The sequence below is a fragment of the Sciurus vulgaris genome (assembly GCF_902686455.1).
Source record: "Sciurus vulgaris genome assembly, chromosome: 2".
In the NCBI taxonomy this organism is placed as follows: domain Eukaryota; kingdom Metazoa; phylum Chordata; class Mammalia; order Rodentia; family Sciuridae; genus Sciurus; species Sciurus vulgaris.
The window spans coordinates 80,254,079-80,315,026 of record NC_136462.1 but is presented as its reverse complement, the minus strand read 5'-3'; the positions used below and the strand labels follow the sequence as shown (position 1 = coordinate 80,315,026).

At 40.4% G+C, this 60,948-nt stretch overlaps 4 protein-coding genes and 1 pseudogene across 7 annotated transcripts; 3 read left to right on the top strand and 2 right to left on the bottom strand.

The window, feature by feature from the left end:
• Positions 1 to 1,685: 1,685 nt before the first annotated feature.
• On the bottom strand, positions 1,686 to 2,209 carry LOC306655299 (ribonuclease pancreatic-like; the record flags this gene model as incomplete). Its single annotated transcript, XM_079129679.1, has 2 exons — positions 1,686 to 2,071; positions 2,185 to 2,209. The coding sequence occupies 2 exons, from the start codon at positions 2,207 to 2,209 to the stop codon at positions 1,686 to 1,688; spliced, it is 411 nt and encodes a 136-aa protein (XP_078985805.1).
• Positions 2,210 to 14,167: 11,958 nt separating this feature from the next.
• Positions 14,168 to 30,817, top strand: LOC306654752 (non-secretory ribonuclease-like). Of its 3 annotated transcripts, none has more exons than XM_079128613.1 (2): positions 14,168 to 14,186; positions 30,157 to 30,817. In XM_079128613.1, the coding sequence occupies exon 2, from the start codon at positions 30,162 to 30,164 to the stop codon at positions 30,636 to 30,638; it is 477 nt and encodes a 158-aa protein (XP_078984739.1). In that variant the 5' UTR covers positions 14,168 to 14,186; positions 30,157 to 30,161; the 3' UTR covers positions 30,639 to 30,817. The 3 variants fall into 3 exon arrangements, with proteins under 3 accessions (XP_078984739.1, XP_078984737.1, XP_078984738.1); XM_079128611.1 differs by lacking the exon at positions 14,168 to 14,186 and adding an exon at positions 29,027 to 29,161 and having other exon boundaries at positions 30,157 to 30,816; XM_079128612.1 differs by lacking the exon at positions 14,168 to 14,186 and adding an exon at positions 29,880 to 29,963.
• On the top strand, positions 14,361 to 15,029 carry LOC306654043 (non-secretory ribonuclease-like; the record flags this gene model as incomplete). The annotated part of the gene is made up of 1 exon (XM_079127256.1): positions 14,361 to 15,029. The coding sequence occupies one exon, from the start codon at positions 14,361 to 14,363 to the stop codon at positions 14,889 to 14,891; it is 531 nt and encodes a 176-aa protein (XP_078983382.1). The 3' UTR covers positions 14,892 to 15,029.
• Positions 30,818 to 39,287: 8,470 nt separating the features above from the next.
• LOC306653022 (ribonuclease 2B-like) lies at positions 39,288 to 39,829 on the top strand (the record flags this gene model as incomplete). Its single annotated transcript, XM_079125772.1, has 1 exon — positions 39,288 to 39,829. The coding sequence occupies one exon, from the start codon at positions 39,288 to 39,290 to the stop codon at positions 39,822 to 39,824; it is 537 nt and encodes a 178-aa protein (XP_078981898.1). The 3' UTR covers positions 39,825 to 39,829.
• A 19,591-nt stretch (positions 39,830 to 59,420) lies between these two features.
• Positions 59,421 to 60,369, bottom strand: LOC306651743 (large ribosomal subunit protein eL15-like; annotated as a pseudogene). The gene has a single exon. The product of its transcript is annotated as a large ribosomal subunit protein eL15-like (transcript).
• Positions 60,370 to 60,948: the final 579 nt, after the last annotated feature.

Sequence of the window (60,948 nt, the reverse complement as noted above, 5' to 3'; positions counted from 1 at the left end):
GAGAGCCTTATAGGTGAGTTCTATCAAATAAGAAAATAACATAATTTCAATTACAGAAAAGAAAGAAAGAAGGAATACTCCCCCACTTATTTCTGATAGCTAACATATAACTAGGATACCAAAATCAGATAAGGCAGGACAAAAAAATTGTAGCCCAATCTCATTCATTAACAAATATATAATAATAATACTTACAAAATATTAAAAACAAATTCACTTATGTAAAAAAGATAAAAGAGCACAAACAAAATGAGTTTATCTAAGGAAAACAAGATTGGTTAAATTTCCAAATGCAATTAATCTTACCTCTTTAACTGATTTAGAGATACCTTTTGGTCATATCATTAGATGTAAAAAAAAAAATTGTTCAATAAAATTCCCAATCCCATTTAAAAAATAAATAATTCCCAATCCCTGCAAGAGAAGAAACCAGAAGTAGAAGGAAAGAATTCTCCTAATCTAGAAATGGGCATCTAGCAACAACTAGACCTACTACAATCAATAGGTTAAGTGCTGAAGGTCCAAAACAAAGACTGAAGTTAACAGATCCTGGCACGGGGATGTGAAATCAAAGTTCCCGGTTTTGTCACCATTATTCCAGGAGGGAAAACCCTCACATCTGCTTACTCTGTGGGGCCTGGCTAGTCGGATCATGGATGTTCGCCCTAGAGTGAATCAAAGCCCTGTCACAATTTTTGGTGGAGTCACAGAATAAAGAACACAGTCACCGACGACTGCTCCCTCTTGTGGACACAAGAACGTCCTTCAGAATGGATTCTATCCACAATGGATTCCGAGGAAGATATAAGCTCTTTTTCAGTGCAGCCAAACCGTAAAGCTCGTCACACAAGTAAGATGCACTGTACATAACCTACTTCCTCTCCTTTATACCTCTGTGCTCGAGTGTAAATCCGAAGGTGGCAAGTTCAGTACTAAAGAGCCTGAAGGCATGAATGTTGTGATAGACTCAGAAATCTGTTCTTTGAAAGTTAGACTGTATTTATGCTGGACAAACTTTTTTGTTCATTCACCTACTATCCTCCGGCTCAGTAACTTCTAGCCTGTCACACACCATCCTAAGGGGACCGAGGATGTTCTGGACTCAGGCAGCGGGACTCCGGTGGCGCGGCGCCCTCTGCCGGCCAGTCGAGGTCCTCAGGAGCTCTCCGGAGGTGGGGACGGCGCCTGCCCATCTCACCGTCTTCTCCACCCAGCAGCTACTACTGGGGTTCGTTTCCATAAAGGAAACTGGTCTCCCTTCCGGGAGTTGTCCCTAATCCTCTTCGCAGGAGCCCACTGGAGAGAAGGAAGCAGTAGGTCCTGCTAGCCTCCCGGGAGGCCCGGGGAGTGGGGTGGGCAGAGCAGCTCATGGACATAGCCCACTGAGTCCGGGATTGCATATCAGCTCGGTGAAAGCAAGGCTTTCTCAGAGTAGGTCTCCGTTTTTCGGACTGCGTCCCCGCAACCCTCCACTCACACGTTATCCTGCATCAAAAACCCGACAATGTCAGGGATGGGGGGCATGGGGTGGGGAGGAGCGTCTGTGAGAGAAATGCAGAATCGCATGCGCGCGGGAGCAATAAGGGGTCCACAAGCAAGGGAAGAAGCCTTTACAGGAAAGACTGACAGGGCCTCAAAGATTTAAAGGTGTAAGGTGCAAGTCCCATGTCAGATTTAGGAAGAGCCTAGCCGTCCAGGTGAACAGGTTCCCCCTTCTCACAGCTCACACGGATGGGCCTGGTGGAATCCTTCTTGCGGTAGTGGCAATGAGGGGGTCGGGCTCCTGCGCTGGCAAAGCAGTCAGTGACACTGACATCATGAGTGCTGTCGTGGCAATTGTGCATGGAAGGGCTATTGATACAGGGCACTGGTGGAGTTCTGCAGAAATCCTCGATGGTGGACAGATTCTCGTGAATGAAAGTGTTGATCTGCTTGCATTTACCCTTGTGAATCAGCCAGTGGCGCCTCATCATCACATCACAATATCGGCGGTTTCCTCCAGGGACCAACGACTTGGGATTGTCTATATGTCGTTTTGAGAAGGGCAGGGCTGGAGTGAAGACAGTTAGGTCTAGGAGAAGGAGAAGAGGAAGGAGGGTCCACATCAGTTTCATGTTCCCTGTGAAAGCAGGTCACAGAAAGAGCAAGGTCAGAGAGCAAGCCATGTCCCTTTCCCCAAGATACCTGTTTCTAAGAACTTTTGGTCCATCTTGATCCAGACACTTAAAGTTGGCAATTCTCTTCTGCTTCTATCTTCACTTTCTATGCACTCACCACAAATATCCCTACATCCTACTTCACCTCATGCCCCTACTTTTCCCTGGGTAAGAGGTGAGGAGTGGAATGGAAAAGTGATTTGTCATAAAGGAGCCCCTGCCATAGAAGGTTATTTCCAAACACTAAAACAACACTTGCTTCTTACCTAAGCAGACCAGTTAACCTAAAAGCTTTCATCTCTTCAGTGTTTGCATCTAGCAGACCATCTGCTGCTCAACACAGCCCTGTGCAGTGAGGCAGGCATCACGGCCAACCTCTTTCTACAATGGCCTAACACAGAAGGAAACTGACAAGCCATATGCCTGCATCTTAGGAACTGTTTCCACTTCCTTAAATACATATGCCTGTTTTAAACACTGGTTTTTAAAATGTAAGCATTTGAATTCCAAGGGACTTAAGTTTATATTTCCCCCACATATTTCTCTGCCTTGGGATAAAGATTCCCAAATCTACCACATATAGGATCCATTATCAGGAAACATCCCAATTTCTGGAGCTCAGGGTTTCTGGGTGATAGGTGTGTGAGCCTTCTGTCTCTGGGTTTAATATTCCGACTCCTTTTTTGAATACCTGGGAGTCCCAGGGAAGGGTTTTCTGCAGAGCAGGTGGCATCCACAGAAAATGATATGTCCTTCTCAGAGGTGGGTATTCCTAGAAAAGAATGGAAACTCCATTGCCTCTCTCCTTCCTCTAATCCTGTAGAAGTGACATTGTGGATATTTTCTTCCTAGACTTCTGGGTAAGGGTCATTGATCTGAAACACATTGCCAAGTAAGTCTGATTTCATGCTTACTATTTCCCACCCAAAATGTTTACCAGCATCACACAGAGCACCTATGACATCATTCAAGCATGCAGAAACCTCTGGTTTGGTGCCTGTTTTTCAAAAGTTTGCTTTCAGAGCTTGATATATCACTACATCCCTCTTCTCCTCATCTCTAAAGTGAGGAGATGGACTAACAATCTCTCATCTCTGACATTCTCTGCCTTGCAGCCCCTAATTATGCTTTACTTGTATGTTTGAGCCCATGTGTGATTTCATGGGTGGCAGTTAATGCATACATGTTTAGGTAGAAAGAAATATTTCGTTTGCTAATGAGACTTTCGTTTGAGAATTGTTAATCTAATCAAGACTAAATTTTTGTTAAAAGCAGTCATTAGTGAATTTAGATAAAAAATTTATTACTTTTATATAGATTACATTTTTTTTCTTCACCATAAAAATTTTAAATGTTTTCTTTGTGAAAGAGCCTGCATGGGACTCAGGTCTGTATTTCAGTAAGGTAAGGGAAGAAATTAGTCAATATATTTTCCCAGAATTCTAAAATCAGCTAAGTTAGGGAGCCTGCTAATGAGGGTGTTAGGAGTTACATATGTAATCACTCAAAAAAGGTATAATGTGGTGAATTTCATAGCTCTTGCCTTGATAGGTCACCTGGGAAGATTTTTGCCTAATTAGAGGGCAAAAGCTGACAAATCCATGGAAAGAAACCAGGTTGAGATCTAACACCTAGATCTCAATATCCTTTAATTTCTATGTGTTTCATAATTGGCCAAGAAGCCAAGAAAGAAGAACTGCTTCTTTTTAAATTTTACTTTGCTGTAATTCCTGTAACAATTGTTGTAATTTATGCAACAATTCTGATAAGTATGTTTTATCATGACCACTTCTGCAGATTTCTCAGTTTGATGTGTCCACAGCCTTGTGGAGGGGTAAAAAGGGATAATGCCTTTCCTCATGATACTCTTACAACAGAAGAAGGGTAACAAAAGAAGCTAGCAAATCTATGTAATCAGAGTTTCGCATGACACAGGAACCTTCAGAAATGAAGGAGACGCTGTAGCAAAATCTCCATTTTCTGGCTTGCTTTGGGAAAAAGAGTTCTAGTTTCTATTACCAATCTGGAGGAAGAGAAATTCTGGTTTCTATGATTGCTTTAGAAGAGAAAGAGGGGCAGGAGAATCGCAGAAACCTTGCTTCTGAGACTTTTCCATGTCCTTCAGTTCAAAGTACTCAGCACCTCAAGATGCTTTGGAGCGTGGTGTTTTGAGCCCCAGCATTTGCATAAAAGCCATTGGGCATAAAACATACCATCCTATGGTATACTCAAATCACCCAGGCGCTATGTACTGGGTCTTATTCCTCATAAGTAGTCGGGCTCTAATTCAAACCAATGTTCTGTATCTTACCTTAACTTTTTGAAGAAGACATATGGCAAGCAGCAGAACAAGTAAAGATTTAGAAATTTATTCTCCAGGAAAAAAAAAAAATCTTCATTTTGAGGAGAAAGTTACCTTTATAGTGTGAGGGACTAATCAAAGACAACCAAAAACGTAAGTGATTATGATTAGTGGCAGTTGCTTGAGAATATATAGCATAACCAACAAATATTCACATGAGGAGATTTAGTTTAAGATGAACATCTTGCTTACTTGAAAATGTTTTCTAATAATTGAACATGAAAGAACATTTTTACAGAAAGATGGAGAATCATCATGAAGGTAGAGATAAAGAGTCCATAGAACAATTTGATAGTACTTGTCCAACAGTTCAAAGGAGAGAAAGACCTTGTATCTATCTGACAGGCTTTGCTTTCTGGTCACTGTGGCATGAGCTCATTCATAGAGCTTTCCCAGGGCGTTGAGAAAACAGCCCTTTAGACTACCTGCTTCTCTTTAATCTAATTTTGTGATCCTTACATAACAGTTTAATAACTGCTATTGACAGTTATCCTCACCATTATCACAGTGTATTAATAGCACAGAAGACAAAATATAATTAAAATAGAAGACTCCAGAATTAAGTGTGTAATGGCAGTTTAGTAAATCTCATAATGCAGACAGTTCAAACCGGGCAAGGGGAATGGTGAATTACTCATTAGTTGAGGAATGTGGTGATTCATTTTGGAAAAAAAAAATAAGATTAAATCCTTCTCTGATAACATAAAAAGTATGAAATTGGAAAAAAACAAAACTATTTGTGGGCATCATTGTGTTAAATGACAAACTACACGAAGTCTAATTTTGTGGAACTTAATTTACTTTTATTTGTGAGTCTAGAATCAGGAAACCCTCAGAACAAGAGCAAGTTCAAAGAAATCCACTCTGCCATGCGATCTGAAAACATTTATGTACAGAAAATAGAAGTGAGGTACAAAAAACAGAAGTGAGATACAGAAAAACTGAATTGGTTACTCTCATGTTTGTCTTATTTGAGCAGTTTAAACAGTTGGTCACCTGTGTTTGAGACTTGACTACTAGGATTGGCTGGGACTTGAACATTTACTCCCAATTTTTAGTGTTCTTTCAGCTAGTTCACACAGTAAGTTAGGTTGCAAATTGCCAATTAATGACTTGCCTATGGAGATCCCTTTAGACCAAATTTGGTTTGATTTAATAATTGAAAACCCTAAAAGGACATGCAAATAAACTATTTAGATTAACATTTGCTGATATAAAACCAAATAAAATCAAATTTCTTTTTATATCTCAGTGTAGAGGAGAGAAAAATGGCCATCACCCCATCTGTGATGGTGCGGTCCCCCACAGGTGCTGGGTCCTGAGTTCCTACCCTGTGAAAACTTGGCATTGGAATGAGGGATCAGATTCAGGGCATGGAACTTTTGGAGAACAGGCCTGCAGGGAATGGAACCTTCTAGAAATGAGTAGTTGTTGCCGTGCCTTCTGGGGAGAAACCGACATATGTACCATGTGCAGCATGAGGGGCTGCCTGAGACCCTGACCCTGAGATGGGAGCTACTTCCTCAGCCCACCTTCCCATGTGGGAACCTTTGCTGTCCTGATTTTTGGAGCTGTGATCAATGAAGGAAGAATATATCAAGTGAAAAAGAGGGAGCTATGCTCAGGCTGCCTGCACAAACAGTTCCCAGGACTCTGTTGCATCTCTCAAGACTTCTAATATGTGAGACAGGTGCCTTGTGTGGGACTAAGCAGAACAAGATTTGCTCAAGACCCATTCCCCAGGTACACCCACCCCCCAGGTACACCAAAGCAACTTCAAGAGCTCCTGTCTTCTACAACTGGCATGTGTCTGTGTTCCCAATAGAACTATGTGAGGAAATGGCAAGACTAGCCCTGAGCGCTGACATCTCCTCTCCACACTGCTGCTTCTCTTTCCTGATCAACTTTCTTGTTCCGAAAGAGGAGCTAGGACATCTCCCTGCTTGTCTTAACAGTATGTTGCACTGCATTGCAGCTTCTTACTTTCCACCAAAATCTGTATATAAATTTGTCTTTAAGATTCTTGCCATGAATTCTTGTTTTAAAGGAGAAGAAGAATCTTAAATCTTGAGAAACTTCCAGAGGTGGGGAGGAATTCCCAACCACTTTTTTTTAAGAAACTTGCTGATCCTAAAGGATATGCAAAAATACAAGAATAGACAAGACGCTCTCAGAAAAAAGTGAGAGAGTTTATTCTACCAGAGTTACATAAAATAGAAAACAGTATCTGTTCACATGAAGGTCCAATGTCTGCTCATTGGCAGGCAGCCTTGCTCCATGTGGTTATTTGGGGACACAGACTGCTTCCACCTGGTGCTTCTGCTGTTCTCTAGTTCATTTCATTTGGCTGGCAAACAAAAAAGAGAATACAGAAGCACATTTCTTAATGCCTTAGTCATTTTCACTGAGTTGGCCCTTAAGTGATGTATATCTCTTTCACACTCGTGTGTGTGTGGTGCGAGATGCTAGATATTGAACACAGGGCCTTGCACATGCTCCGTAAGTGCTCTACTACTGAGCTACATCCCAGCACCTTTTCTCCTTCTTCTCCTCCTCCTCCTTCTTCCTTTTTTTTTTTTTTTCTGGTATGTGTGTGTGTTGGGAATACTTCAAATCTCTGCTCTTAGTAGATGTCTTGTACATATTTCTGTATATTAGCTCCCCAGATCCGTCTTTTTAAATAGCATACAACAATAATAGAATTCTCAGAGCAAGATTTATTTTTTTATTGATCAAGAAGATGTTTTTTCAATACCCAGTTCTATCATTAATTTTCTTAATGAGCTTGATAAATTACTCTACTTTTACCAATATGTGTAGGAAAAGATAAATAGGAAACTTGTTGACATTTATGCATTGTCTGTGTAAAACTGATTTTCCTAGACCATTGTGAATTTAAGCAGAAAAACATGAGTATCTGAAATAAAATTATTCTTATACGCAGATTGTATCATTATTTTAAGACTACACAAAAAAATTTTTTAATTCATTTTACTATAGAGATGATGCAAAGGTCTATTGTTCAGAGCTGTGATTCAATTGAGTAAGAGAGAAGATCAGCACAAAAGACTTTGAGGTTATTCAAGGAAAACCATTGGATTATAGGACTGGTTAACACCTCTCAGTCAACAAATAATAGCATGGTAGTTCCTGTCCATGACTATCTGTAATGAAGTTCCTTTCCTTCACCTGCTTCTGGCCAAAAGTCATTACAATCAAAGAGAAGCTTTGTTTGACAGGGGTTATATAGCCTAAAATATCTCAGCATTATTATTTTCTTTTGAGCTTTAGAAGGCACCCAAAACCACATAGGTGTGCCAATTTCACTCAAAGCATTCTTATTAAGCCTCACAACACTGTCCTGTAGGTGACTCTCTCCTCGACTCTCCCAGATCTTCACCTGTAGTCAAGATCCAAGTTGATCCACCATCAGACTTTGTTACGTTTGTGTACGTATAAATAATTTTAATTATTCTAACCTGGTAGAAAGAAGAAAACAAAAACATGGTTGGTGGATATTGGAGATGTAAGTCAAACTCCAATCTGTCATTTTTAAGAGTCCAAGCACTTTGGACAGACAACAAAGATCATTCCTCTTTTTTTCTTTTTCTTTCTTTCTTTTTTTTTTTTTAATTTTGGCAGATACTGAGGATAGAATCCAGGGCCTGATGCATGCTCGGCAAGCTCTCTAACACAGCCACACCTCAGTCCAAATTTGTCCTTATTAAGGGAAGGCAAGTAGGAGACTGAAATTGGTGGAGTAAGAGATGGGGCTCCATGCAGGAAAACATCCTGGTTTTGAAGAAAGAACGTACCTTGACAGCGTAAGAGGCCAAGGATCTCTCTGAAGAATTGGCACTACTTATTTTTAAATGTCCATGGTAATGACTGATGTTGAGGGGAAAAAAAATGGACCAGCACAAATTGACAAATTCAGGTAAGTATAGACTTAAGCAAGCCCAACTCTATCTCAGGGTCCCAGAAGTCAGACCTTATTCTCCTGTTCTCTATTTTTATCAATTCATGCTTTTGCACATCTTGGTCCTAAGCATAATATACATGAAATTATGAACTGATGTGTTCATTGTTCTCTCATATTTAAGTAAATACCTAATGAGTATTTTAAAATATCTTTAAATATTGTTGTAAATATTTTATAATTATTGTATTCAGCTTTATCTAGAGCTGTAACCTAAACAATTGTACCTTAAAAAATACTTTCAGAGAAAAACAGAAGAACCAAGGATGGTAGAGAATAAATGAAGTTCAAGGTCAATGATTTGGCCAAATTCATTTAATTTTATACAAAACAGAGACTACACCCTGCAAGTACTGTAGTCTCAACATTTTGAAAGCATTCTCTAGCTGTTTCCTAAGAGGATTCCTCAAATTTACTATCAACTTGACAGAAGGCATAATTCTTGTGATCATCTATTTCTCTCTTCTGATATCATAAACAAACGTAAGATGCTGAAAGTTGATTTCTTCTATCTCAGTTTGGGTAAAGGTTCCTGAGAAATAGATACTCTTATCAGAATGGATTGCTGTCCACCTAAACAAGTCTTGGTCAAAGAGAAAAGCAGCACTGAGTTCTAGATCTAATAAATACCTTCACCTTTAGTGTAAGGAAAACAAAGAAGAATGTTCTTGGTCCTGGTAAACATCACAGGGGGCAGAGCAGTACTGCCCTCCATACTAACACCTGGATGAGCAAGGCTGACGCTCCTTAGTAAGGCAATGTTTGCCTTGTGCATTGCTTTATGCTACACACACACACTCACACCATTTCACCTACAAACCTATTGTGTATGTGTTACTGTAATCACTATTGAGCAGATTAGAAAACAGAGACATAGAGGATGAATAGCTGACCAACTCATACCACAAAAGTTTCATTCAGCATCAGGACTGGTACCTGGACAAGATGTTACCAAAGCTACATTCTACAACACTGTGACACAAAATGTATACAATAATTTCATTTACAGACTAAAACTCCATTGTGTGTATATATCACATTTTCTTCATCCATTCATCTTCTGATGGGCACCTGGGCTGGTTCCCTTACTGGTTATTATGAATTGTGCTGCCATAAACTTTGATGTTCCTGTATCACTATAGTAAGCTGATTTTAGTTCTTTTGGATAAATACTTACTACAAATGCAGAAGTCTTTTTCTGGGAAAATATGATGTTTATCAATTTTTTAAAAATAACTTAGTAAGGCATAATTCTGGCTATTTCTCTCAATGGAAGCATGAACCTGGTCTGAGAATGTACCATTAAATTGGGCTGTGATAGAGGTTATGCTAATCAAACAGCAAACAGCCCATGGAAAGAGGACCTGTTTTTTTCGGGGGGGGGGGGTTGTTTGTTTGTTTGTTTGTTTTTGTTTTTGTTTGGTTTTGTTAGAACAATTCAGCAAAATAAAATTCCGGTTTATGGTTGGACAACATTGTTTCACACATACATCAAACAGGCCAAAAAAATAAACAGCAACTTCGTAGACAAAAAAAGGGGAAAAAAAAAAAAGAAACCTTTTTATCTTTGGCCTTTTTAACCATCTCATACAAACCAATTACTTATAGTACAGTTAAAGTACGTACAGAAAAAAAAGTTACGGAATGCTCGGAATAAGATCGGTTTCTTCTTGTTGTTGTTTTTGCTTTTTTTTACAAGGTATTTTTTCTCCCTTGAGATACAGTGCACATGGTCACACCACAAGTAAAGTCAGAAGTAGGACAGAGAACGCTCCAAAGGCTGGTTTGGTCATCCGAGATCATTAAAAATGGCTGACCCCTAACAATAAGTACAAAAATATAAAATGTAAATTAAAAATACAAATTTTCCTTTTTTAAAGTACGTTTAAGGAAAAAAGCAGGGCCTTGAAAGTTTTGGCTCTTTTTTTCCTCCCCTGTTGCAAATTCACGTTGTGGTTTGGTTGGGTGGTGGAGCACGTGTCACCCACGGATTATTTCTTGGATAAGTTTGCTGTGTACATTTCCAACTACCCTCACACATGCTAGGCAAGCGCTCTGCCACTGAGTCACAACCCCAGCCCAAAGAATCTAGGGTTTTGTTTTGTTTTGTTTGTGGTGCTGGAGATCAAACCCAGGGCCTTGTGCTTGCAAGGCAAGCACTCTACCAACTGAGCTATTTCCTCAGCCCCAGTCTGTTCTTAAGTTGCACCCCATAACAGAAGCAGCTGGTCATGGACACACCAGGGAGAGAATCATCTCAGTAGAAAAAGAGAGACAGAGAGAAACAGAGAAATACAGAGAGAGAGAGTACAAAGGTTCTAAAATGAATCAAATAAACTCAGAGAGCTGAGGACTCGAGTTGCAGAGCTGGACCTTGCAGAGAGCCTATCAGACAAAGCAAGAAAACTGTGAGCATACCTATACCTGGTTACTTGTTGCTCCAGAGGTTCATGAGGTCCCCTTTGGATCCCACTCTTTTTTTCTCTTTTGGTGAGATTGAATCCAGGGGCACTGTACCACTGAGCTACAGCCCCAGTCACTTTCATTTTTTATTTTGGGACAGCATCTCACGAAGTTGCCCAGGCTGGCCTTGAATTTTCTGTCTTCTGCCTCAACCTCGCAAATAGCTGGATTACTGGACTGTGCCCACCATGCCTACCCAGGTTCCACTTTTTTGACACCAAACTGTTAAAAAAGAAAACTGAAGCACCATAGAATTTTAAACAGCCTATTCGAGTAAGAAGTAATTCACGCACTGGGAAACACAAAACTAAAAAATGTTAGTGTCTGGATGACAAAGCCTCAGAGGCAAACATTTACTGGGATATGTGCAAGTAAAATAAATTATTCAATTGGTTACAAAAACACATTTTTTTAAATTTACCTTGGTAAAAAGTCTGTTGTTACATAATAATATGAGAGCTGGTTGCTTAGGGTTGGCAAATTTTGTTTAATTTCTGATGTCAATATTTACCAGAATTGTACTGTATAGAGGGTAAAGAGGGGTGGGAGGCGTGGGGGGAAGGGAAAAAATAACAGAATGAATCAAACAACATTACTCTATGTAAATTTATGATTACACAAATGGTATGCCTTTACGCCATGTACAGAGAAACAACATGTATCCCATTTGTTTACAATAAAAAAATATATATATATATTTACCAGAATTGACCCAAGTTGAATTTCACTTGTGTTGGCAAATTAAACAAGGGTAAAACTATTTCTAAGGCCTACTTAAAAATACATTTTTCTGTTCAAGGATGTTTCAGGCCTGATGTGTATTTTGATTTTGCTGTGACGGCCCCTATCAGGTCACAATTGTATCCCAACTTATGTAAGGACACTAATAATAAAACAGTTGCATTTCCAGATGACAGGAAAGTAGAGAAGTACTAAAGCATTAGTGGACTAATTTGGCTGGAATGGTGTTTGATTCCATCGAAGGGTCTAAGTCCAGTTTTCTAATCTGGAAGCTGGAGCAGAGATTTAGCCTCTCTAAGCACGCAAATCTCCCTGCCCCGCAGTTCACGTCGCCACCCTGAGCAATTCCCACACCACACCCTTTCCCCAGAACACTCATCTTCTCCCTAGACTCCCAAAAGCCTCTGCAAACACCTACCCACCTTTACAGCACTTCAAGAGACTTTCCTTCTGGCATCCTTTCTTGTCCATGAGGGGATGATCTTCATCCCTGGTGCCCCAAAAACATGCTCAGACCAGTGTTGTCACCTCTATCACATTGTAATAAAATTCAGTGTTCATTTATTTTTCCAGTGCTTTTCTGGGGACCAAGAAAAAGTGTGTTTTATGTATGAAACTATGCATGGTGACATCTCTCCTTTCAGGAGCACAGAGTCCTGTCCATAAAGTTGGTTTTGGGGTTTTTTGTTTTTGGGTTTTTGTTTGTTTGGTTTGGTTTGGTTTGGTTTGGTTTGGTTTTCTTTTACAAATAAGAATCTTCTTCCTAATATCACAGACAATTGAAGGCTCATTATTTTGTGGAAAAAAGCACAGACTGAAAAGAATGCAGGAATACTAAGTGCTATATTGGAATCCTTTATCACACCAAATGTTCACTCTGGGACAAATTCAACAGAATGGTTTTCTTCTACTTTAAGGTGATTCAATTGCTCAAAAAGTGAACATAATATTCAGGGCAATACTTAACACCAGAAAAAGTGAATCCTACAAAAGAGGAATGCAGGGGAGGACCTTGAATATATATAACAAATTATTTTAATAATTTTATATATAACAAATTTATATGCTATAATCCTAATATATAGCATTATATATTATATGTAACAAATTATTTCACTTATCTACAGAATTTTGAGCTGAAAGAAATTTTTTAAAAACCAGTTTACTGCAGAAGGAGGTGAGGAGATGGAGAAAATATGTGTGACAAACTGCCAAGAAGACTAAAAATGAAAGGGGAACTTGGGCTTCTACTGTGCAAACAGCCTTTCCTGACACGGTTCTTTTGTGTTTTGGTTCTTGGCCTAGTCTTATGCAGAATTATCAAATCTCTGGTCACTCTGCAGCCAGGATATATTCTTCAACAGATTCCAGATCAACAGGGAAAGCTCTGGTTGACACAGCATGCCTTAGGTCTGTTAGAACAGTAGCAGTTAGAGTTACAACAGCAGTTGAGTACCCATTACTTTCATTACCAACTAATGAAACCAGAAGAATGTTTGCACAAGAGGGCCATGTACCAATCTGTGGGTTTCTGCAGAGGCAAGATGCCAGAACCCTCCTGGCTTTTGCAGCCTCACCCACAGGGGCTGCTATATATCTACAAACCCAAATAGCGACACCCACCCTGAACTCCAGGACACCCAGCTGGAACTATTCTTACAGGAGCCACAGCACAGAGATTGGGTAAGACATTGAGCCCTAGACTTGGGATGGGAGGGGCTGTGGGGAGACAGCACCTGAGGGAGGGCTGAATGGAAGTCAGTGCCCAGGGACTGGGAAGGTCTGATCTGAGTCATTTCTCAGGAAACTCTAATAGGTCTGATGGTCATGAGTACAAAGGTCTCCAGGGGGCAGGAGAGTGACATCATTGGCTGAACAGAGAAGGAGAGTCAGGAGGGAGAGGCGGACTCAGGGAAGACCCCTGAGCTAGAGCCCTTTCCGACACAGGCAGCTGCTGCTCAGCTCTGGCTGACACCTTGCAGTAGAGGAGACTCGGTGCACCAGCCAACATCATGGGAGTCTTTAAGAGGAGACAGGAATGCAAATTCCTCCCATGAAACGGGCCCTCCCTGGCTCCACTTGTTGAGCACTAGCCCTGCCTTGATGGAACTTGGTCTGTCAGTGCCCTACTGAAACACGGTGATGAAACCCATGGACATTCAGCAGGCTGTACATAGTTTCCATCCACAGAGACCAGATCTAGCCTGCAAAAGTCCTTCACGGATGACACGAATTAGATTTCTTATAGCAGAAGCAGCAGCAGTGCTGACCTTGAGGACCCATTAGTCAGCCAAGAGGCTAGCTGCACAGGTGGGCCTAGTACCAGTGTGTACTAGTGACCAGAAACTTCCTGACTCTGACAGTCTCACTCACAGGGGCAGCTATAATCCACAGGGGCTGCTATATATCTACCATCCCAATAGCCCCTGTGGCCCAGGACAATCAGCTGGGTCTGTTCTCCCAGGAGCCACAGCACAGAGACTGGGTAAGACATTGAGTCCTAGAGGTGGGACAGTCAGGCCCATGATGTAACAGCACCTGAGGGAGGATAAGCTGAAGTTAATGCCCAGGAGACTTGGCACACTTTAGGGATAGAAAGCAAATGGAAATATGACCCCACAGTGACAGAGGGGGCTATTGGATGAGATAGGAAGAGGGTATGGTAACTGAGCCGGGATGCAGGACTGATTACCTCTCTTATTTGCTCACAGGAAACATGATTCCAAAACTGCTGGGCTCACGACTTTGGCTCCCTCTGCTACTGGGGCTCATAGGAATAATTTTCTCATCTCAGGCCCCACCGTCTAACATAACCTGGGCTCAGTGGTTTAAAATCCAGCACATAAATATGGCCCACCCCCAATGTGATGATGCAATGCAGGTAGTTAACGGTTATAGAAGGCGATGCAAAGGCAAAAATACATTTCTGAATACAACTTTTGATGATGTTGCTCAAGTTTGTGAAACCCCAAACATAACCTGTCGTACCACCAATACAAATTGTCATAACAGTTCAGTTCAGGTGCCTTTAGTTGACTGTATCATCACAAAATATGCATCAAATTATGTAAACTGCAAATACAGAAATAAATTCGCAACAAAGTGCTACATCGTTGCTTGTGCCAACAGATCTGAACAGAATAATACCACCTATCCAATGGTTCCAGTTCACTTAGATGGGACATGTTAGCTCCTGGATCAGCACTTTGTGACATGGTTCTTCTGCTAGCTCCCAAGTCCACTGTCTACCCTGGATGTCAGCACCTGCCCTCATGGAACCAGTCTCCAGCCCCTTTCAAGCTTTGCTGAGCTGAAACACCCTGTAAGCTGTGCAATAAATGTCTTTGAAGAGAATCTAGATCTATGTGTATCTGTTCTGCCCCTCTGTTGTCATTTAGTCACAATCTGTCCTACAAACTTGTTCCTTTCTCTTCCTGAGATTTTTGCAGAGAGATGTGAGGCAAAGACACTGTATCAGGATGCTGCAGAGACTTGGCCACCTCACTGCCTCAGACTGGGAAACTAGGGTCTCCACTGAATCTGCCTACTGACATAGGCCCTCCTTCAAGAGCAAAGTTCTCTCAGGCTGCTCTGAACCCTCTGCAGACTGGGCCCTAACCTTGGCCTCTGGAGTTATTCATTGTATAGTTCAATTTGTTTCCTGGGTTTTTTATTTTATTTTTAACTGACATATAATAATTGCATATATTAATGGGTACAATGAGATTTTTCCAGACATGTATACAGAGTGTAATGATTAATCAGGGTAATTAACATTTCCAGCAAATCAAGTACTTTATCATTACTTTCTGTGGGGAACATTCAAAATCTTCTCTTCCAGCCATTTTGAAACATATGGTACATTTTGGTTAACTGTAGTCATCCTGCTGTGCTGTAGAATACTAGAACACATTCCTCCTGTCTACATTTTGGTAACTGTGATCCAACCTCTTTCTATCCCCACTTTCCCCAGTCTCTGGGGCTCTGTCCTACTCTCAATTCTATGAGATCAACTTTTTAAAATAACACTCATGAGTGAGATCATGAGGTATTTGTCTTTCTACTCCTGGTTTAGGCCACATAACAACATCCAATTCTGTCCATGTTGTTGCAAATGACAGGATTTCGTTGCATTTTATCACTAACTAGTATTCCTTTGTACATATGCACCACATCTTTATCTAATTATCAGGTGATGGACCCTTGGGTTATTTCCATTTCATGGTCCTTGTGAATAATCCTGCAATGAACATGGGACTACAGATGTCACTATGACATACTGATTCCCTTTACTTTGGATTTATACCCAGAGGTAGGATTGCTCGATCAGAAGGAAGTCCTATTTTTCATCATGGAGAAACCACCATATTATTTTCCATAGTGGCTGCACTAACTTGGATTCCCACCAGTAGTGCTCAAGAGTTTCCTTTTCACCAGATTCTCACCAGCATCTGGTACTTTTTGTCTTTTTGATGATAGCCATTCGAACTGGGGTGTGATGGTATCTCATTGTGGTATTTGCTTTGCATTTTCTAGAAGACTAGTGAAGTTGAGCATTTTTTCATAGACTATTTGGCAATTTGCAGATATTCTTTTGATACTGTCATTTAGATCATTACCCTATTTGTTTGTGTGTGTGTTGTGTGTGTGTGTGTGTGTCTATGTGTTTGTGTATTGCACTAGGGATTGAACCCAAGATGCTTTACTACTGAGCTATGACACCAGTCTTTCTTTAATTTTTTTATTTTGAGACTGACTTCTATATGAATACTGGTCACATTTTATTTCATTGTAGAGGTGCCTACCCATTTGAGTGTCTAGCTATAGACTACTGTCCCTGGAATCTTAACAGTCACTGTGTGTGGTGGGGTAGGGGTGGGTATGGTCATTGCAATAGAAAATAAACCAAAGGTTAAGTTGACAAACTGGAACCAGAGTGCTGATGCTGGCCTGCTGGCACACAGCCTATTTGGATTGTTCTGCACTCTGCCATTGTGAAGTTTTAAATTCGCTAACAAGTTATAAAAGTCTAGATTTTTCAACCTAAAAGTCTAGATTTCTATCTTCCTTGTGAAAAATGGGAATATCTGGCAGGCGTGATCTGCATTTCTTTAAAGAAACACCCAGGGAGTCAGAATCAGTGGCTCTTATCAACAGGATCAGAACACTCCAGGGCTTCACCATTCCAAGCACTGCCTGTTGTCTCCTGCCTGCCTGCTCATCCCTTCCAACCCCTGCCTGGATCCTGTAGACGTAGGAATTGTGGACCCTGAGGAATATGGAACATCTCCTCCAAGGGGTCTAGAACATGCCAAGCCCAATTCCCAACACCCTTCTTCCCAATCAGTAGGCTCTACACGCACTGCTGACAGAATTTTCCAAACATTCCCTCAGTCACTTCTCTCAACAATTTTTTTAACTGCTTTCCATTGCCTAGGAAAGAAAGTCCAAACCATCTAGTTTGACATGAAAGGCCTGAGGCCGAGATTCTTGTGAGTGAAGCAGAGATTAACCACAGATCAATCTTAGCTAAATTCCACTAGATTCTCATCATGATGCTGTCCTCTTGGCAGGCTGCTCCACTCACATCACCCTATCGGTCACCCCCACACCCTATCAAAGGCACACCAGACATATTCAACACCTTAGAACTCTGAAGATTGATCTTCTGAGCCCAGGGACACTGGGCTGATATGCTGCTATTGAGAGTCTCTGAGCAACTTTAGGAAACTCAGTCACAGGGAAGCACTTCTGCATTTGTGGTTTAAAAAAGAAAAGTTGTTTCAAGGAGGTCAGTGATTGAGTAATGACTCAATGTCATTGCTCAGGAGCTCCTAGGGGAAACTGAAGCAGCAGGAAAGACTTTGGTTGCCATGAGGTAGCCTTGTGTCCATCAGGGATGGGACTGGGCTTCCAAGTCAGGCAGACCTGCCATCCAGTCTAAGCTTGGTAGTGGGAGCAACTTACCTGAGCTCTGTGGAGACTTCTCTGATGCCCTAACTAGGGCAACTCCTCTTGTTTTATTCTGTCATATAACGTGTATTCCTATCTTATGTTGTCACCTGTGAGACTGACAGTAATCTATAGTTATGTGAGTAATGTGAGTCTCTCCCACTGCTCTGCAAATCCCATTAAGACCACAGAGTGCATTCACTTTCCTTTGCCAACCAAGATTTGCCAAAGGATGTATTGAAAATTATTTGAATATATTGAAAACTATTTGCCAATGAAGGAACAAATGAATTATGGGCTAATTCATTGATGGTGGGTAGTTGAGTTGCATAGTGAGGATAAGGGCCTCGTTCACAGCTTGATAACCCTAACCTTCCTGAGAAGTTGGTACGCCTCCATTTTTCCCTTGGCCAGCACCGTGATGACTTCTAAAATGCTACTGACTAATTCAGGTCTGATTTTGCTATGATTATGTAAATTGCAGTTTGTGTGTAAATTATGCCAACATTTAATTCAAAATTGGAAATTAGCAAAGGTAGACTGGAGAATAAATGGAGTTTAAAACCTATTGTAAGTATATTTGCTAAGTCCCTGGGTATCACTATAAACATTCAGGAAGAGACAACACTGGAATGCCAGCTTTGCCACTTAAATCATGTGAGCTAGGACAAATAACTCAATCTTTCAGACATGGTTTTTATGTTTTAAAAAGAAGATAACTTTCTCTAACACTCTGTGAAAATATTCAATTATATACAACTTACACATACAAGGGCCACCAGTTAATCACACAGTAAGTATGCCATTCATCCATTCAGTTAAAAAAATATTTTTAATCACTTAATATATGCAAACTCAGGCTGGGGTTGTGGCTCAGTGGTAGAACATTTGCCTAGCATGGGTGAGGTACTGGGTTTGATTCTCAGCACCACATATAAATAAATGAATTAAAAAAGGTCCATCAACATATGAAAAATATATATTTTAAAAATGTATATATGCAAACTCTATGAGCAGCAGCGATCAAATACACAATGTCTGTTCCTGTGCAGCTTGTAGTCCTTCAGAGAACACATGCATTCTTAAATTAATCACAGAATAAGAATGCAAATACACATAGAATAAGGACAATACAGGGAATGAAAGTGGTTTTCTTTCTTCTCTGCACCTACAAATGCATGGAATTGAATTTTTTCACATTTTGTATTAGTGTATGATAGTTATACATAATGGTGGGATTTGTTATAACATATTCATACATGCACACAAGATAATAATATAATTTGGCCAACCAATATCATTCCTCAGTATTTCCCCTTTTCCTTCTCTCCTCCCTCCCATTATTCCCTTTTCTCTGCTATATGGATCGCCCTTCAATTTTCATGAGAGCCCCTGCTTCTTTTTCTTTTTTCTCTTTAGCTTCCACATATAAGAGAAAAACATGTGACCCTTTACTTTCTGACTCTGGCTTATTTCACTTAACATAATATTCTCAAGTTTCATCCATTTTTCTGCAAATAATATAATTTCATTTTTCTTCATGGCTGAATAAAACTCCATTGTGTATATATACCACATTTTCTTTATCCATTTATCTGTTTATGGACACCTAGGATGGTTCCATACTTTGGCTATTGTAAATTGTGCAGCTATAAACATGGGTACATATGTATTGCTATCACATGCTGACTCCAATTCTTGAAGATAATACTAAGGAATATTTAAGCATAACTGGGTTATATGGTCATATGGTCATATCTTTTCAGGAATCTCCATAGGGATTTCCTTAGTGATTGTGCTCATAAATAAACCCACCAATGGTGTAAAAGTGTTCCTTTTCCTCCAGCATTTATTTTTTTGAACTCTTGATGGCCATCATTCTAACTGGAGTGAGATGAAACCCATTGTAGTTTTGATTTGCATTTCCCTAATTACTAAAGACATTGAACATTTTTTCATATATTTGTTGGATGTTTGTATTTCTTCTTTTGAGAAGTGTCTCTTCAGTTCACATGCCCTTATTTGGTTGTTTGGTGTTAAATTTTTTTGAGTTCTTTATATATTTTGGATAATAATCTCTGTCAAAAGAGAAGCTAGCAAAGATTTTCTCCCATTCTGTTGGTGGTCTCTTCACCTTCTTCTTTGTTACTTTTGTTGTGCAGAAGCATTTTAATTTGATGCCATACCATTTATTAATTCTTGGCATTGTTTTCTGAGCTTCAGGGGTTCTATTGAGAGAGTTGTTGCCTGCACCTATGTGCTGGAGTGTTAACCCTGTATTTTCTTCCAGCAGTTGCATAGTTGCTGGTCTAATTCCTAGGACTTTGATCCATTTTGAGTTGATTTTTGTGCTGGGTGAGAAATAAGTGTCTGGTTTCATTCTTCTACATAGGGATAACCAATTTTCCCAGCACTGTTCATTAAAAAGACTGTCTTTTCTCTAGTGTGTGTTTTTGGCATCTTTGTCAAGCATCAGATGACCGTATCTGATCGGGTTTGTCTCTGGGTCTTCTATTCTGTAACATTGGTCTACATGTGTGTTTTTATGCCAATACCATGCAGTTTTTGCTACTATAACTTTGTAATATAATTTGAACAGGCATATTTATTGTGATGCCTCCTATTTTGCTTTTTTTCAGCTTAGAATTTCTTTGGTTATTCTGGGTCCTTCATTCTACCAAGTAAATTTTAGGACTGCTTTTCCTACTTCTGTGAAGAATGTCATTGGTGTTTTGATGGGGATTACATTGAATCTTTGTATTGTTTTCCATAGTATGACCATTTTTAGTAATATTAATTCTGCTTAACCTTGGACAGGGGAGCCCTTTCTACATTCTTGTGTTTTCCTCTATCTTCAATGCTCTATAGTTTTCACTGTAGAGGTCTTTTCACCTCCTTAGATTTATTCCTATTTTTATTTTGGTGTTGTTGTTGTTGTTGTTTGTTTTTGAGGCTACTGTGAATGAGATTTTTTTGTGACTTTTTTTCCTCAGAATATTTATCTTTGGTGTTCTAAAAAAACTTGATTTTTGTATGTTGATTTTCTAACCTGCTCCTTGGTTGAATTTGTTTATTAGCTCTAGCAGTCTTCTTGTGGAGCTTAAAGGATCTTCTAAGTATAGGATCATATCATCTACAAAAAGTGATAATTTGACTTCTTCCTTTGCTATTTTTATCCCTTTTATTTCCTTCTCTTGTCTAATTGCTCTGCCTTGAATCGCTTTTGCTATATCAAATAGGAGTGATGAGAGTGGATACCTTTCTTGTTCCAGATTTTAAAGGACCTGCTTTCAGTTTTTCCCCATTTGCATGATGTTGACTTTGGGTTTGTCATATATAACCTGTATAATGTTGAGATAAGTTCCTTCCAACCCTAGTTTCTTCTGTATTTTTATCATGAATAGGTGCTGAATTTGTCAAAGGTTTTCTCTGTATTTATTGATATAGCTAAGTGATTGTTGTCCTTAATTCTGTTTTTGTAATGAATTACACTTATTTGGATATGTTAAACCATCTTTGCATCCCTGAGATGAAACCAACTTCATCATGATGTAGTCTTCTTAATATATTGCTGGGGATTTGAACCCGGGTCCGTGCGCATGCAAGGCAAGCATTCTGCGAGGTGAGCTATTTGCCCACTCCCTTAATATATTGTTGAATATGATTTGCTAATATTTTATTGAATATTTTTGCATCTAAGTTTATCAGGTTATTGGTCTGTAGTTTTCTTTCATCGACGTGGCCTTATCACACTTTTGGTATAAGTGTGATACTACCTTCATAGAATGAATTTGGGAGTGTTCCATCCCTATTTCATGGAATAATTTGAGGATCACTGGCTTTAGTTCTTCTCTAAAATCCGGTAGAATTCAGCTGAGAATCCATCTGGTCCTGGGGTTGTCTTCATCAGAAGATTTTTTATTACTGCTTCTACTTCATTACTATTTAATAGTCTGTTTAGGTTTTTTATGTTCTCTTGATTCATTTTGGGCAGGTCTTAGGTGTTTAGAAATATATCCATTTCTTATAGGTTTTCCAATTTATCAGAGTATAAGTTTTCAAAATAGTCCCTAATGATCCTCTGGATTCCTGTGATGTATGTGGTGATTTCTCCTTTGTTCATCTATGATTTTATTAATTTGGGTCTTCTCTCTTTTTCTTTTGGTTAGTTTTGGTAAGAATTTATCAATCTTGTTTATCTTTTCAAAGAACCAGATGTTCATTTCGTAGATTCTTTGTATTTTTTTTATTCTTAATTTCACTGACTTTGGTTCTGATCTTTGTTTCCTTGCTTCTACAAATTTTGGAACTTGTTTGCTCTTGTTTTCAAGAGTCTTGAGATGTGTCATTAGATTGTTTATTTGGAATCTTTCTGACTTTCTTATGTAGACATGTATAGCTATAAATTTTCCTCTTAGAAACAGCTTCATAGTGTCCTGGAGGTTCTGGTATATTGCATAATATTCTTGTTTGATTCAAATAATTTTTAAATTTCTCCCTGAATTCTTCTATCTCCCATTCATCATTCAAAAGTATATTGTTCAATTTCCATGTGTGCATTTAATTTCTGCAGAATTTGCTTTATGTTGATTTCTAATTTATTCCTTTATGATTTGTTAAGATACAAGGAATTTTATCAATTTTTTGTGTTTTCTAAGAGTTGTTTTGTGGGCCTAAAACACGGTCTGTTTTGGAGAAGGTTCTATGAGCTCCTGAGGAGAAAGTGTATTCAGCTGTTATTGGATGAAATATTCTATAGATATCTGCTAAGTCCATTTGATTTACAGTATTTTTCAGATTCAAAGTGTCTTTACTGAGATTATGTGTATATGACCTATCTATTGGTGAGAGAGATGTCCTGAAATCAACCAATAACATTGTGCTGGGCCTTGTCTCAGCCTTTAATTTGAGTACTGTGTTTTATGTAATTAGGTGCACCAACATTTGGGAGAAAATATTTACTATAATTATATCTTATTGTTAGAGTGTTCACTTTACCAGTATGAAGCCACTTTCTTTCTCTCTTCTGATTAACTTTGACTTAAAGTCTTCTTTGTTGGAGATGAGAGTAGCTACTCCTGCTTGTTTTCAGGCTCCATTTGCATAGTATATCAATTTCCATCCTTTCACTTTCAGCCTATGGCTGTTTTTGCCTGTAAGGTGAGTCTCTTGCAAACAAAATATAGTTGAGCCTTGTTTTTGAATCTATTCTGCCAGCCTATATCTTTTCATTGAAGAGTTGAGACTATTTATATTGGATGTTATGATATAAGATATTTATTAATTCCTGCCATTTTGATTTATTTCTAATGTTTAATTTGGTCCTGTTTCTCATTTGCTTATCTACTCTTCAAATGAAATTTGTTCATTTGTGAGTTCTGGGGTTTGCTTTTGATTTCTTCTATGTTAAGTAGTTCTTTAAATATTTTCTGTAGTGCCAGTTTGGTAGTCATGAATTATTTTAGTTCCTGCTTATCTTGAAAGGTGTTTCTTTCTGCTCTGAAGAGTAACTTTGCTGAATATAGAAATCTTGGCTGACAGTTATTTTATTTCAGTACTTGGAATACATAATTCTAAGCCCTTCTGGCTTTTAGATTTTGTGCTGAGAAATCAGAGGTAATTCTGATTGGTTTGCCTCTAAATATGAACAGATATTTTTCTCCTGTGACTTTTAAAATTCTAATGTGTGTTAGGCATTTTAATTACAATGTGTCATGCAGAGGTTCTTTCTTGGTCTTGTCTATTTGGGGTTTTGAAAGCATCCTGCATCTGAATGTCCATCTCATTCTCAAAGTTTGGAAATTTTTCTATTATTATTTCTCTGAAGAGGTTATCCATTACATTAGCCTGCATCTCTCAACCTTCTTCAATTTTAATGATTCTTAAATTTGGTCTCTTAATGTCCCAGATTTCTTGTATATCATGGTCATGATTACTTTTTTTTTAATACTGTCTGAATATTCAAGATTGACCACTTTGTATTCCAGCTCTGAGATTCTGTCTTCAGAATTGTCTACTCTATTAGAGACACTTTCAACTAAAAATTTTATTTGATTTATCGTGTCCTTCATTTCCAAGATGTCTGTTTGGTTCTTTTTCAATATCTTTATCTTCTTATTGAATTTTTCATTCATATTCTGTATTAACTTCCTTAATTCATTCAGTTGTTTTTCTGTGTTCTTATGGAATCTATTGATCACTTTTATAATCATTCTTTTGAATTCTTTATCTGATATTTCACCCACTGCAATATTTATTTTTGGTGTCACTTTTGGTGAATTGTGAACTTTAGGAGGTGTCCTGTTACCTTGTTTTTTGTTTGTTTGTTTAATTTTTTGTAGTTGTAGATGGACAGAATGACTTTATTTTGCTTATTTTTATGTGGCACTGAGGATTGAACCCAGTGCCTCACACAGGCTAGGCAAGTGCTCTGCCACTGAGCTACAGCCCCAGCCCCTACCTTGTATTTTATATTTCTTGTATTCCTGTGTTGGCTTTTATGCCTGTATTAGGATGTATTTTTCTTCCACTCATGTGTGAGCCTTTTTTGGGTATAGTCTTCTCTTGCCAAATTTTCCTGGAGTAAGCCAGATTGAGAACCCTCATAGGTGTAGTATCCACAATCTTTGTGTTAATTCTGTTTTTGCCTTAGCAGTGGATTTCTGTGAATGGGACCTGAGTGCCAACCCCTAACTCTTTCTCCTTGGGGCCTGGTTAGCAGTTTGGGATTTCTGTCTCTTCTATTCTTTGTATTAAACTATAGCTGAAGTTTGAGTGTCATTGATTTGTGTGTGTCTGCTATCTTTAGGTCAGTGTGCTGAGCTTAGTTCAGCAACAGAATCTCTACCCTGTGAACTTGTAGTGTTCCTGTAGGTTTCTACTCCCTCATAGAATAGAGGGAAACAATAGCAACAACCAATGTAAATAATATATAGCATTAAAATAGATACCTGATTCCTACTATGACATCTATCATGTTTGTTTAAAAAAAAAAAAAAACAGAAATGTTTGGGTCAGAAATTGCCAACAGCAAAAACAGTAAGTACCTGTGAACTAGATCTGGCATTAAAGCAAACAACAGGTGTTGACTATGCCATCCACAGCAATAAAACAGCGACAGCATTAACGATTCTGGCAAAAGTTATATAAACCAATTAGTGCTAGAAGATGGCAAAAATACAATTCATTAAGAGAAGAAAATGTGACAGGAAGGTAGAGGAGAGTTTACAATTTCAAAAAGTGAAGAGAGAGAATGCAGAAGAGATGTAGCAGGCGATGATTATAAGGAAAGAGGGGAAAATGAGGAAAACAATGTAAATTGAGAAAGAGAAAAGAAGAGAATTTGGCTGTTAGCATGAGAGAAAAGAGAGAAATACATACAAGAGAAATGAACAAATAAAAACAAAACCAAAATAAACAGGCAAAATCCCTAACCCTGAAAAGACAAGGCAAAAAAAGAAATAACTACATTTAAAAAATACTAAAAATGAGGGGGAAATATTTATATGTAGATATGCTCATGAACCAATCCATACAGCAAGAACACCCAAGAAAAGGAAAAAAGAAAACAAGATTCTTAATGAAGGAATTGTCTCCACTGAGGTGGTCAACAGAGTTGAAGAGAATAGAAGGTCATTGCCTGTTCCCAACGCTTGCTTTTGGGTTTTTTGTTGTTGTTGTTGTTGTTTTCCATTTCTTCTTAGGTCCTGGGTTGGGAGCTCTTAATCCCCTTCTCTTTTTGTGTCTCATTAAGCTTCCAGTTGGAGTGACCTAAGACTGAAGCTGAATGAAATATCTCTCAATGTCCATTCTTGCCAGTATAAGGTGGGATAGAATTGGACATACTGTCAGTAGAATTTTGCCTGTAGAGACCAGATCAATGCACTCCCAGGATGACTTCTGCAGAATTTTACGATGGGAGTTCCAGCAACTGGGGCTTAGGTCTAATCAGACCAGAGGGCCTTTATTGGTTTGTATCTGCTCTGGTGAGATTAGCTCAACACAACCCTAAGACTTAGAAGTAACTGATCTCTATCAGGAGTCTGGCTCCCAGAAGCCTCCCAAGAATTCTACTCGTGGGGCAAGAGATCAATTCACCACACATCCTGTTGCCTATGAACACAGGCTTCCCATGCTTTGTCCCTGAGTATACTCATACCCATGTTCAGATTCCCACCCACTTTAGCTGGTCAGACCAGCTACCAGACTCAAAGGGAAACTGAGTGGCATTCCCTCCATTATTACTAACTTGAATTTTCTGGTTCCAATCTTCTCAGTGCATGTTTTGTTCAGTTCTGCTAGATACCCCCTAGGCTACATGGTAGATGCCTCCTGGGGAAGTATGGCAATGTTTGCTATGATCTTCTGGCTCTGCAGCAGCAGCCAAAGCATGACCTCCTCAAGATGGCTCCTGCCTCAGCTCTCTGCTTTCCAGTTGAGAAAAGCACTCTTCATGCCACAGCACAGACTCTGGGTAAATTAAGTTCAGGCTAATTTTCTGATATTTTTCTGTGCCAAATTCTGGTCTCAGGTTTTTCCTTCCCAAACCTGTCTGTTGTGTTCCTCTGTGTGTTACCCCTCTCCTCTGTGGTAATCTGTACCACTACTACTTGCATTGATGCAACCAGCTTGACTCCAATGTACTCTTCCTTCTTTGTCCAATGTACCCAAATTTCCAAGTCTCTAAGACATTCTGACTATCCAATATTGAATTTTTAGTGAAATTCCTCTTTCAGTCACCTCACTGAGAAGCAATACTCCCAGTGCTGGAATTTTGAGCCATGGAGCAACTACGAATGCAGCCTTCTTCTAATCTCCCATCTTGAAACTCCTGCCATGATGTTCGTGCCAACTTCTGGCCTAGAGCTATGAAGTATGTCATTTTGGACTGAGACCTCTGAAACAGTAAGCCCCAAATAAACTTTTCCTCATCTACGTTATTCTTGTCAAGTCTTTGGTCACATCAATGAAAAGTTACTGAAACAGTTACAAAAATGCCATTGTAGATATACCTTGGTGAAAAGTCCCTTGTCGCATAATACATGACTGGTTAAGATTGCCAAATACTTTATCTAACATCATGTTTACCAGAATTGACCCAAGTTAAGTTTCACTTATGTTGGCAGTTTAAGCAGGATTGATTATTTTTTATATTTTTTATTTGTTCTTATTAGTTATACATGATAGTAGAATGCATTTTGATATATTATACATATATGGAGTATAACTTCTCATTCTTGTTGTACATGATGTAAAATTACTTTGGTTGTGTAATAATATCTGCACATGGATAACAATGTTTGATTCATTCTACTTTCTTTCCCATTCCCATTCCCCCTTCCTTCCCTTTTATCCCCTTTGGCTAATCAAAGTTATTTCTATTCTTCCCCATCCCTCACCCTTCATTGTGAGTTAATATCTGCATATCAGAGAAAACATTCGATTTTGGGGGATTGGTTTATTTTCCTTAGCATGATATTCTCCAGTTCCATCCATTTATGGAAAATACAATAATTTCATTTTTCTTCATAGCTGAGTAATATTCCATTGTGTGTATATATCACATTTTCTTTATCCATTCATCTGTTGAAGGGCACCTACATTAGTTTCACAGTTTAACTATTGTGAATTCAGCTGCTATAAACATTGATGTGGCTGTGCCACTGTTGTTTGCTTATTTTAAGTTCTTTAGGTATAAACTGAGGAGTGGAATAACTGGGTCAAATAGTGGTTCCATTCCAAGTTTTCTGAGGAATCTCTATACTGTTTTCCAGAGTAGTTGCACCAATTTGCAGTCCCACCAACAATTTGTGAGTATACCTTATCCCCACATCCTTGGCAACATTTATTGCTGCTTGTATTCTTGATAATTGTCATTCAGACTGAAGTGAGATGAAATCTCAGTGTAGTTTTAATTCGCATTGGAAAAAAATATTTCTAAGGCCTACTTAAAAATACATTTTTTCTGCTCAAGAGTGTTTCAGGCCAGATGTGTATTTTGATTTTGCTGTGACAGCCTCTATCAGGTCACAATTGTGTCCCAATTTATGTAGGGACACTAATAATAAAACGATTGCATTTCCAGATGACAGGAAGGTAGAGAAGTACTAAAGCATTAGTGGACTAATTTGGCTGGAATGGTGTTTGATTCCATCGAAGGGTCTAAGTCCAGTTTTCTAATCTGGAAGCTGGAGCAGAGATTTAGCCTCTCTAAGCACGCAGATCTCCCTGCCCCGCAGTTCACGTCGCCACTCTGAGCAATTCCCACACCACACCCTTTCCCCAGAACACTCATCTTCTCCCTAGACTCCCAAAAGCCTCTGCAAACACCTACCCACCTTTACAGCACTTCAAGAGACTTTCCTTCTGGCATCCTTTCTTGTCCATGAGGGGATTATCTTCATCCCTGGTGCCCCAAAAACATGCTCAGACCAGTGTTGTCACCTCTATCACATTGTAATAAAATTCAGTGTTCATTTATTTTCCCAGTGCTTTTCTGGGGACCAAGAAAAAGTGTGTTTTATGTATGAAACTATGCATGTCACATCTCTCCTTTCAGGAGCACAGAGTCCTGTCCATAAAGTTGGTTTTTCGGTTTTTGTTGTGTTTGTTTTTTGTTTTGGTTTTCTTTTACAAATAAGAATCTTCTTCCTAATGTCACAAAATGCAGTAGGTAACTGACAATCAAAGGCTCATTATTTTGTGGAAAAAAGCACAGACTGAAAAGAATGCAGGAATACTAAGTGCTATATTGGAATCCTTTATCACACTAAGTGTTCACTCTGGGACAAATTCAACAGAATGGTTTTCTTCTACTTTAAGGTGACTCAACTGTTCAAAAAGTGAACATAATATTCAGGGCAATACTTAACACCAGAAAAAGTGAATCCTACAAAAGAGGAATGCAGGGGAGGACCTTGAATATAGATAACAAATTGTTTTGGTTACCTACAGAATTTTGAGCAGGACAAAATTTTTTAAAAATCAGTTTACTGCAGAAGGAAGTAAGGAGATGGACAATATGTGTGTGACAAACCGCCAAGAAGACTAAAAATGAAAGGGGAACTTGGGCTTCTGCTGTGCAAACAGCCTTTCCTGGCACTATTGTTTTGTGTTTGGGTTCTTGTTCTAGCCTTATGCAGAATTATCAAATCTCTGGTCACTCTGCAGCCAGGATATATTCTTCAGCAGCAGATCCCAGATCAACAGGGAAAACTCTGGTTAACACAGGATGCCTTAGGTCTGTTAGAACAGTAGCAACAAAAGCTGTATCCCCAAGTACATATCACCAACAAAGTACAGCCAAGTAATGAAACAGGAAGGCAGTTTGCACATGTACCAATCTGTGGGCTTCTGCAGAGGCAAGATGCCAGAACCCTCCTGGCTCTGGCAACCCCACCCACAGGGGCTGCTATATATCTACAAACCCAAATAGGGGCACCCACAATCCCTGAACTCCAGGACACCCAGCTGGAACTATTCTTACAGGAGCCACAGCACAGAGATTGGGTAAGACATTGAGCCCTAGACTTGGGATGGGAGGGGCTGTGCTGGGCCAGCACCTGAGGGAGGGCTGAATGGAAATCAGTGCCCAGGGACTGGGAAGGTCTGATCTGAGTCATTTCTCAGGAAACTCTAATAGGTCTGATGGTCATGAGTACAAAGGTCTCCAGGAGGCAGGAGAGTGACATCATTGGCTGAACAGAGAAGGAGAGTCAGGAGGGAGAGGCGGACTCACGGAAGACCCCTGAGCTAGAGCCCTTTCCGACACAGGCAGCTGCTGCTCAGCTCTGGCTGACACCTTGCAGTAGAGGAGACTCGGTGCACCAGCCAACATCATGGGAGTCTTTAAGAGGAGACAGGAATGCAAATTCCTCCCATGAAATGGGCCCTCCCTGGCTCCACTTGTTGAGCACTAGCCCTGCCTTGATGGAACTTGGTCTGTCAATGCCCTACTGAAACACGGTGATGAAACCCATGGACATTCAGCAGGCTATACATAGTTTCCATCCACGGAGATCAGATCTAGCCTGCAAAAGTCCTTCACGGATGACACGGAATTAGATTTCTTATAGCAGAAGCAGCAGCAGTGCTGACCTTGAGTCAGCCAAGAGGCTAGTTGCACAGGTGGGCCTAGTACCAGTGAGTGGGTTTCATCATGACCAAGACATCAGACCTTCCTGGCTCTGAGGGCCCCACACAGGGGCTGCAATATATCCACAGGCTCATAGAGGAACACCCACAGTTTCTGAACACAGGGACAGACAACCAGCTGGGTCTGTTCTCACAGCAGCCACAGCACAGAGACTGGGTAAGCATTGAGCCCTAGAGCACCCACAGTGGAACCTAAGGGAAGCTCAAATAAAATGAATACCCAGGAACTTGGAACATTTTAGGGATGAATACCCACAGTGACAGCAGAGGGACCTACAAGCTAAGACAGAAAGAGAATATGGTAAGTGAGCTAGGATACAACACTAGTTATCTCTCCTCTTTGTTCACAGGAAACATGATTCCAAAGCTGCTGGGCTCACGACTTTGGCTCCTGTTGCTGCTGGGGTTCATGGGAATGATTATCTCATCTCAGGCCCCACCAGCTAATTTAACCTGGGCTCAGTGGTTTGAAATCCAGCACATAAATATGGCCCACCCCCGATGTGATGATGCAATGCGGGTAGTCAACAGATATAGAGGGCGATGCAAAGGCAAAAATACGTTTCTGCATACTACTTTTGATAATGTTGCTCAAGTTTGTGAAACCCCAAACATAACCTGCCTTACAAGCCGCAGTACAAACTGTCATAACAGTTCAGTTCAGGTGCCTTTAGTTGACTGTGTCATCACCGGAAAATCACAGAATTATACAAACTGCAGATATCGAAACGTACCAGCAACAAAGTGCTACATCGTTGCTTGTGCCAACAGATCTAAACAGGATAATACCACCTATCCAATGGTTCCAGTTCACTTAGATGGGACATGTTAGCTTCTGGATCAGCACTTTGTGACATGGCTCATCTGCCAGCTCCCAAGCCCTCTGTCCACCCTGGATGTCAGCATCTGTCCTCAAGGAAACAGTGTCCAACTCCCTTCAAGCTTAGCTAAGCTGAAGCACCCTGTAAGCCATGCAATAAACCTCTTTGAAGAGAAATCTAAACCTCTGTGTATCTCTGTCTTACATATGTGCTCCTTCCTCTTCCTGAGATTTTGGGGAACAAAGAGATGTGAGGCAAAGACACTGTATCAGGAAGCTGCAGAGACATGGCCCCCTCACTTACCTCAGGCTGGGAAACTGGGGTCTCCTCTGAATCTGCCTACTGACAAAAGCCCTCTTCAATAGCAAATTTCTCTCAGGCTGCTCTGAACCCTCAGCAGACTGGGCCCCTAACCTTGACCTGTGGAATCATTCATTATACACTCAAATTTTTTGTTGTTTTGTTCTTTTTTATTTCTTAACTGATATATAATAATTGCACTTTTAAAACGGCTTTCCATTGCCTAGGAAAGAAAGTCCAAATGATTTAGTCTGAGGCTGAGCTTCCTTGTGAGTGAAACAGAGATCAACTACAGATCAATCTTAGCTAAATTCCACTAGATTCTCAGCGAGATGTTGCCCTCTTAGCAGGCTGCTCAGGTCACCTCAGTCTCCCTCGCACTGTATCAGAGGCATGCCAGATATATTCCACACCTTAGAACCCTGAAGGTCCGTCTTCTGATTCCAGGGATTACTGGGCTGATGTGTTGCTATTGAGAGTCTCTGAGCAACTTTATGAAACTCAGTCACAGGGAAAGCACTTCTGCATTTGTGGTTTAAAAAAGAAAAGCTGTTTCAAGGAGGTCAGTGATTGAGTAATGACTCAATGTCATTGCTCAGGAGCTCCTGGGGGAAACTGAAGCAGCAGGAAAGATTTTGGTTGCCATGAGGGGTAGCCTTGTGTCCATCAGGGGTGGGACTGGGCTTTCAAGCCAGGCAGACCTGCAGTCCAGTCTAAGCTTGGTAGTGGGAGCAACTTACCTGAGCTTTGTGGAGACTTCTCTGATGCCCTAACTAGGGCAGCTCCTCTTGTTTTATTCTGCTGTATAACATGTAGTCCTATGTTATGTTGTCACCTGTGAGACTGACAGTAATCTATGGTTATGCGAGTAATGTGAGTCTCTCCCACCACTCTGCAAATCCCAATAAGAGCACAGAATGCATTCAATCTCTTTCACCATAGCCTTGTGTTAGCTGTTTTTGCTGTAGGAATGGATGTTCATGAGGGTGAATGAGGGCCTCCCAGTCATTCCTACTTGTGTTTTTGTCAGTAGTTTAGATTTTTTGACTCTTCTATTCTTTCTATTATAGTATAGCTGAAGATTGAGTGTAATTTTTGTGTGAAGCAAAGTATGTTCTTTCTTCGCTCGGTTTAGTTCAGCAGCAAAGTCTACTGTGTAAACTTGTGGTGTCCCTGTAGATTCCCAGAACCTTATAGAAAACAGAGAAAGAAACAATGGCAACAAGCAAAGCAAACGATATGCAGCATTAAAATAAATACACAGTGCCTACTATGACATCTGCAACACTAATTGCCACAGAAACACAAATGGAGGGGTCAGCAATTGCCAACAGCAAATACAATAAATAGCTGTGAATCCGATCTGGCATTGAAGTAAAAAGTCTGTGTCAGCAGTTTGCAGTACTAATTACTGCAATAGCATAAATGGCAGGAATTTTATAAGCCAAATAGTTCTAAAAAATGGTAAAACTATACTTCTAAGAGAAAAAAATGTGATAGGAAGGTAGAATAAAGTTTCAAATGTTTGAAGTGTGAATAGAGAGAATGCAGAAGAAATGTAGCAAGTGAGAATTATAAGAAAGGAGGAGAAAATAGAAAAGATGAGGTAAAGGGAGACAGAAAGAGAGAACAAGAGAATTTTGCTGTAAGAAGGAGAAGAAAGAAGAGAAAGAGGAATGAGTGAAACAAAAAACCAAGGTAAGAAAAAAACCAAAAACCCTGACCATCAAAAGACAAAGAAAAATAACTTATTTTAAAATGCTAAAAAGTAGGGAAAAAAGTGTGTATGCGTGTGTGTGTGTGTGTGTATGAATGTATATGTATACATTCATGAACCAACCAACACAGTAATAACACCAAACAAAACAAAAAAGGGGAAAATTTTTCTTAGAAAAAAATAAAGTATTAAGCTGCTATAAACTATGAAACCAACCTAGGTGCCCTTCAACAGATAAATGGATAAAGAAAATGTGATACACACACACACACACACACACACACACACACACACACACAATGGAATATAACCCAGCTTTAAAGAAGAATGAAATTATGGCATTTGCTGGTAAATGGATGGAGTTGGAGAATATCATGCTAACTGAAATAGGCCAAGCCCAGAAAACCAAAGGCCAAATGTTTTCTCTGAGGTGAATGCTAATTCACAATAAGGTGGCAGGGGTTCTAGGGAAGAATAGATTTACTTTATATTAGGTAGAGGGGAGTGAAGGGAGGTCAAGGGCTATGGGGTAGGAAGGACAGTAGAGTGAAACAGACATTATTACCTCATGTACATATATGACTACATGACTAACATGATTCTACAACATGTACAATCAGAAAAATGAGAAATCATACTCCACTTATGTATGATCTATCAAAATGTATAAATGTATTCTACTCTCATATACAACTAATTAAAACAATTTTTAGATAGTTTTAAAAAATAAAGTATGGTCTCCACTGAAAGTATTTTTCTCCTCATGAAAAGAGTTGACAAGAATAGATGGTCACTGTCTATGCCCAACAGTCATTCTTTCCATTTGTTCTTGATCTATGTACTGAGAGAAAGAGAGAGGGTGCAAGGGCAGGGGGTTGTTAAGCCCTTCCTCTTTTTGTATGACTCACTGAGCTGCCAACTGTGGTCTAACACTGAAGCAGTTGAAATAGCTCAGACTCCCTTCTCACCAGTATAAGGTAGAATGAAATGGGAATTATTGTTGATTGGAGTTTTGTCCAGACAAACCAGATCTGTACACTACCAGGGTGGGGCTGCTGCAGAGTTCTATGAGTGGAGTTTCAGCAGCTGGGGCTTAATGCATCCAGATTTAAGGGCTTTGCTGGGTGATATCTGCTCTGGAGATATTAGGTCAACACTACCACAGGACCCAGCAGTTGCTGATCTCTGTCAGGAGTCTGGATCTCGGGAGTCTCTCAAAAATTATACTTGCAGGGCAAGGGAGCCAACCCTCCACACTCCACTGCCCACAAATATGGCCTTCCCGAGGCTGAATTCTGAGTATATTCACACCCGTCCATTCAGTTTTCCGACTCCCTTTAGCTGGTCACGCGAGCCTCCACACAAGGGGAAAGTGAGTTACACTCCCCTCCATATTTCTGACTTGAATTCCCCTAGTACAACGTTCTCTGTGCCTGTTTCACTCATATTCCACTAGGTATACCCTGGACCACACGGCAGGAGCTTTCCAGGACAGTACGGCAATGTTTGCTATGATCTCTTGGTTCCCACAGCAGCAAGCTTCAGTGTGGTCTCCTCAACATGGCTCCCTGCCTCAGTTCTCCACTTGCTACTTGAGAAAAGCAGAGCACACTTACATACCAATTTGCTGTGCATTCTCTGGATCAGCTAAGTTCAGGCTGCTTCTCTGATCTACGGACTTTTCTGTGCCAAATTTGTCCATTGTGTTTCTTTCTTTGTATTAACCCTCCCCTCTCTGGTTAACCAGTGCCACTATTGCTGCCACTGTCAAAACTGGCTTGGCTCCAGTGTTTTCTTTCTTGTTCTTAGTTCAGTGCACCCAAACTTCTGAGTCCCTAAGAGATTCTGACTGTTCAATATTGAATTTCACTAAATTCCCTCATTCACCCACCTTGCTGAGAATCAAGCAACGTTGCTTGAATCCTGAGTCATGGAGTAACTGGAAATGCAAACTGTCTCCAATCTGCCATCAGAAAAGCAGTTCTAGAATGTAGTTCCCTGGGCTTGAGAAGTCAGGGAAGACATTTCTGGGTGTGGGGAGGGGAGCAAAACATCCACTTATTTTGACCCTCTTCTTGAAAGCTTTGGGTTTAGGAAGTCAAACATATGTTTATTTAATTAACATTATTTAAACGAATGAGCATACATAGAACATTTAGAGTCCAAATATCCTTTTATATACTTTTATCTCCATACTTCATATCTATCTTTTCCCCTCTTCCTTGCTATCCTGGCTTCTCTCTCAGCAGTCATCCATTCCCTATCCCATACCATTCTTTCTCTCTATGGAAATTATTCTTTTAGCTGCTATGGGATTAGGGTACAGAGAAACATGCAAGTGTAGTTGGGTATCTGTACTCAATTCCAGAATTCCTTTGTTGGTTTCCAGCTGAAACTCTTAAAATCACAGTGTTTAAGAACAATAAGAAGGGGAATGGGGCCAGGCTCAGTGGCATACACCTGTAATCCCAGGGCTCAGGAGGCTGAGGCAGGAGGATCGCAAGTTCAGATCCAGTCTCAGTAATTTAACAAGGCCCTAAGTAACCTAGCAAGACCCTGTCTCTAAATAAAATATTTAAAAGGGCTGGGAATGTGGTTCGGTGGTTAAGTGCCCCTGGGTTCAATCCTGGTACCAAAAACATGGAGGCAGGGAGCATATTGCAGAGATGTTGAGTGCACACAATGTGGGATTATTCCAAAGCTGCTTGTCCTCCCAGAATTCTAGTCCTAACAATACAGAATGCATACCTATGAGAAGGACCCTGAAGTTCCACAAGCAACTTCTCATCCCAGAGCCACAGATAGAAGGAAGACAAAGGGGTCCTTCATGACAAACTTTTTAAGTGATAACTTGCGACTTGTTTTAGAATTTTGCTCAGTGCTATCCTTCTCAACGACTACGTGTTCTCTAAGATCTGTAAAAAGAATTGCTTTTCACCCTCCATGGTGTTCCAGGACCAAAACTTGATAATAAGATGATGCTAATGTCCATATACAAGGTTATTTATGAGCTCCTGTTACTGGGAAAACACTGATTTGTTCTACTGGTGGTAACAGTTTCTGCTGAAACACTATACACTTTTTTTGGAGCCAGGAATAAACATCCAAGTCTTCCTAAAACTTGATGTTGTGGCCCACCTGCTCTGTGGGTCAGGTGTTAGGACTGTGGAATCAGCATAAAGGAATGTATAGATGAGTTCTATATTCTTGCCTACATTTTCTATGAAAAGATCCAAATAAACTGGTGGTAGTGGTGGTTTCTGGACAGTCAAACTGGAGGACAGGATATAGAAGCTGTATGGGCAAAAGTTAGGGGTTCCAGAAGCTTCTGCTGAAATTTCAAAGGAAAGCCTGGGAGACCTGGAAAGGTGTGGCAGGATTGGCAAACAGTCCCTGACAGAGCAATGCCTGAAGCTTTGAGAATAAACCAAAGTTGCAGTGGACTCCCCAGGACTGTGGAGATGCCAGAAACACCAGCCAAGGGAAAATGGTGGCAGTTAGCAGAGCCAGCCCAGGAGAAAGTCCATGTGGGACACAGTCAGTGAGACCAGAGGGGCTGAGCTGCCCATTCCCTACAGAGCTCACAGCACCACTCCATGTGACCCAAAAGGCAGGCGTGGAGCTACAGAATTCAGTGCCATGCTGAGTTTTGGTCTTGCTTTGGTCCAACTCCTTCTTGCTATTTTCCTCCCTTTTGGAATGGGGATGCTCACCCTGTGCCATTGTATCTTTTTTTTTTTTAATCATTTTTATTTTTTTTTTATTTTTTTTAATTTATTTTTATTGTAAACAAATGGGATACATGTTGTTTCTGTTTGTACATGGAGTAACAGCATACCATTTGCATATTCATAAATTTACATAGAGTAATGATGTTTGATTCATTCCATTATTTTTTTCCTTCCCCCCGACCCCTCCCACCTCTCTTTTCCCTCTATACAGTCCCTCCTTCCTCCATTCTTGTCCCACTCCCACCCCCCATTAAGTGTCATCATCCGCTTATCAGTGAGATCATTCCTCTTTTGGATTTTTGAGATTGGCTTATCTCACTTAACATGATATTCTTCAATTTCATCCATTTGCCTGCGAATGCCATAATTTTATTATTCTTTATAGCTGAGTAATATTCCATTGTATATATATACCACAGTTTCTTTATCCATTCATCAATTGAAGAGCATCTAGGTTGGTTCCATAGTCTGGCTATTGTGAATTGAGCCACTATGAACATTGATATGGCTGTATCTCTATAGTGTGCTGATTTTAAGTCCTTTGGGTATAGGCCGAGGAGTGGGATAGCTGGGTCAAATGGTAGGTCCATTCCAAGTTTTCTAAGGAATCTCCACACTGCTTTCCAGAGTGGCTGCACTAATTTGCAGTCCCACCAGCAATGTATGAGTGTACTGTGCCATCGTATCTTAAAAATGAGTAATTTATTCTTTTATTTTTGTAGGAACTCACAGCTAAGAGTTTGCTAACAAAACTAAAAAGAACACATGAAAAGAGGCTCCATTATGTTAAAGACAAAAATTGCATCGAAGTAGGAGTGTTACTTGGTGATACAGCATTTACCTTACATGAATGAGGACCTGGATTCTGGATTCAACCCACAGCAACACACACACACACACACACACACACACACACACACACACACTGGAGTTGTGGTGTATTTGACTAATGTAGGCTATGTTAGTCAACTTTTGGTTACTGTGACCAAAATACCTGCCAAGAACAACTTGGGGAAGGAAAAGTTTATTTTGGCTCACAGTTTCAGAGGATTCAGTCCATGGTCCACAGGCTCCATGCAACTCGTTTTAGAATATGGTGGCAGAAGGACATGGTGGAGGAAAGCTGCTCAGCTCACAGTAACCAGGAAGCAGAGAGAGAGAGACACTTCCAGATCATATCCTTATATCCCTAATTTTTCCAACTAGTTCCCACTTCCCAGTATTCCCTTCAGCTATCAAATGTGAGGTCTGAGCCTTCATGATCTAATCATTGCCTCAAAGTCCCACCTCTGAATGTAATACAGTAGGGAATATGCTTTCAGCACATGGGTTTTGAGGGGGATATTCCAAATCAAACCATAACACATATTTAGTCAGACTTCCTAGGTAAAGAGGTCCTCTTTAGAGAATCTTCAACATAAAACTAGACTATTTATACTTCTGGAAAAACATGAGGTAGAAGGAAATGTGCAGAGCAAATTTACATGTGGAACAATCAGAAAAAAAGTATGAGGCATATTTTGAATAAATTTTAAAGTTTGGGTGTATAATGTTTTGCATCTGGAGTATCTCCCAAATCTCTTGTGTTGAAGGCTTGGTCCCCAATGCATCAATGTTCCAAGCTGAGGCTTTTGGTAAGTGATTGGATCATGAGGGCTCTGACACACCATCAGTGGATCAATCCATTGTTAACTGAATGAACTGCTGGCATGAGGAAGAAACATACAGTGTAGGTGGAGGATGTAAGTCACTTGGAGCATGTCCTGAATAGGTATTTCTTGTCCCCAGTGTTTCTCTCTCACTCTCTCCTCCAACCCTCTTCCTGGCTGGCATGAACTAAGCAACTTTCCTCCACCATGCCATTCTGCCATGATGTTCTGCCCACAAAGACCTGACGCAGTGAAGCCAGTCATGAACTGAAATCTCTGAAACCATGAGCCAAAGCAAATCTTTTCTCCTCTAAGTTGTTTATCTCAGGTATTTGTCACAGTGGGGGAAAAAAAATTAACACAGGGTGTAAACCGAGAAGCCATGCTCTGAGTCATTTTTCAGGAAACAGTAATGATTCTCATTGTCAGAAATACAAATGTCTCCAGGAACCAGAAGAGTGACATCATTGGTTGAACAGAGAAGGAGAGTCAGAAGGGAGAGCTGGACTCAGGGAAGACCCCTGAGTTAGTGCCCTTTTCAACATGGATATTTGCTACCCAGCTCTAGCTGACATGTATCAGAAAAGGAGACTCATTATGGGAGTTTTTAAGATGAAACAGGAATGCAAATTCCTCCTGTGAAATGGGCCCTCCCTGACTCCACTTGTTGAGCACTAGCCCTGCCTTGATGGAACTTGGTCTTTCAGTGCCCTACTGAAACACAGTGACAAAACCTATTGTTAGTCCACAGGCAGTGTAGTTGTCAAACACAGAGATCAGACCTAGCCTGCAAATTCCATGACATGATGACATGGAATTAGATTCCATATAGCAGAAGCAGCAGCACTACTATCCTTGGGTATCCATTAATAGACCAAGTGATCAAAACAGAGCCTGGTTGCACAAGTGTGATGTGTTCCAGTGTGTGGGTTTCTGCATGGCCAAGACGTCAGAACCCTCCTGGCTCCAGCAGCCCCACCCATGGGGGCTGCTCTATATCTACCATCCAAATAAGAGCACCTGCAGCCCTTGAGCCTCAGTTCAACCAGCGGGTTCTGTTCTAACAGGAGCTGCAGCACAAAGACTAGGTAAGACGTTGAACCCTCAAACTGGGACAGCAGGACCCATGGTGGGACAGCACCTGAGGGAGGATGAGCTGAAGTTAGTGTCCAGGAGACTTGGCACACTACAGGATGTGAAGCAAATGGAAATATGACCCCACAGTGACAGCAGAGGGGGCTGTGGCTGAGATAGGGAGAGTGTATGGTAACTGGGCCAGGATGCAGGACTAGTTACCTCTCTTCTTTACTCACAGGAAACATGGTTCCAAAGCTTCTGGGTTCCCGACTTTGGTTTCTACTGCTGCTGCTGCGGATTGTGGAAATGAGTGTCTCATTTGAGGACCCACCAGGTGATTTAACCCCTGCTCAGTGGTTTGAAATTCAGCACGTAAATATGGCCAGCTCCCACTGTGATGATGCGATGCGGGTAGTTAACAGTTACATAGGGCAATGCAAAGCCAAGAATACTTTTCTAAAGGCAACTTTTGCTGATGTTGTTCAAGTGTGTGGAGCCCCGAATATAACCTGTCTTACAAGCCCCAGTACAAATTGCCATAAAAGTTCAGTTCAGGTGCCTTTAACCATCTGTAGCATCACAAAAAGGAAATCGAGTTATGGAAACTGCAAATACACAGATGCATCAGCAACAAAGTTCTACATAGTTGCTTGTGACAAGAGATCTCCACGAGACAACACCACCTATCCTATAGTTCCAGTTCACTTGGATGGGACATGTTAGCTCCTGTACCATGGCTCATCTGTCCACCCTGGATGTCAGCACCTGCCCTCATGGAACCAGTCCCCAGCCCCTTCAAGCTTTGCTGAGCTGAAACACCCTGTAAGCTGTGCAATAAATGTCTTTGAAGAGAATCTAGATCTATGTGTATCTGTTCTGCCCCTCTGTTGTCATTTAGTCATGATCTGTCCTACAAACTTGTTCCTTTCTCTTCCTGAGATTTTATAGAGAGGTTTAAGGCAGAGACTTTGTATCAGGAAGCTTCAGAGACTTGGCCCCCTCACTGCCTCAGGCTGGAAACCAAGGTCTCCACTGAATCTGCCTACTGACATAGGTCCCCCTCAAGAGCAAAGTTCTCTCAGGTTGCTCTGAACCCTCTGCAGACTGGGCCCTAATCTTGGCCTCTGGAGTAATTCATTGTACAGTTCAATTTGTTTCCTGGGTTTTTTATTTTATTTTTAACTGACATATAATAATTGCATAATTAATGGGTACAATGAGATTTTTCCAGACATGTATAGAGAATATAATAATTAATCAGGATAATTAGTATTTCAAATCAAGCACTTTATCATTACTTTCTGTGGGGAACATTCAAAATCTTCTCTTCCAGTCATTTTGAAACATATGGTACATTTTGGTTAACTGTAGTCATCCTGCTGTGCTGTAGAATACTGGAACACATTTCTCCTGTCTACATTTTGGTAACTGTGATCCAAACTCTCTACCCCAATTTCCCCAGCCTCTGGGGACTCTGTCCTACTCTCTACTTCTATGAGATCAACTTTTTTAGATAACACTCATGAGTGAGATCATGAGGTATTTGTCTTTCTACACCTGGTTTATTCCAATTAACATAATGACATCCAATTCTGTCCATGTTGTTGCAAATGACAGGATTTCATTGCATTTTATGACTAACTAGTATTCCTTTGTACATATGCACCACATCTTTATCCAATCATCAGGTGATGGACACTTGGATTATTTCCATTTTGTGGTCCTTGTGAATAATCCTTCAATGAAAGTTGAACTGCAGATGTCACTGTGATATTCTGATTTCCCATGCTTTGAATGTATACCCAGAGGTGGGATTGCTGGATCATATGGAAGATTTCACTATTATTTTGTTTTGGGTTTTTGTATATGTATGTGTGGTACTGGTGATTGAACCCAATGGAGCTTTACTTTGGAGGTACCTCCCTAACTCTTTTTAGTTTAGTTTAGTTTAGTTTTAGTTTTATTTACTTATTTTTTTACTTATTTATTTATCCTGAGTTAGGGTCTCACTATGTTACCCAGACTTGGCTCAAATTTTCAATCTTTCTCCCTCAGACTCCAGAGTTGCTGGGATTACCAGTATGTGCCCACCCGGAAGTTCTATTTTTCATTTTTTTGAGAAAACTCTTTGCTGTTTTCCACTAATTGCACTAAATTGGACTCCCACCAATAGGCGAGGTTTCCCTTTTCATCACATCCTTTCTGGCATCTGGAACTTTTGTCTTTTTGATGGTAGTCACAGTAACCAGGATTAGATGACATCTCATTTTGGTTTCATTTCATATTGAACTTGAGCATATTTTTAATAGGCTTTTTGGCAATTTGTATATATTCTTTTGAGAAAGTCTATTTAGATCGTCAGCCTATTTTTTAATCTAATGATGAGTTTTTCTACTTTTGAGTTTTGTGAGTTTCTTGTATATTCTGCACATTAATCCTTTCTCAGGTGCATAGTTTGCAAACATTTTCTCTCATTCTGTAGGTTGTCTCTTCACTCTGTCAACTATTTCCTTTGCTGTGGAGAAGCCATTTAATTTGTTATAGTACTGTTTGTCTATTTTTCCTTTAATCACCTATTTTGGGAAACTTTTGCAAAGAATGTTTGCCCATAGCAATGTTTTAGAATGCTTAACAAAATTCCACTTAAAATGCTTTGATGAACTTTTAAGTGTCTGGTGTCTATCTTAAAAGTGTCTGTCTACTTCAGTGACTAGCTATAGACTACTGTCTCTGGAATCTTACAGCCACTATGGAGCAAGGGAGATAATATGGTGATAACAACAACATGGGCATCCCAAGCACTGCCTGTTGTCTCCTGCCTGCCTGCTCATCCCTTCCAACCCCTGCCTGGATCCTGTAGACGTAGGAATCGTGGACCCTGAGGAATATGGAACATCTCCTCCAAGGGGTCTAGAACATGCCAAGCCCAATTCCCAACACCCTTCTTCCCAATCAGTAGGCTCTACATGCACTGCTAACAGAATTTTCCAATCATTCCCTCAGTCACTTCTCTCAACAATTTTTTTAACTGCTTTCCATTGCCTAGGAAAGAAAGTCCAAACCATCTAGTCTGACATGAAAGGCCTGAGGCCGAGCATTCTTGTGAGTGAAGCAGAGATTAACCACAGATCAGTCTTAGCTAAATTCCACTAGATTCTCATCATGATGCTGTCCTCTTGGCAGGCTGCTCCAGTCACATCACCCTATCGGTCACCCCCACACCCTATCAAAGGCACACCAGACATATTCAACACCTTAGAACTTTGAAGATTGATCTTCTGAGCCCCCAGGAACACTGGGCTGATATGCTGCTATTGAGAGTCTCTGAGCAATTTTAGGAAACTCGGTCACAGGGAAAGCACTTCTGCATTTGTGGTTTAAAAAGGAAAAGCTGTTTCAAGGAGGTCAGTGATTGAGTAATGACTCAATGTCATTGCTCAGGAGCTCCTGGGGGAAACTGAAGCAGCAGGAAAGACTTTGGTTGCCATGAGGTAGCCTTGTGTCCATCAGGGATGGGACTAGGCTTCCAAGTCAGGCAGACCTGCAGTCCAGTCTAAGCTTGGTAGTGGGAGCAACTTACCTGAGCTTTGTGGAGACTTCTCTGATGCCCTAACTAGGGCAACTCCTCTTGTTTTATTCTGTCATATAATGTGTAGTCCTATGTTATGTTGTCACCTGTGAGACTGACAGTAATCTATGGTTATGTGAGTAATGTGAGTTTCTCCCACTACTCTGCAAATCCCATTAAGACCACAGAGTGCATTCACTTTCTTTTACCAACCAAGGCTTGGCACCTGGGAATACCACAGCGGTGACCGTGCTGTGGGAAGTTACTACACAGTGAAGCTGAAGTGTGTTATATATTCAGATACTCCTCCATTGAGGGGTTTTATAGCTGTGAGTATTGAGTCCTTGTGGTATAATCATTCTGTAGTCTCGTTGGGCCTACTGAGGTCCTTGAGTTTGGGACTCTTCCTCTACAAACATTTCTTAAGTAACAAGTACCTGTGTTAGGCAATGTTAGAGGGAGGCAGCAAAAAAAAATACAGGAAGGAGAAAGAAAGAGAGAGAGAGAGAGAGAGAGAGAGAGAGAGAGAGAGAGAGAGAGAGAGAGAGAGAGAGAGAAAGAAAGAAAGAAAGAAAGAAAGAAAGAAAGAAAGAAAGAAAGAAAGAAAGAAAGAAAGAAAGAAAGAAAAAGAAGAGGGAGGGAAGAAGGGAGAGAACAGGGAGGGAGGGCGGAAGAAAAGAAAGATGGAAGGAAGGGAGGGAAGGAAGAAAAGAAATAGAAAGAAAGTAGGTGGGTAGGTAGGAAGAAAAGGCAGAAGAAAGTCTTGCTTTAACAAAGGTCATTTTCCAGTGAATACCTACAGATAATAAATACAATGTATATGTAAATTATAGACTGTTAAGGTGATAAGCACAGCAGGAGGGAGAACTGGGAAAGCTATGGCTAACATTTTAAAATAGGGAAGTCAAGTAAGTCTCCTCGAAAAGCTACAGCTTTGTCTGTTTTCTGTTGTTAATAAAATACCACAGACTGCATAAATTTTAAACAATTGAGATTTATTTTGGGTTTACAGTTGTAGTCCAAGGGCAGAAATTTGCATCTACCCTTGGCCTTTTTTTTTTTTTTTTAACATTGTTTATGTTGTAGAGGACACAATATCTTTATTTATTTATTTTTATGTGGTGCTGAGGATTGAACCCAGTGCCTCGCACATTCAAGGCAAGTGCTCTACCACTGAGCTACAATCCCAGCCCCTGGTGATGACCTTCTTTCTGACAGAGTCCCAAGGTGGCACAGGGCATCACATGGCAAGACACAGGGTCTGTGCCTGCCTATGTGGTCTTTCTGGTCTTTCTCCCTCTTTTTATAAAGCTATCAGGATCTAATCATGGAGTCTCCACCTTGGTGACCTTATCTAATGCTAATCACCCTTCAAAGGTTCCACCTCTAAGCACCATAGTTGGATTACTTTCCACCTTCTTAATACTTCACAATGGAAATTAAATTTTAGCAAATGAAGTTTTGGAGGACACTCAAATTAGATCCAAAACATAACATAAGGTGACATTTAAGCAGAGACTAAAAGATAGTATGGTTATTAGGCACATATCTAGAGAGAAATGCCTTAAAGGAAGAATGTGCCTAGGACACATTTCAGGACCAACAGAGAGATGTCAGATGTTAGAGAAGAGTCAGTGAGAGGGAGAGCAGTAGATTTGTTTGGAAGTTAAGAGTGTAGGAGGACAGATCACTGGAAAGCATATGGACTTTTGTAGTTTTTACTTAGTGTGAAAAGAAGACACAGTAGAGGGTTCTGAGCAGAGTTATATGATCTGAGTTGTTTCAGAAGGATTTCTCCAGCTGCTGAGTGTAGTAAGGGTCAAGGGTAGAAGCAGGGGGTTCAGGTCCAAGGCTCTGATAGTAAACCTGTTAGGAATAAATGATCTCTAAGACTAGGTGGTCGCAGCAGAGATCAGGAGAAGTGAACAAATGCTGAAAGTGTTTTGAAGGTACTGACAGGTTGGAAGTGAGACAAAAGAAAAAAAAAAAAAAGACTCAAGAATAACATCAGAGATGTTGGCCTCAGAATGGAAAAGACAACATTATCTTCATCCCAGATGGGAGATGCTGATATAAGAGCAGTTTTATAGGAGTATGGGGAGACAATAATGATTTCCATTTGAGACAGGTTAAGTCTGAATTGTCTATTAGACACACATCTTCCAAGTGAAGATGTCAGGTAAACAGTTAGATGTAGTAGTCCAAAAAGAGAGATCTGGGCAGGAAGTAAAGTCAGGAAGTTGCTGGAGAATCAGTGCACACCAAGGGAGTAGGGTAGAGGGAGGAAAGGAAAAACAGCTGATCTCTGCGTTCTATAACATTAGCTGATACCAGATAGAAGATGAGAAGCTATGGAGAAGAATGAGAATAAAAGACCTGTGAGGTAAGGGAAGAGCCAGAAGATGATGTCCAGAGATCAACACACCCCCTCAACACGACCAATTGCAGAGGGCACCAGGACTATCTCAAGATGCTTTTCATCCCTGCTTCTGCCACAAGAAGTCCCATTCTTGTCATCAAGGAGGAAGGAGTCATCAACTGTGCCCAATGCTGCTGAGTGTGGAAACCAACCCAGTTGGGGTAGAGGTGTTACTTACAATGCAAGCAGAGTCCCCAGTCACCCTCAACACCTCTATTAATGTGGCTGAGGAGGCTGGGGTGTCCATTGATGGGATCTACAGTTATTGGCCTAGAGGTTGTCCAGGAGGTGATTAGGAAGGGTACTCATCTGAGCTGTGTTTTCTATGCTAGAGGATGATGATATGGAGAGTAAGAAATGAGCACCTCACCTACCCCTGATTCACCAGTCCTTCCTTGCCCAGACCCTCAGTACTTCATTCTCTCCCGCACAGGATTTCATAGCTGCTCCTGCCCTCTGCTGGCAGAAAGACCCTCTAGTGCATCTCCAACTCATCTTAAATGCTTGACTGAGGAATTCCGTTTGCCATCTCCTCCTGCTGGCCATTCAACTCCAGCTCCTGCACCCTACTGCTCTGACTCTGCACATTCTTCTAGAGATCTTGACAAGCTACTCATAGACTCACCGCATTTTAAAAATTGTCACAGAGTACTCATGCGATCCTCAGATCAAGGAATCATCATTGATCCTCCTATCAGGAAGTCACATATTTAATTTTGTGTCAGGAAGGCAAATCACCTCACCACTCTGGATCTTGGCTATGAAATGAAGGACTTGGAATAAAATGTTTCACAAATTCCTTCCATTGCAGTAATTCTCTGAATCCCTAACTAAGTAGTCCCCTCCTTATCCACAATTTTGTTTTCCACGGTTTCAGTTAGTCAAAGTCAACCACAGGTTCGAAGGGCAAGTACAGAGAGACCACATTCACACAACTTTTATTACAATATATTGTTATAATTATTTTATTTTACTATTGATAAGTGTCATTAATCTCTTACTGCACCTATTTTATAAATTAAGCTATTTGAGCTGGGTACCATGGTACATGCCTGTAATCCCAGTACTACAAAAATAAATTAAGTTGATTAATTAAGGTATTTATCATAGTTATGTATATTTTATATTATTTTGTGTCTGGTACTGGGGACTGAACCCAGTACAACTGAGCTACATCCCCAGCTCCTCCTTTTTGTGTGTGGTGCTAAGGATTGAACCCAGGGCCTCAGTGCAGGAAGGCAAGTACTCTACCAACTGAGCTATCTCCCAGCCCCATCCCAGCTCTACAACTGAGCCACATCCTCAGCTCCACTATACTCCTCACAATACCTTTTTTAAATTTTGTGACAGGGTCTCTAAATTCTGAGTCTGGCCTCAAACTTGTGATCCTCCTGCCTCAGCCTCCCAACTCACTGGGATTACAGGCATGCCACCACATGCAGCTATCACAGGTATGTATGGGAAAAAACATACTACTAAATGTTCAGTTCCACCCTCAGTTTCTACAGCCATCCCTGGGGGTCTTGGAATATAACCCCTGTGAATAAGAGGTGTCTGCCATATTTTTTGTTGTTATTTTAATATGATTAAGAAAAACATATAAATATTATATTGCAGACAACATGCAATCCTCCTTTTCAGGAAAGATTCTAATTCCTCAGAACAGTACCATTGAGCATAGATCAGCACAAAGACAAAAAGAGAGACAGTGAGCCCAAAAGATGGATGACCATATACCTTTGAGACTGTCTAAATTTGGGGACTGGTTTATACATTGGGGGATATCAGTCAGTCAAGCAAAGACCAATGTAGTAGTTCCCAACCTTAACTATCCCTACAAATTTCATCTACCCCTGATTTAATAGGAAAGCAAAAATCCTAATACTTGTTAAACAGAGTAAAATATCTCAGAGTAAAATATCTCAGCATCATTAAAATTCTTGTACCTTCTGGTTTTGTAAGGAGTGTTGGGAATATGCAAGGAAGCTGGTGTCTCTTTGGTGCAACTATTTCACATAAGGCAACTGGGATCAAGCCTCAGGCAATGCTATTCAGTAAGTAACACATTTCTTGTCTTTCTAGAGTTGATACAGATTTTCATCTGTACTTACAAGGAGGCTGACCCACCATCAGACTTAGTCTGTATATCAGAAAGGGTTTTAATGTTTCCCTGATGGAAAAGAGAAGATAAACTTCTTGTCTGAGCTCACATGGCTGGTGAAGAGCACAGCCATGAATCAAACTCTGATCTATCTTTTTCACAAGTCCATACACTTGGAACAGACCACCAATCTTATTCTTCTTAAAGTAAGGAGGGGAGGCAAGAAGGAAACTGAATGATAGTAAAGGATGATGTTCCACACAGAAAACATACCTTGATAATACAAGAGCCCAGGCCAAAGATCTCTCTGAAAGACACAAAAGGGAAAATCCCAAATACTAAAAATGCCAGCAGCCATTACCATTGTTGGGAAACAGTTAATAACTCAAATTGAGAAATCCAGGCAATTAGGGCATAGGCCCAGGTAGGCTCAACTGTTATCTCAAATTTTTCAGACACCAGGCATCCTGCTCCACAGCTCCATTCCATCTGAACTATTAGTTAAAATTTTCCTTTTATCAACTTACCTTTTCACACAGGTTTGTTGAAAGCAGAAGAAAATACAGAAGTACAGATTTAATGCAGTGTTTATTTGTGCACATTAAAGTAAATCCTTGAGCTGGGCACAGTGGCACACACCTGTGATCCCAGTGGCTCAGGAGGCTGAAGTGGAAGGATAGAAAGTTCAAAGCCAGCCTCAAAACTTAGGGAGGCCCTAAGCAGTTAGTGAGACCCTGTCTCAAGATGAAATATAAAACAGGCTGGGGATGCTGCTCAGTGGTTAAGAACTGCTCATTTCAATCCCTGGTACCCCCCAAAAAAACAAATCTATGACAATGAACACTTTAAATGTGTATCTGTGAATTCCTTAGCATCAGTCATTTCACTTCTCACCAGCTCTATCCATATCTTTCTCTTACAAACAGCTGATCTCAGTCTTTAACCTGAAAAATTCTACCTGGACCCAGGTGCCATGGTACAGACCTATAATCCTGGCAATGTGGGACAGATCTATAATCCTGGCAATGTGGGAGACTAAGGCAGGATAATGGCAAGTTTGAGGCCAGCCTCACAAATTTAGTGAGACCCTGTATCAAAATAAAAATCTGGGAATGTAGCTCAGTGATTGAGCATCCTTGGCTAAAATCCCCAGTACCAAGAAAAGAAAAAGAAAGAAAGAAAAAGTCTACCTTAAAAAAAATGCTTTTATAAAAGAAGACTAAAATCAAATATTTGGTTATATTTATCCAATTCTGTTTAAAAGTGTGGTTAGAAAATAGGCAGACTTTTTTCTCATCATTGTAGAAATGTTCCTAATTGCTTGCTGAGGCAGTTCATCATGGTTTTCATAGAGTTAGCAAAAGAAGTAATCCTTGTGAACATTTGTTTCTCATTGCTCTGATTCCATGAGTAAAGTAGTATGTATGCTAAAAGGTGATTCTTTCAGTCTCAGATTTAGCAAGGGTCCCCAAGAAATAGGAGCCAATGACTGAAGCATCTCAAGTCAACCTTAGGAGGATCTTGTGAAAAGGAAAGAGATAAACCCCTTAGCTTGCTCTCCCCACATGCATGAGAAAGCTGCAAAGATCTAGAGGTACAGTTTTCTGCCATTTACTGGGAGTTACATTCCCAACAAATTCTTTGTATTTTAAAACCACACAAAATTAAAGGAGTTAGGGTGGAGGCACAGAAGTTTATAAGCTGTTTTCTTTCCCATGTCAATATCCAAAAGGACAGTAACCCTTCACCTTTCAGGACTTTGCTTCACATTGCTCTGTGCCCCACACACCTGGATGCCTACTCATTAAATGCCAGTACTGTCATTACAGCTGACGAAAATATCTCTAGGAATCTCAAAACTGCAGTCACTAAAAACAAATGGTTCAGAAATATGAGAAAAATGTGTGTGAAAGTACATTTCCCATGTGCTCAAATAGGAAAGAGTACCTCTAATTGCATGTTAGCCAAATCCACAAGTCCTGGTACTCCCCAAGATGTCCTGGACTCAGGAATTCTTTCCTTCATCTTTTCAGATAGCCAGTTACACAGCTTTGATGGTCTATGTCTCAAATCCCTTACACCCAACCTGCCCTCTCCCAAAATGTACTTCTACCCTGATCACACCAATTAGTCAATGATCCCTATGTAAATTCTTCACCATGAGAAGTAAGCGAAGGCTAATTCTTACATGCTCAATTTTACCAGGTCAAGAGGAATTTTGTTGTTGTTGCTGCTGCTGTTGTTACATAAACTAAGCCATTTATCACAGGCTTGGACGTCTCCAATGAAAGAGCTTCTACCAGCCTTTGGACCCCTCGGCCTTGACGGTGGTGGTGGAGTTGGTACCGTGGGTCCAGATGCCCAGCTGCTGTTCTCATGCAGGAACCACCCCTCACCTCTCCATCCTGGTTTTGTCACAAAGGAGCAGGTGAACTTGGTATGCCAGCTGATTTCAGTTTCCTCAGCATTTTCCACAGGGAGATTCTGACCTTCTTGGTGCAGTTAGTCCTGCCACTACAATCTAGGTGTAAGTCCAGAGAATCTAGAGGAATGCTTAACCTGGTGATGGCTTAGTCCCTAAAACACTTTTGAAAGAGTGGAAGGGAACTTACAACAACTCTTCCCTTGTCTGCCATATCTACTCAAGTTGTCTGTAAGACAATAAAACATATGAAAACAACATTTTTGTCAGGAAAACCACCCCTCTCCTGGCCCGTAAACTTTGGCCTGCATCCCTGTATCCAGATTTCTCTATCATCAGTAATGCTGCTGTTCTACATCCACATCCTGATTTTACTCCAGTTCTGTCCTGGAACATGAAACCTGTCTTGGCTTAGCAGTTCACATCTGACTCTTCCTGATGGCTGTGGCCCAGTGTGTGAATCATGTCCAGATGCTTCTGTTGCCATTCCTGGGCCTTGGCACCCCAAGGTTGGCCTCCGTGCCACGAAACTGATTAGCTACCCATAGTGAGCTCTTTAGTCACTTGCTCCGCCCTGGCCCTCCTGGAGTGGCATGGAGGTCCTGGCATCTTCTTCAGCCTCCACTCAGGCTGCTCCTCATTGCCTGGGTCTTTGCCCTCAAAGCCACCTCTTGGTGTTAATGTAGTTTCTGGACCCACTGTTCTGAGTCCCTACACTGACTTTCACCATAGAGGTCATGACCTCTATCCAACCTTCTAGGCATGCTGTGAACTCTGATTTATAATGTTCCTGGACTACCATTCTCATCTGTGGGACTAAGGGAAACAAAAAAGTATGTTCTGGAACATTGAGTGTCATCCCACCAATACCTTGCTGAGTACAGCTGATATTCCTGATTATGAGCACCTTTAACTTTGTGGAATTCTTTATGCTAAGTATTTTATATAAATATTTAAAATTATTAATTTTAAATCTTAATTAAATCTCCTTAAACTTATTAAGTATGTGTGTGTTATTACATTTACAGATTAGAAGACAGGAGCTTAGGGAGGATGAATAAATGACCAGTATCATCAGGACTTGTACTCAGGCTAAACTGTCTAATCTAAATTCCTAATCTCTGTTGCACAGACTTATATAATTTCAGAGATATGGAAATCAGAAGTGATGAATCCATTTCCCATGACCCTTGAGATGTCAATAAATGCCTTCCTTGTGCTGAATTTGTGAAGAGTCCCTTTCACATAGAACCAATCTTCCAATTTGGGGGCAAAATTCCTTTGTTCCCATCCTCTTCTGAAAACATCCCTCTATAATTCCATCTGAGCATCCTTTTCCAAACTCCCTATAGTTGTTGTCAGTACAGAGAGTATGAAAACCTCTGAATTTTCCTATCTCACTCCTGAAAGCAGATCAAGCACATCAGGATATGCTGTTGTTCAAAAGACTTAGGAGAGATATGTAGGAGGCCCTATATAAACAGAAGGCTGGCCTAGAACAACCTTGCCAAGCCCAAGGAGAGGTCAGAACACCAAATCTCTTTTAAGCAGAGCTTAATTAATTCCCTCCATTCATTGGAATTCAGTTAGCCTGTACCATGTTGTAAAGAGAATCCTATGCTTTGTATAAGCAAATAGTGCATGCTGTCACCCAACAGACAGCCACTGTGTTAGGGGAAGCTGTGCACAGAAGGTATCTCCATATCAGCTGAAGAGTAGATATCACAAGGGCCAAATGTGAGGGCGCTGAAGAAATGTCAAGGTCTGAACATCAAGGTGGCTTTGAGCAGCTCTGTAGCCAATATCCTCAACTCTTCTTATTACCTCAATGCAAAAGACCTCCAGGGACTATTATCTTACAAAATTCCTTAATTATAAATAATGGCCTAATGATATTAGCCAATAATTCAGTGGCTGCTCAAATATCAACGTGGTACTTAAGCCAATAAAATAATAGAATAAGACTACATTGAGCCGTCTTTTGAGACTAAAGACAAAATCACACTGAGAATCCAAAGTATTTCCCTTATGTTTGTATTGATTCCTGTTTCGAAAAACAGGTCCTTAGCCCAAGATCTTTTCTGTAGACTAGGTCATTTGGATTTAATTTGGAGGCAATGGAGGCAGTTAAGTACGTGCCAAGGGAAAACAAGAAACAACTAGTAAAATCTGTTTGGAGGTATACTCTGAACACCATTGAAAGAATGGTCAAGGATTAGACAGGCATGGTCTAAGTCATTTCTTAGGACACCATAACAAGTCTAATGGTCATAAACACAAATGTCTCCAGTATCCAAGCAAGATATTGTTGCTGAGTGGACAGACAGGATGGCAGTGAAGAGGCAGAAGTAGAGTCATTGAAGACCTTGGAGCTTTATCTTTAAAGAGACAGCTTCTCCTTAAGAAGTGACTTGCCAGGCCTGTAATCCCAGCGACTCGGAAGGCTGAGGCAGAAGGATCACAAGTTCAAAGTCAGCCTCAGCAACTTAGTGAGGCCCTAATGCAACCTTAGTGAGATCCTGTCTCAAAACAAAAAATAAAATGGGCTGGGGATGTGGCTCAGTGGTTAAGTGCCCCTGGGTTATATCTCTGGTACCAGAAGGGAGGGAGGGAGGGAAAGAAAGAAAGAAAGAGAGAGAGAGAGAGAGAGAGAGAAAGAAAGAAAGAAAGAAAGAAAGAAAGAAAGAAAGAAAGAAAGAAAGAAAGAAAGAAAGAAAGAAAGAAAGAAAGAAAGAAAGAAAGAAAGAAAGAGGCTTAAGGAGGAGAGACTGCTACTCAGCTCTGGTTGATCATTACATCAAGTGAATGGTGACCCAAAGTGGTCTCATTTTTTGCTATTTTAAGGCAAATCAGAAATCCAAATCTTCAATGTGAAAATCTTTGAAAAGATGACATAAATTTCACTTTATGTCACAAGGTCCTTTGGTGGCTGGAGCAGAATTAAAAAGAAGAAAGGAGAAAGAGAAGATAGACTTGGCCTGCAGAATTTTAGGAGATTTTATTGATGTCTGAAGCCCACGGTACCATCAGAGCTTGGATAGAGGCATCCCCACTGAGCTCAAAATGTAACTGTGGAAGCAGACTTGTACAAGGAAAAAATGTATCACCTCCCATAACACATGTTTTTCTCCTCTCCTGGCTTTTAGCCCTTAACTCAGAGCTTGGTCTATCTAATACAACTGGTAAAGAATTCCACAAATTCAGGAATGGAAAAGAAAAAAAAAAAAAAAAAAGGTAGCAAACAAACAAAACACAGTGCTATGACTGTAACACTGTAACATGAGTTTTGTCTCATAAACACTTGGTAGAGCTCCTTCCATCTAGTGAGACAATAAATCTCTCAAAAAGTCTACACTACACCTGATTCATTTCTACATCCTCATCACCTATAAAAATGCTTTCTGCATAACATATATGAAAATTTTTAGGTTGAGACTGTAGCTCAGTGGTAGAGTGCTTACCTAGCACATGTGAGGCACTGGTTTTTATCCTCAGCATCACATAAAAATAAATAAAATAAAGGTATTGTGCCTATCCACAACTAAAAAATATATTTTAAGTTTCTTTTAAAAATTTGCTTCATAATTGAAAGAATTTAGAAATCCTACAGAGCAAGTGCCAAACATAGCTGTTAGCTCTGCATTTCAGTTCTATCCAGGCCAACATTTGTGTCCATAATAAAGAAGGACATCAACCATAACTTGATCACATTTTCAGATGATAAGAATTTAGAAAGATAATAAAAAAATTATATAGATTAATATTATTAGAAGATGAATGATACCAGTCAAGAATATAATTTCAATTTTTCTCATGTAGAACCTGGACCAGAGGTTTAACATCTCTACCACTTAGGTCTACCCTACCTGTGATATGCTTCCCACCTCTGTGCATTTTCTCATGCTGGTGACTTTACTTAAAGGCTCATTGCTTTCCTAATGCCCCCACAAACACCTGCTCATCCATCCTTCATAGTCCTCCTGAAACCTTCCTGGACCCACCAGACAAGGTGACATGCTTCATCCTGTGCTCCCATAAAACCAGGTTCGTACAAGTGCAATTGTGTCTTTCCATGATTAGTTTCTCCATCAGCTACTTGGAGGCCAGGATTACATTTCATGTATCTTAATATACACTGTGACTAACATAGTTTTAGGAATAGTCCATGAATGTCTGATTTATAAGTGAAGATAAAATTCCCCATTTTACATGATAAAATGCAAGCACTGGGAATGTAAACAACAGTTGTGGAAGAAGCCACACTAATGTGAACAGTCACAATTTGGGAACCCAGTTGAGAGTACTTTACAGGACTCCAGATATTTACTCTTTTGTTGGTGGTGGTTCTGGGGCTCAAATGCAAGGCCTCATAAGTTCTGTGCCACTGAGCTACATCCCCTGCCCAGATATTCATTCTTTTTTTTTTTTTCTTACACACTGCATTTTGATTCAGATATTCATTTTTTTACTCTTTTTTTTTTCAGTACTGAGAATTGATCCCAGAGGGGCTTAACCACCGAGCCACATGCCCAGCCTCCTTTTATATTTTTTCAGCGACAGGGTCTCACTGAATTGCTTAGGGTCTCATTAAGTTGCTTTGAATTTGACTTTGACTTTGAACACGTGATCCTCCTGCCTCAGTCTCCTGAGCTACTGGGCAGATATTCATTCTTTTACAGATTTTACAGAGTGATCTCCATGTTTCTTTAGCTTCTGTTAGTTATGACAAGAGGTGGAGGCAATAATCAGGTCAAGACTAAAAGCTAGAGAAAGTAAATCCAATGCAGGTAGAATAGAGGGGAAAACACAAGAGGAATTAACCTCTTTAGTCCTCTGCAAAATTTTGAACAATAAGAAATTCAAAAGCTCAAGTTTCCAGTGAAGGAAAGATGGGTGATAAGATGGAGAATGTATGAAAGAAAACCACAGATATTATTAAAAACAGAAAGGACACTAGTTTCTCCTTTGCAAACAGTCCTACCTTGTTCTACGTGTTCTAAGTATTAGACCTCATTTTATGTCACAATTGGTGTCACCTTCAGTGTGGTGGAATAAGATTTAAAAAAAAAAAAGAAAGAAAGAAAAGAAAGGGGAAGATAGAATTGGCCTACAGAGTTTTAGGAGATTTTATTGATGTCTGATGTTCAGTACCATTAGGGCTTGGATAGAGATATCCCTACTGAGTTCAAAATGTAACTGTGGAAGCAGACTTGTACAAGGAAAAAAATATATCACCTCCCATAACGCATGTTTTCCTCCTCTTCTGGCTTTTAGCCCTTAACCCAGAGTTTGGCCTAATAAAATTGGTAAAGAATTCCATTAACTCAGGAATGAAAAATAATTTCCACATCACTGATAAATGTCTTTTCCCATTATACACCACTCTTTCCTCTCTTTTTTCTCATACTTCTTCATTTCCTAGACAGCCTTCTGGGCTAGATGAATATGCTACCATTTCCAGTGATTCTCAAAAACACTGACCAGTCTTTCCAGAAAGTTCTCTCTGAAGTCAGTCCATTTCAGGGCAGTACATTAGAAATGGAATTTCTAGATAGCTTAGAGAAGTCAATAATGAACCTCAGTTTCTTTTTAGGATTCCCTCCTGGATCTAGACTGGAAACTGCTGAAATAATTGTTAGAAAGTGGAAGCCCTGGGCCTAGACCACTGTAATGGAATAATTTTAAGATTTTCTCAGAGAATCATAAATTGAGAGCAGGATGACTTCTAAATCTTCTCACTGCCAAGGCCATTCTGGTCCCCATGTCAGAGTCCCAGTCCCTCAGGAGATACATGGGAGACTCCCAGTGGGTGTCCAATCCTTGGCTCCTTTTTTTCAAGACCTGTCCACACAATAGCGTCCGCCTCGTACCTCCAGTGAAGCCCCGATGTGAGTAGGACTTATGTTCTGAGAATGTCAGGGGTCCATTCATGACATCACAAGCCAAGGCCAGCACTGCTCTGTCCCACTCTTGTGTCTGTGGGAAGCTCTGGCTGAACCTACCCCAGCCAGGGTTTTAAAAATCTATAATCCCTCTAGAACCAGCTTGCTATCTTCGACAGAGATTTTTGGCAAAGGACACCAGATCCAATTGACATATCTCTGTTATGCAGCAGAATGCTTTGTGATTGGATTGGTTTCAATAGTAGCAGCAGTAGAGCTGGCTTTGTGTATGAGTTTATTAGTCAAATCACAAAACAAGTAATTGTTGCACTAGAGGATTGTGTTCAACCTGTGACTTTCTTCTTGTTTGAGCCTCAGATGCATCGTGATGCAAATCTCACTTGTACTTCTAGTCTTAGGTTGAGAGCCTAAGGCCTCATCTGTAATCTCCCTCTTTCCCACCCAAGAGAAAAGTGAGCCCCAGGGACTAAGGAGAAAACAAATGTCTTGTTGGTTAGCTTCTTGGTTTGCCTCTATGTGTTTTCACACACGCATGCTGAGGATTGACCCCAGAGTCTTATAGTCTTATGCAACTAACTACTGAGCTATAGACCCCCAAGCCATTTTACCTTTTAAAATTGGTTATTATAAAATGATAAATTTTTCATTAGTAGGCATATTGTTGTGAAGAAAATAAAAAGGAATCAAAGAAAAGGGGAAGAAAAGAAAACCTAAAATAGAAAAAAAAAAAAAAAAGATAAGAGCGGTAAGAAACATAAAACCAAAAGAAAAAAGGGGAAACTTCAGGATCATCTGTCCTCCCAGGAACCCAAATGGAGAGGAGTATGCACTGAGTCTCTCAGGCATGAATCAGACAGGGACACTGCCACCAACATTCAGCACTTACCACAGCTTGAGCTGACAGTGAGGTGCTGGGAATATAGAGGTGAAGTTAAGGCAACTCCTACTCCTGCAAGGATAATAAAAATAACCCAGGAAACCACAGAAGCCACATTCAAAGAGGTGACTTATGCACTCCCAGTGGAAGTAAAACTTGGTTCTCTTCTTTCTTTCTCCCATCCTGGAGCACAGATGTGGTGTGAACCCCACACCCCTGCACACCCAGCCCCTGCACCCATAGGCCTTCATACAGTGAGCCCTGATGAAAGCACATGAGATCTGGTGATTCCCTTGGACAAATGGCCTGTAAGGAATCACTTCACAAAGCACATGTGTGCCATCATTTGGATAATGGATCTGAAGCCATGACATGATTTCTGCTATGCGAATAGAATTCCAAGGGCAAGAAGCTATGGGATTTAGTCCAGATCTTAGACTTGCTGACTAAAGAATCTTGGCGGTTTCTCCCAACATTCTTTTCTTCAGCTATAAAATGTAGGGTTTGGACAAAATGATCTCTGGGGGGGTGGGATGCACATGAAATAAAATAATTTTATATTCATGGTGCCTTCATTAGTCTCTACATGAAAAACTTACATCCTAATCTTCAAAACTATCTTTGCATTTGGGTATGATAAAAGATTGACACAAAAGAGCAAGGGGTGATTTAAGGTGTAAGAACTTCTGACACCATCTGACTTGATAATAGCCTGGAGAGATCAGTTCATGGATGAGCATGAATTCAATAGTTTCAAGCCTCAGCTATCTCTAGGGCAGGAAAGATTTTGCTCTCATCTCTCTCTGTTTCATTTTGTTCATTTGTTTTCTGTTTTTGTTTGGGGTTTGGGGGGGTCTTTTGGGGGGGTATTGTTTTGTTTTGTTTTGGTTTTTGGCTTTTGGTTTGTGGTACTGGGGATGGAACCTAGGCCTTGTACAAGGTGTGCAAGTGCCTTACCACTGAACTATACCCTCAACCCTTGCCTTTAACTCTGAAGAGGATGTTCTGAGTGAGTAGCAATACATATCTTGTACCCCTTCAACATCTTTTATGGACTGAATGCTTGCGTCCCTCAAAATTCTTATGCTGAAATTCTAATGTAATGATATTAGGAACTGAGGCCTTTTAGACGCCATTAGTCATGAGTATAAAGCCTTCATGAATGGCATTACTGGCCTTATGAAAGAGCCCTCTATTGCTCTTTCTGCCATGTTCAGGAGCAGTGAGAAGTTAGCCCTTTTCAACCCTCAAGAGGCCTCACCAAGCCTGACCATGCCAGCAACCCAATCTTGGACCTCAACTCTGCAAACTAGGAGAAATGGGTTTCTGTTGTTTATTAGCCAGTCTGGTGGTGGTATTGCTTGGTTTGGTTTGGTTTGGTTTGGTTTGGTTTGGTTTGGTTTGGTTTGGGGTACCAGGGATTGAACCCAGAGGCATTTAACCACTGAGCCACATCCCCTGCCCCTTTTTTTTTTAATAGTCATTTATTCCTTTAGTTGAACAACTTCTACACACAATCATAATATTTGAATGTTTTCTTCTGTTGGGTAGAAAGGAATTTAATTCTCAAGTTTTTATGAGCCTGCTTCAGATTATTTCTTGGAAATCAATGAACTGATTCTTGAAATTGCTGGAGAAAAAAATCAGTTCAGGGAGGTTATCAATTAAGATTTTAAAATTGAAACATCTGTTTAATTCAGCAAACCCAGAATTTGAAGAGTAAGGGCAATTCATCCTCCATATTCAACTTCACTCTGGAAAATAGCAGCCTAGTCTATTGGATAATATTAACAGGAATGAAACAATGAAATGTGGTAATATACTTAATTGATGACCCAACTCCTTGGGGGGTTGTTTTACCAGGGAGAGAAAAATAGCCACACGACATACCTCACTTTTTTTTTAGTAGTCTTATAGGAGTTGCCCAAGATAACTTGACTGAGCAAGTACTTTTAAATAGACAACCATACATTTGCCCATGTGGCTTGAGGATTCATAGTGGTTGCAAACTAGTATTAAGTACTTTGAAATATTGATCAGGACTCAGGACTTTTTCTAACCTTGCAAACACTTAGCAAAAAGTCAGCTAACCAGCTATGCGCTCTAGCATGTTACTAACTTACAAACCTTAAGGTAAACAATGAATATTCAACCCCTTGTTTTAAAAATATATTGGCATACATGTCACAGAATACTGTTGCAACAAGTCCAGAATGCTGGATTCCCTGGAGCCACATGATCATAAACCAGCATTCACTCTTCATGTGAACTTATGGAATACTGTGGAAACTTTTTAGCAATTTTGTTTAGCCTAGGCTTTTTTTTTCAGTTTATAAGAGAAACCTCTTGCAACAAGTTTCTTATTCTGAAAATGGGTAGCATTTGAGGATTTTTTCCCCCTTTCAGAAGCAGCAATTATACAAATCAAACACTGGCTTAAATTTTAAAATGTGGGCTTGAAAGTTGAATGCATATGACCATGATATTGGGTTAGGATCTCCTCCCCACATCTTAAGCAAAATCCAATCTTTAAAAGTTTATACTGCCACACTCCAAAAAACACAACCACTTTTAAGTAAGCTATCAGAGCATTACATTATCCCAATGAAGTTGTAGGTTTTGTCACATCAACCAAAACATATCTACAGGGCTAGTTCCAGCACTCCTCTTTTTTTTTTTTTTTTTTATTGTAAACAAATGGGATACATGTTGTTTCTCTGTACATGGCGTAAAGGCATACCATTTGTGTAATCATAAATTTACATAGAGTAATGTTGTTTGATTCATTCTGTTATTTTTTCCCTTCCCCCCACCCCTCCCTAACCCTAACTCTTTACCCTCTATACAGTAGTTCCTTCCTCCATACTTGCCCCCCTCCCTAACCCTAACTCTAACCCTAACACTAACCCTTCCCTCCCCCCCATTATGTGTCATCCTCCACTTATTAGCGATATCATTCGTCCTTTGGCTTTTTGAGATTGGCTTATCTCACTTAGCATGATATTCTCCAGTTTCATCCATTCCAGCACTCCTCTTTTAAAGAATTTATTTGACACCTATTATACCACATAGCATATTTTAAACACTGACATATAACTCCCTAATAAGATAAAGCAAGACAGAAAGTTTATCTTATTAGAAACAAGATACACCATCACTTATTGTCTTCAAACATTATTGCACTTTAACTTCCATAATTTGACAAAGCATTCATGAAATAATCTGCAGACTAATTTTAACAGACAAATAACACCTATAAGCAGACATGACTGTCCTAGATCGGTTATTAGGAATGAACTTTACAAACATCATACTTACATTAGCGGTAACGGTGGAGCTGGAGAGTATTACGCCTTTTCCAAGACGTACGGCGAGAAGCACCAATAGTGTGGTGGAACTTGTGGCCCTTTCCAAGGCCACGACTCTTACGGCCTGCAGATGTTAGGCCGCGCATCTCCCTGTGCTTGTGGACTGGTTTAGTGATCCATTGGATGTCAGGATTTCTTCTGATAGCTTTATGGAATGGATCAATGAGGATAACCTCAAAAAAATTGTATGTGGAATCTTCACCAACCCAGTAAGAATTCAGGACTCTCAGAGCCCCACGGTGGCGTCCAGCTCGCTCCTCAGCAACGGACTGAAGGCTTCGAGCAAACTTTAGCTGGTTAACACCATGATGGACAGGCTTGCCATACGTCGCGCCCTTAGGCACTGGGCGATTGCGGCCACCGGGGCGCACAGGAATCCTGTTTATGACTAAACTTGCTTGGCCTTGTACCCCAGTCTGTGCGCTTTGTCCGGCCGGGTGGGCGGGGAGCCCTGTGGAGCGCCTAGAGCTGGTGGTACTGCCAGCAGCAGACTCTCAGAAGAAAGTGCATCACATCCGACTGCTTCTTCCTCCATAGCTCCTGGATGTACTTGTATGCACCCATCTTGGCTCACCTTCGAGATGGAACTGATGGCTGCCGCCAGATGGAAAGGAAAAAAAGAAAAAGAAAAGAAAAGAAAAAAGCCCTGCCCTTTTTTATTCTTTATTTTCAGACAGTGTCTCACTAAATTACCCAGGGCCCTAACTAAGTCCCTAAGGCTAGCTTTGAACTTGAATCCTCCTGCCTCAGCCTTCTGAGCCACTGGGATTACAGGTGTACACCATTGTGCCTGGTTTAAATACTTATTTTTGTATTAGTTATTTTAACTTTTTCTTTAATTTAAACATCAAAGCCATGTTGACTCATAAATACCATCATACCAATGATCACAGAGATGACACAAAAGCTCCCATGTGCTCAAGATCCAGGGTGACTAGCTACTGTACTCTTGATTCTCTGTGTCTGCTTTTGACTGCACTCAGTTATCCCTGGTACCTTCAAGAGGTATGGTACCTTGTCTGAATATCCCTGCTGGCAAGTCACAGAGTTCCCATCCCACCTCATTAGTTGTTTCACAGACCCACACACTTCCTCCAATAGCACACTTTATCTCAAAAGAAAGCCTGGGACAGGACAAGGCCAAGAGTAAGTCTAGAAAATGTTTTTCAAAGGGCAACTATACTTTGTT

What these genes read in the sequence shown, in the direction of transcription:
- LOC306654752 (XM_079128613.1), top strand. Translation starts at nt 30,162, where the DNA reads ATGATTCCAAAGCTGCTGGGCTCACGACTTTGGCTCCTGTTGCTGCTG.